Consider the following 72089-nt stretch of genomic DNA (forward strand, 5'->3'; position numbering starts at 1 on the left):
CCTATTAGGGCCCTTAAGCAATTAATTGACTTGTATATTTTGCTGCCCGTTCAATTGTTCAGTTGGCGGGCGGGCAAATAGGCCAGACGGCCTTTGCATTTTTTACAAAACCACGTCCACGGGTGGGATGAGGTTTCCAACGGTAAATTAAAAAAACGAAAAAAGTTTTCCAACTTAATTTTAAACATGTCCCTCTTCATGTGACTGAGTCACATGTGGGGACATGTTTATATCATCTTTTAAATCTTTATTTTTGTTTCTCCAATTCTTCAGTTCCCTGAGGCAGGTCTGTGCTCCCACCTTCATGGGCACACCCTCCTCCCAACCCCACCCAGGCAGCGCTGACAGTTTCAGCGCATCTTTTACGCTTGCTGGCTGTTAATTGGCTGGCCAGCTTGAATTCACGGTTGGGGGCCGATAGCGGGCGGTGGACCTTTACCCGGCCGCTCCCAGGCCCGCCCACTGTGCCCGCCCGATGACCTCAAAATTCAGCCCAATACATAATGCCTTCAGCTGTGGATCATTTGCTGTTTCTTCCTGAAGTTGATTGCGCTTGTTTTGACAAAAGCTCATCAGATTGACATGGAGTACATATTCTGCTTGGATGTCTATGCCGTCTACTTGCAGATCCAACAAAACATTCACAGTCTTTTTCTGATTTTGCAACTTGCCCAGTGTGTCTGAAGTAACTGTTTTCTACCCAGTTTGTAACAGACATGGAAGTCGTAGCCCTGTATTTTTATCAGAAGTTGCTGTGGTCTGGGTGGTGCATTCGTCAGTGGCCTGCACCAAATCATTTCCAATGGTTTGTGGTCAGTTTCCACAATGAATCTTTTATCAAAGTGGTGCATGTGATACCAAATCCCAGAGCGAGTGCCTCACACTCTGTGTTTAAATAATTGAATTGTGCTTGCCATAGACTTTTGGAGTCAAATGCAATCGGTTTGCCATCTTGCATAATGCACACTCCTAACCCTTTTTGAGATGCGTTGACCTCTAAGATCATCTCTTTTCTTGGGTCGTAGTACTGTAGAACATGTGACTCTTCTGACAATGCCTGTTTACATGACTCGAACACATGTTGATGGTCCTCCTGCTATACATATGGAACCTCCTTTCTTATGAGCTCTCTTAGTGATAATGTTTTATCAGCAAAGTTGGGTATGCATGTGGGGGGTGCATAAAGGGATACAGGGCAATATAAGTCTAAACAGACTAAACACCAGTGGTGTCCCTCGGGTTTGGCAGCTGTTTGCATTTACTTTGAAAACTGATCTGTCCAAATCTACTTTCTTTTGGACTGATGCTGAACATCTATTCTTGCACATCATCACCCACCTCGCCATTTAAAACTCCAGGAATTTTGCTTTTCGAAAATGCTTGGAAAGTAACCTCCTGTTGGACTGTTGCTTTTGTGTTTAGTTAGAGTTGAAGTACTTGCAATTTCTGGAATGCTTTTTTTAGAGGAATAAGAGCTGAATGTTCTTCCGGGCTGGATTTTACACTGGCGGGTTTGAAGGTGGTAGGAGGCATGTAAAACCCTGTGGGTGGACTTCCTGCCATCTACTCGCCCGACTGCCCCTGAAATTTTATGTGCCGGCATAGGAGGCATTGAACTGCCCGCCAACCCTTGGGCCTATTGAGGCCCTTAAGTGGACAATTAATGGCCACAAGGCCTCTTCCCAACCTGCTGGTATTTCACCTGTGGCGGGTGGAGGCCCAGGCCAGGCAGGAAGACTGGCAGCTTTTGAACCCTATCCAGAAATGTGGTTCCCCCCCTCTTTAACCCTCCTCCTGCCCTCTTGACTGCAGCTGCCCACCCTCTCCCACACCCTCACCCCTCTCACCACCACCACCACCCAACCCCCACCCCGGCAGAGACCTTCGACTTGGACTTACCATGGCTTCTTGGCATGGCGGGACTGCCTGTGGTCCCAGCACCAAGGTCACCGCTCCCAGCTGGTGCTGCTGGGCCTACAGAGCTGCTGGCCATCTGACTGGCCTGCAGCTGTCTAAGGCCGGACTGCCTCCCGCTAACAGGATGGAAGTCTCGCCTTAAAGCAACTAATGCTGTTCCCAGCATTAACTTGCTGCAGGTCAGCCATCAGGGTTATGGGCAGACTCCTCCTACTCTGGCCTTTTAGCCAGGGGAGCAGTGGTGGGGTGGATCTGCAACGCCCTGTAAAATCCAGCCACAGTGATGAACAAAAGACATGCTCGGTGTCTCAGGTGGGTGTTCTTGATCCAGTGACACTACTTGAAAAGCAAGGAGCTACCCTAGTAAAGGTATCTCATTGCTATTGGTGGGACCTTGCCATGTGAGAAACAGCTGCAGTGTTTGCCTCTGTCACAACAGCAATGGCAGATCAAAGTACTTCATAGTATAAGAAGTGGTGAGAGATATGATTTGTTGCTATGTAAGTGCAAACAATTTCTTTCTAACTTTCTCCACTGAAATGCACCAAACACCAAAACATAACCCTACCTCCTAAAATACTGCTGCTTATTTGGACATTCAAGTTGGAACCACCTTAAAGGTTTTAGATAAAAATAGTAACAGCTGCCATATTGTAAAAGTAGGTTAGTTACACATTTATTTTTCCACAACTACCCAGAAGTGATCTTGGTCAGGAAATATATCAGCAAATAGAATAATTTCTATTTTTAACTGATTCGTGACAGAGCTGACTATTGCAGTATGAGGAAATCATTAAAAATCTAAGATGTTCAGCCATTATTGGTGGTTGTATTGGGCCTCTGGCCCAATGAACTTTGCTATGCAATTGAAGGTATCAAGGAACAGACAAGGGAAAGGAAGATTTATGGACATTGAAACCAATTAACTCACCGAGAACTGAACTTTCTTCACTCTTTACGGTTTATGTAATTCTGCACATTGTCTGCAAAAGAATTCACATTTGTATGCACACGTTTGTCTAAAATTATACTAAATGATAGGGTATGTCCTGTAGAAGGCTGCTGGAAAGAATGACACTTCATAAAATCATAGATTAAATCGAGCTTGATTCTAAAGAACGTGAAGTGTTTTTTTCTAGCTGATCCTACCAGGCTGGGTATGATTATCCCTGGTATTGCATTTCAGTGGAGAAAGTTAGAGAGAAATTGTTTGCACTTACATAGCAACAAATCATATCTCTCACCACTTCTTATACTATGAAGTACTTTGATCTGCCATTGCTGTTGTGACAGAGGCAAACACTGCAGCTGTTTCTCACATGGCAAGGTCCCACCAATAGCAATGAGATACCTTTACTAGGGTAGCTCCTTGCTTTTCAAGTAGTGTCACTGGATCAAGAACACCTACCTGAGACACCAAGATAAGCAGGTGAGGTCTCAGTTTAATACCGCTTCCAAGGGATAACACGCTTGACAATGTGGCATTGAAGTATTAGCCTGCATTGTTCTCTCAAATCCTGGAGTGATGTTAGAACTAAAATCTCTCAATCAAAGGTGGAACTGCTGCCAAATGAGTTGAGCTGACACCACTAAATAGTTCTTCTATTGACAAAATGTTCAAACTCCGTTTTGTACAAATTTTCAAGCGTGTATTGGATATAATAATATCACTTAGAACCATAGAACCATAGAACACTACAGCACAGAAAACAGGCCATTCGGCCCTTCTAGTCTGTGCCGAAATATTATTCCGCTAGTCCCATTGACCTGCACCTAGTCCAAAACCCTCCAGACCTCTCCCATCCATGTATCTATCTAATTTATTCTTAAAACTTAAGAGTGAGCCCACATTTACCATGTCAGATGGTAGCTCGTTCCACACTCTCACCACTCTCTGAGTGAAGAAGTTCCCCCTAATGTTCCCCCTAAACCTTTCCCTTTTCACCCTAAAGCCATGACCTCTCATGTTTATTTCTCCTAATCTAAGTGGAAAGAGCCTACTTGCATTTACTCTGTCTATACCCCTCACAATTTTGTAAACTTCTATCAAATCTCCCCTCATTCTTCTACACTCCAAGGAATAAAGTCTTAACCTGTTTAATCTTTCCCTGTAACTCAACTCCTTAAGACCCGGCAACATCCTAGTAAATCTCCTCTGCACTCTCTCAATCTTACTGATATCCTTCCTGTAGTTAGGCGACCAGAACTGCACACAATACTCCAAAGTTGGCCTCACTAATGTCTTATACAACCTCACCATAACATCCCAACTCCTATACTCAATACTTTGATTTATGAAGGCCAGTATGCCAAAAGCTTTCTTTACAACCTTGTCTACCTGTGACGCCACTTTCAGGGAATTATGTATCTGAACTCCCAGATCCCTTTGTTCCTCCGCACTCCTCAGTGCCCTACCATTTACTGTGTATGTCCTACCTTGGTTTGACCTTCCAAAATGTAACACCTCACACTTTTCTGCATTAAATTCCATCTGCCATTTTCTGGCCCATTTTTCCAGTTGGTCCAGATCTCTCTGCAAGCTTTGAAAGCCTTCCTTGCTGTCCACAACGCCTCCAATCTTAGTGTCATCAGCAAACTTGCTGATCCAATTCACCACATTATCATCCAAATCATTGATATAGACAACAAACAACAATGGTCCCAGTACAGATCCCTGAGGCACACCACTAGTCACAGACCTCCAGTCTGAGAAGCAACTATCCACTACCACTCTCTGTCTTCTCCCACACAGCCAATTTCGAATCCAGTTTACAACCTCTCCATGGATACCAAGTGTCTGAACCTTCTGAACTAACCTCCCATGTGGGACCTTGTCAAAGGCCTTACTAAAGTCCATGTAGACAACATCCACAGCCTTTCCTTCATCTACTTTCTTGGTAACCTCCTCGAAAAACTCTACAAGGTTCGTTAAACACGACCTACCACGCACAAAGCCATGCTGACTATCCTTAATCAGCCCTTGGCTGTCCAAATAATTATATATCCGATCTCTCAGAACACCTTCCAATAATTCACCTACTACTGACGTAAGGCTCACTGGCCTGTAATTACCTGGTTTACTTTTGGAGCCTTTTTTAAACAACGGAACAACATGAGCTACCCTCCAATCCTCCGGCACCTCACCCGTGGCTAAGGACATTTTAAATATTTCTGCCGCTTCTAAACAATGTGCATTACTACTGTTTATTTGATGCATCTTGAGTCAACCAGCTTCAAATGTAGAAAAGATTTGTTGGTTGTATTATGTAAAATATTCTTAAGAGTATTTTAAAGATCACTCAATAGAGCAGAGAGGCTCCATTGTCATCAAAAAAATCTTTCCAGTTATCAACAGTCACAGATTGCAACTCTTTCGAGTATAATCACAGTTCTTGGTTTCCGGGAGTGGGACATGAACCCACAACCCTCTGATTCAAAGGCGAGGGTGCTATGAACTGAGCCACAGCTGACACCTCCCCATTGTCATCAACAAGACCTTGGGGACTGCCACTGCAAAGTGAAACATTACGGGCATGCTGTTTGCAATTTGTTTTGCCCATTGATATCAATAGTCAGAATATCCCAGCTATCCTGTACCACTGGTGCAGTCTCTCAAGCATGGACCCTTTTAATTAGTGTATCCAATAACATTCCTGCTTCCCAATTGGACAAGGGCTATGCTTTGAATTGTAATTGAAGATTGTTAAAGTATATCACTCAGTATAAACGAGAGCTCACTTATGCTGTGCAATGAGATTGGGGCTGTGGGAAGGTGGGGCCACATCTGCTTCCACCCTAGTCAAAGGGGGAGGGGAAAGTTGTGTATATAAGGCAAAATGATTCTGAGAAAAGGGTTGATGTAAGAAGTGAAAGGCAGAATTCTGCTGTTGACGTGTATCATGTTCTGGCCATTATTGGCTGTGTATCTGCTCCATTCTATGTGCATAATGATACTTGCAGTTTAATCTAAAATGAGCTGAAGCCTGTGTTACCTGCATTTATGTGGGTGTTCACAATATGGTATAGCTCAAAGGGCAGAGATTAAGCAATGGTGGGGAGAAGGAGGATTACTACTTGCTAAAATATGATTTTCTGATTTTGTCTTAGATTTGATTTTGGTTCACAAAATTGAACTTATTATCATAAAATATTGTGTCTGGTAGTGGAGGCTGCTTGGGGAGTAAATATGCCCCCATCCAAATGTACAAAGAAATGTATATTTTTATAACTGAGCTGATAGCACATTTATTCCATGACCGTAACAACTATCATCATCGAATGAAACAAATAAACAAGAGGAAAAGACATATGATAAGGAAGGGGTGGATATACTGACACATAGGAATGCATTGGAAGGGTATAACACAGCTTCTAAAAGATAAAGCCTCCTGGACCCCTCTTAAAAGATACCTTCACTTGCACTGGAGAAAGCTAAAAGAACATTGTAAACACATGGAACTGGCATTGAACCCTGAATCTGATTTGAGGCAGCAAACTCTCTGAGGACTCAGGGCACTAAAATGTATTTTTTATTAAGAAAGCACTTTCAAATATGTCTTTAAGCAAGTGCTGATTGCTTTCATTTGTCAAATGTATGAAAAAGTAGAATAGAATCACTGCCCATGGATTTAAGAGAATCGGTTCAATTAAATCTAACCTCCAGACTTCAAAAATTCACAATGGGTATTCTTGGATAGATTGTGTTTTCTTATCATTATAGAGAAAGGTCAATTGAATAAAAATGTCAGTAATCTCAAAGACAAATCATATTTTTACCTGATCCCTGTATCAATCTCAATTTTGTTTTTACAGTCGCATTGTGAAGATGTTCTTATGGAGGGGAGTGAGCAAACTCACAATAACCCTACCTTCAACAGGAATACAACTTAATGGGCAGGGACCTTTCATTCCAGCTCACAATTGTTTTATTTCATATCCGATCGCTGGTGGTCTCTCTCCAGAATGAGACCAAATTTTTGGATAATGAAAGATTTCAAAACATACATGATTAGTGTAAGTTATTCCCTAGTTTAATTCAGGCAACTGATTGCCTCAACTGGGTGTTCAGCAATATACTTCGAACCTCCTTCTCGAAACAACTTAACTGACAGAAATCATTATTAGAACGAGGTATGCATCTTTCTGTATTTCTAGGACAAGAAAAATGGTACTTTTCCAAGGCACACTTCAAAATAGAATATGACAAGTGTTGCAGCTTTTGATAAAAGTACTAATTGCCAATCTATTTCTGTCACATAATTGCACTTCATTTTTCAGCGATTAAACTGCATCGGTGCAAATTTATTATTTTCATTGTACAGATTGAAATGATTTAATTTGTAATAGTGCAACTTTATTATCTGCCCAATGATAACCTATCCAAGAACATTGAAAGTTTTAACCTATTATTTAAAAATTACTCCTTTGCTGCTGCATTTTGTCAGAGTAAAAGGTGAACTTATTGAAACATATAAGATCCTGAGGGGATTTCACAGGGTGGATACTGAAAGCATGTTTCCCTGTGTTGGAGAGAATAGAATGAGGGGACACAGTTTAAAAATAAGAGGTCTCCCATTTAAGACGTAGATGAGGAGAAACTGTTTCTTTCAGAGGGTCGTGAATCTTTGGAACACTCTTCCCCAGAGAGCAGTGCATGCAGCGTCATTTAATATTTTTAAGGCAGAGGTAGATAGATTCTTGACTAACAAAGGAGTCAAAGGTTACTGGGGGTATGCAGGAATATGGAGTTGAGGACGCAATCAGATCAGCCATGATCTTATTGAACGGCGAATCAGGCTCAAGGGGCCGACTCCCGTTCCTAATTCGTATGTCTGTAGAAGAGGTTGCCCCAAAGCCTCAGTAGTGCTAATAAAGTTATATGGTCTGCTGATGTAATCTAAAGTGTTTAGCATATTTTGGCTCATGTTAGCCATCAGAAGCTTTCAGAACAGCAGACTGCCAACTTGTATAAAATTATCTTTGAAATAATGTTTACTTGATCAGCGCCCGAAATTTCTGCATGAAGTTACATATTATTTGTCCCCATTTCGTTCACAAATTGTCATAAAAATCAGAACTTAAGCCAAAATTAGGAATTAGCAGCAGAAGCAGAAACAAGTTAGTGCCTTTTGCAGTCCATTCAAAACTATTACATTGATAAATGCTACTGAAAGGGTTAAATTTGAATGGAATTCAACAGCCCTCGCTGGCAAATAACCTCCTGTCCTGCTTGATTGAACTTCTTTTTGTGATTGAGTTTGAATAGTACCATTTAATATCATCTGGAATAGCATATTGGAAGATGGTCAATTATATGACATGTTTGATGGTTGCAGCAGTGGTTTATTTCTCTCATGAGCCAATGCTGGAAATACTCACTGATTCCACTATAAAGTGTGGCATGAAATGAATAAATGACTTGGGAGGAGTGGTTTATTGAAAACTAAACCACCTCATGAATATTTGAACTCCAGAACCCATTCACATTTCAAACTAATGTCTTATGTGGTCTGGTGTCACTCTGTGGTTCATTTCTCAGAAGCTCGCAGCTCACTTATCTGTCTGAATGTTATGAAAAATAATGTTCTGTCTTTAAGAACATCCTGTCTGAAAGACGCCGCTCTCAAGTTTTTCTGAATAAACGGAAGCAGCCATTCACCATTCATACAGGAGGAGAACGGCTATCTGAATATTTTTAATTAATGTTTCAATTGGTCATCAAACAAGGAGTGTTCCCTTTTACACAAATGTGTTGTTGCCTCTACACGACTAATTGTGATGGGGGTGGAGTTGATGTGTATGAGCAGGAGGGGTTATGAGAGTAAAAAAGATGCAAGCTTTGACTTTTCAGGCACTTTGAGTGTCCATGAAATGGTCAGTAAAGCAGAAAGAGCTCACCAATAATGATTTGATCAATCAGGACAGAGTCAATCTGCCCATAGGACATGGCTGAGATAACAAATCACCCTCGCTCTGAAAGGATAGTACCGCACAGTTCACTGTTCTACACATCTTTCATCTTTATAGCTACAGTGACCTGCATCAAAGCAATCCATCACGGAAAGCTTTTACAGTGAAAATGTCTATGTAGTGCTAAAATAGTTTCAATCAATTTGCATAAGATATAAAGAAATGTATTAAAAATGTGTCCCGTGCATATCTCAGGTGCAAAGGTATCTTTAACCATATGGAGGCCTGTTTTTGAAAATCCAAATGATAGATTACAGAAAGGTGGCTTAGGGTTTAGAACATTTTTAATCCACAAATCATTCTGTATAGATTGTTCTTAATGATGTGCAATGGAGCTGCGTCAAAGAGGAGATGCATTAGTATTTAACACTGTATTTTGTAGTAAGCATACGTGATGATGTAATGGGAAAGTTAGAGGTTCTTTACATGTGATTGGCTAAGTACTTACCATGGCAACCAAGTCATCATTGGTCAGTTAAGGTCTCAGTTCACTAATGCACCAATATGGAACAATTGCAGAACCTTCAGTTTAACAGTTTAGACCTTGTGATTTATATCTGGAATGACAATGTGTGGTGGCAAAATATATCATTTTTTAAAGGAATATTGGTCCAGTACAGTAAAGCACACTTAAGATCACCTCATATAAACTTCTATTCTTTGATGAACCAATAGTCCAGGAAGGCCCCATTAAAACTACCTGTAATTTGTTAATGATTTACAATTTACACAGCTAATTTTACATTGTTTTCATATTAGGTGATGTGGAGTAATCAAATGTTTTAGAACAATGCCTTTTAGTCTTTGGCACTGAGTTTGCATCCAGCCATCACAGATGGGGTGAACGTACTTCTTGACTAAGAGCTGTTAAAAACCCTAAGTAAAATGAATTTGGGCTACTCCAACTCAGTTCTCAGTAGACATGTGTGGAGAGTTCACAGAGAAAAACAACACTATACCAAGGACAGTGCAAAATATAATTCAGCAATTTCACAAAGTGAAGCAATATAGACAGGAAGTGCCATGATAGCACAAAAATGAGAACTAAAAGTTTGACCAGGGTACATTTTCATGGCTCAGGTTCATGACCAGAATATAGCTTTTAGAAACTGGCAAGGCCTCTGATCTGATTATAGCTTTTGCAGCCTGTTTCACCAACTTGCTCTGCTCAGATCAGGCTTCAGTCTGGTCTGACACACATTTGCCTTTTGGAATAATTAATTTACAATATTAAATATGACTTAATTGTTGCATGTAGTTGTGGTATGCTACCCAAACAGTTAAGTTATCCTTGTGTATCAGAAGTCCATGCAGATGTCTAATGGGAACTCTTTTAGAGAAGGTACATTGTTAGGAAAAAAGCTTTGAAATGCATCTTGATACAGGAATGATTGATGTCGTCACTGGGTGTAAAGTGGAACATGTCCTATATTCCCCAGCACTGTTCTTCCTTAATGAGCACAGTACCCCCTCCCCAATCAATATAAAATCACTTTTAGAATGTGAACAGATAAATGTAACAGTCTGGATGATTCACACAGCTGTCAACTGTTGTAGTAGGGTGTTGTGGTATATGTTCAATGCTTGTTCACCTTAAGGAGACAAAAAAGGATCATGATAGAAATATTTGTGGGGTGGTCAATGTTATCTGTGTATCTGTCCATAGGGAAATTTTGGCTGTTAATTAAGTTTTGCAAAGCGTGAGTTTTTTTTTATTTGTGGTAGATCTCTGAATATGTTGAGTTCCTGTCAAAACTTTTTGGTCACAAAATCCAACTAATGTGTAACTAGTATGTTACTGCAGGAGAAGATTTTGAATCTAATGCTATGCTGCGGCATTTCTTTTTAGCAGCCAATATTGGAATTCTGTTGAAGTGTGTTGCCAGCCTAGGCTTTCTGTTATGGGTTCAGCTCGAACCCAAGAGGTTAGAAATAAATTTTAGCCAGACTTAAAATACACTGTTTGAACCTAGTTTGTAGGAGATCGGCTCCTGAGCATTGCTCCAAGTTTGAGCGCATGGACAGTGCCCAGCATTGCCGGGAGTGACAAATAATTATGATATTAAGAAAAATTGTAAAGATATGTGAGAAATTAAAGGACACTGTAAGAATAGAGGACAAAAGTTTGAAAAACCTTTTGAAAGGCTCAGGAGGAATCTCAATTCCCATTAGCAGCTTCTGCCAAGGCTGACCATGGGGGTGACTGAGAAGCAAGGCAAAGATGAAACTCTTTCGAGTTACCAACAGTCACAGATTGCAACTCTTTTCGAGTACAATCACAGTTCTTGGTTTCCGGGAGTGGGACGTGAACCCACAACCCTCTGATTCAAAGGCGAGGGTGCTATGAACTGAGCCACAGCTGACACCTCAAGGCAAAGATGAAGGGACAAGAGACATTCACATCAGTCAATCAGACATTCACATAGCTTATTAGTACCATTGGGCCCGTTGTTTCAGCTTCTGTGAAACTAACAATCCTCACCTGCACTGATCCTTTACCAAACTGAGCTATCGTCACCCATGTTTGTAGACATGGCTGTGGGTGAACCAGCAAATGGGCAGCACAAATGCAGCCTGGCCTGACTGGCATCCCCCCATTGTTCCACTTCTTCTTTCAAACACCTCAGACAGTGGGCTTAACAAAACCATTGATGGCAATAATGATGCAGAGTCAAGAAAAAAATAAGAATTGCCACAAAAGCTTCTAAGAGCTGAAATCCCAGCAGGGAAAAAAAAAACTAAAGGGAAATGGTCAGGAAGTGGCTGGATTTGATTTAACTTAATATTACTGTATTTTAGCTGAACTTCCGCATATTTGTCACTTCCTGGTAATCCTGGACGCCCAGTTTATGCTGACAGTATTATAAATGGACACCATGCACAAGAGAATGTAAGGAAATGGTGTGAAGCACATCCCTGCTCTTACATTGATATAAAAATAAGCTGGGAGCTTGAGATGACAGCATTCCCATCCACAGTAATGTGCAAGGCAGAAAGTGGGTAGAGATCTGATATAATAGGTGTAAATCAGGTGAACCCAATCCAAAAAATAGTTGCTGCTGCATCTAATGGTATTCAGATCACAGAAATTGCCATTGGTAATTGCTTAATAAAAGTTATGTCAAATATTCCATGTGAAATCCCGTTACTCAGCATACTGTTAAATATGTGCTTGATTCTTCCATAATAGATTAGTGTTAAGGCAGGTTTCACAGATAATTGAGTAAATTATTAAGGTTTTGCTTAAAGCAGAAAGTGTGAAGCACTCGAACAAAAGCAAACCAACTGGACTCTTTGGCCTGTCCTGTACGATTTAGATGTGTGACACACCATAAGACCAAATACTATAGACTCCTTGTGCCTTATGTGCCAAGTAATCCCTGGGACAAACATGAAAATAGATCAAAAGCCTAAAACCAATTAGGGGGAAAAAAAACCCTGAAAAATTCACCTCTGATCCCTTTAGCCAAATAAAACTAGTCCAGGAGACAACGTTGTCCGTCCTTTATAATGTTAGGCTCCTACCACTTGTAAGTTGCAATCTCTACCTTTGCCAGGAACCTATCCAGCTCTCTCTCGAAGTATATACAGTGAATCAGCTCTCGCCGCACAAGCTGATAACTTGTTCTTTAGGCCCACTATTCTTGGAGAATGCATTCATCCTGTGTTGGATGGTAACTCTAATTTGAATAAGAGTGTGGAACTTTGGCTTTAGTAATAAAGGCATAGAGTGTAAAGACAAGAAAGTTATGCTAAACCTTTTATAAATTTATTGTTGGGGCTCAATTAGAGTATTGTGTCCAATTCTAGGTAACACATTTTAGGAAGCGTGTCAAAGCCCTGGAGGAGGTACACTTGAGATTTACTAGAATTACATCAGGGATGAAGAGCTTTAGTTATGTGGAGAGACCAGAGAAACTGAGATTGGTCTCCTTTAGCATAGATTGATAAAGTCACAATACCTGCTTGAAATAAAGAAAAAGACTAAGACTGGCTCCTTCCAACAGAGTTTTATTTTTGGTCCATAAAACTCTACAGAGAACTTGTCTCACCTTTTTTCTCTTATACTCTTTTGAGCAATCAATTAAACTAAATGAAGAAAATGTGTTTTCTCTTATATATCCAAATGGATACTTAACTCATTAACTGATAATTACCAACTGAACTCCTTGTGAGTTAACTGTTTCCTCTACCAATATAGAAAAGCATAGGGGAGATTTAATAGTGATGTTCAAAATTATGAGGGACTTTGATTTATTCTTACTCAGGCTACCGGCTTTGCCAGCAATGGCAGCATTTATTATCCATCACTAGTTGCGCTTTAGAAGGTGGTGGAGAGCCACCTTCTTGAACCACTGTGGCCCGTGGGATGTTTAATAAATAAGGAGAAATTGTAATCAAAGGTCAGAGATTTAAGATGATTGGTAAAAACACAAGAAGGGAGCAGAGGAGAGGTTTTTTTTGTGACCTGGAATGCCCTGTCTGAAAGGAAAATGGAAGCAGATGATATAATAACTTTCAAAAGGGAATTGAATACAGACTTAAAAAGAAACAAATACAGGGCTATGGGGAACGAGTGGAGTGGGACAAATTGGATAGCTATTTCAAAGAGCCATCACAGGGGGCCACATGGTCTCTTCCTGTACTGTAGCATTCTATGAAAGTTAGTTGCCTTGGGAAGATGTGTTAAAACTGGGAAATTTGCACATTGTGGAAGTGATGGTTTATAGACAGAATGAGCAATCATGCAGATAGGAAGCAATTTTATGTGGAAAATATCTTGGTTTCTTCAGCAGCTCTCCATAGTGGAGAAAGTGCACAAGCTCACAAATTCATTTTTCTTTGATTCACCTGAAGCCCACTTAATGGGAATTCAGTAAAAGCACTATTTGGTGATTAAAAAAAAATAATGGAAGACCCTTCAATTTATTATTTGGCACAACCACAACACTGTTTGATTACAGCTCATTTTACTACAGTCCACCTAGTTATTTGTAGAATTCATATACACCTTTACAGTTTAAGTTTTCATTTTTTATTGGATGACAAAGACTTTTATGAGCACGCATATAAAAACTGAAGTAAAATAAGGTAGGCAAAGTATATTAAGATTATTTTATTGTTTGGAATCAATATGAAGGAAACAAATGGCATTGATATTCATACGTTTTATTAGAAGTTTGCCTTTACTCTGGTCACATTTACCAGTAAAATTTGATGCAATTTTGAGCGTAACTGAGAACACAGGTTAATGTGTTTGACAGGCAGAAATGGAAATAGAATTCATTATAGATGCAAATTATAGTTCTCCTCAAACTCACTCTTTTCCAGTAAATTGTGAAGTGAAATGAGCTGTTTTAGAAAAGTGGTCTTCAACATTCTTCCCTCTGGAATTTGCTACCCTCTGCCTTGTCACCTTAACTCCCTGCTTTGAAGAAGCTCCTGAAAAAAAATCCTTTTCAATTGTGCCTTTGAGTCACATCCTAGCATCTTTACCACCATTCTCATTTGCTCCTTATTGTTATGTGTTTTGAGATAATTTCATCTGTGTGAGGAACCCCACACAAATGCAAAACAAAAACAGAATTACCTGGAAAAACTCAGCAGGTCTGGCAGCATCGGCGATGCTGCCAGACCTGCTGAGTTTTTCCAGGTAATTCTGTTTTTGTTTTGGATTTCCAGCATCCGCATTAGTTTTTTGTTTTTATCCCCGCACAAATGCAAGTTGTTCTTGAAAGGCAGGCTTCGCTGCAGCTGCAGCAGCTGTAGTTTTCTGCTCTTGCACATTGATGGTAAGTACGGGAACGCCATTACAAAATTTACAACACAGTAGCTCAGTAAAGAATTTAAGGTGTTTTCATTGTAATCCTTTGCTTGCATAAGAGCCGGAAATCAATGGCAATGTCATGAGCTAGCAGAACTGGCCATAAGACTAATAAGGCATGAAATCTACATTTTGTAGTATAAGGGATTGATTCTAACGGTGTGATATGCTAATGAGATACAGCATACATCATCACAGGAAGTGATGCAATGTCTCATGATCTTGCTCTCTCTTGTTGAACCTCATGGGAAGATGAAACCACAGTAAGTTGCTTCTTAATAAAGTGATGTCTCCTTCACCTCAGCAGACTCTGTAAATATTCTGTGTTAGCACAATGAGACCAAGAAGCACAATGAGACCAAGGATATTATATAGTGGCAACGCGTGAAAGAACAATGATGGAAAAGTCTCAGCCATTACCGGAAATCTTTGATCAGGTTGCAGATCTCAACCAAGCAGAAGCATGGCTGAATTGATGTCAAAGATTTGCCAGATATCGCATCATATTGGGCCTCATGGTGAAGGAGAGCAGTGAACAGGTCAGTATGCTATTATTTGTGATGGGTGGCTGTGCAGATACTATCCTAGCCAAGCAAGGGGTTGACAAAGAACAAGCTACATACAATGAAGTGATAAAAGCATTTAATGCCTACTTCAACCTGTGAAAGAATACCATTATCGAGCGGGCTGAATTTAACAAGCGTACCCAACGACAAAGAGAAACTATTGATACATTTATCAATGATCTGCATAGACTTTCAGAGAGCTGCGGATATGGCAGCTTAAGTGATGAACTAATCAGGGGCAGAATTGTTGTCAGAGTCCTGGGTGAAGCATTGTCTGACCACTTGCAGTCGAGGGATGATTTAACCTTAACAAAAGCAGTTTGACTGAGCAGACAAGCTGAGGTCAGAAAGCAAAATCGATTGGTGATTCGGGGTGACAGAGGGAACCATATCCCAAAAATGACAGACTCAGTGGTGTATGTTAAATTTAAAAGCTGAGAGGTGGCCTTAAAAAAGCAGGGGAAGCAGGAAGAGTGTCCATCAACTGCCCCAGCTAACTGTAATCCGTGTGGTGGGAAAACTGTCCCGCCAAAGAGCCCATATGCAAATTTGCAGAAAGGAAGGTCATTTCCAGACCGTGTGCTGCAGCAATAACCCTGTACAGAATAAGCAAAACACCTTTGAAAGGTAACAAGATCCATGAAGTAGAAGATATCAGTAATATTGAGATGCCTTTACAGAGACCAAACAGAAGCCACTAGAGGACTGATATCCTAGTAGGGGGAAATAAGACCTGCTTTAAGTCAGACACAGGAAGAACCATTTTGGTTCTTTCTGACGCTGATCTGTTGTTGGAGAAAAGTTCACTTCAGCCATCATGCAAATAATGACCCGGGGCCAGGAGGTGTAGAACCCAAGGTCACAGGACAGCTGAATGCAACCCTTCAAGATAGAGAGAGAAAAATCACTGAAACCTTATATGCGATCCTGAACCAGAGCTATTCACCCTTAAACAGGAAAGCCTGTACTGACTTACACCTGATTTGCAGAGTGGAAAAACTGGAAAGTCAAGAAGATCAGCCTAAAAACTTCAGAGCTGAATTTCCACAGCTGTTCACAGGACTAGGAAAGCTAAAAGACAGTGCATCACATCACTCCATGTCTTGAAACGAAGCCCATGTGTCTGCTGACACCCAGAAATGTTCCTCATCAACTCTTGCCAAAGGTAAAGAAGGAAACTGACCCCATGTTGATGCAGGGGTTCACTTCACCTGTGACAGAACCAACGAGCAGAGTGCTCGGGGATGGCCCCAGTGCTAAGATGCAACAGATTTTTCAGACTTTGCGTAGACCTTACACAGCTGAACAAAGCAGTTGAAGGCAAAGTTCATCCCATGTCCTCTGTAGACAAGAGCTTAGAAAAATTGGGAAAGAGTTCAATCTTCACAAGGCTCGATGCAAATAGTGGCTTTTTGGCAACTACCCCTCGATGAGGAGTCTAGGTTGCTCACAACCTTCATTACACCATTTGGGAGGTTTTTGTTTCAACAGATTACCCTTTGGCATCAGATCAGTGCCAGAATCTTCCAGATGACAACGTCAAGTATCCTAGAAGGACTGGATGGAATCACATGTCACATGGATGATGTCCCGATCCATGCACCCACTCAGATAGAACATAACACTAGAGTGCGAGCTGTGCTATGACGCTTACAGGAAGTAGAACTTACACTCAACAACAAATATGAATCCTACCAGCCAACTGTCAAGCTTCTTGGGCATATTCTGGATGCATCCAGGGTCAGAATTGATTCTCAGAAGATGAGTAATCAAGGAGATTCTGGTTCCTCACAACATGACTGAGCTCCAGAGATTCATAGGTGTAAACCAAGTCAGAAAGTAATTGCTCAACTTAACTTTTGTCAATGAGCCACTACCTCAGCTGTTGCAACAAGACAATACATGGTACTGGGAGTAAGCACAACAGAGGTCTTTTGAGAAAATCAAAGAGATACTGATATCACCTGACATTTTAACTCACTATGACCTAGAGCTACCCATTATCATTGCTACGGATGCATCTTCTACAGGATTGGGAGGTGTCCTCTTTCCATCAAGACCATGGGAACATCTTGGGATGGACTTCATGGAACAGAGAGGTCAGATGCTCTTGTTTGTATTAGACAACTACACAAGATGGATAGAGGTTAAGTATCTGCAGGGTCACACTTCTGAAGCAGTGATTACATCGTTGAAGGAGATATTTGCAACACATGGAATCCAGGACCTTGTAATCTCAGACATTGGCCACAGTGAATACTCTAAAGAGTTCATGGCAATGTAAGGGTTTGTCCACACTACAAGCTAACCAAGATACCCTCAAGCCAACGGTGAAGATTAAAGAGGAATGTGTACTGTGAAAGCACTGCTGAGAAGAACAATGACATCCAACTTGCACTATTGTTCAACTCCACTGCAAAATAGTTTAGCATCATGTAGACTCCTCAGGGAAGAAAACTGAGAACTCAACTCCCCACCCTCCCACACATGCTCGTGTTGCATGTACAACTGATGACTTGGTCAAGGTGCAGGAGAAAGGGAATGAGTGTCATTCCAGCCAGATGTGGAAGTATGACAAACATCACAAGGCATGCAACCTCCAATCAGGAGAGCCAGCTTGGATTCAAGGCCAAGCTCGTTATATACAAGTGGTTGAACAAAGGCCACATCCACAGTATTCCTCATTCAAACAAAAGTGGCATGGTGAGACAGAACAGGCATGCACTGGTTGCCACACAGAAGCAACCCCCTACACAGTCGAAGCGGTCATCTGCTCAACCAAACAGACCAGAGATGCTGCATTCATTGAGAGATCCAGATGACAACCAGGTTGGTGAACCTGAGTCAGCTACAAGTTCTCCTTCTTCCCAGCAAAGCCTGAGAGATCACACACACCGGACTCAAATCCACGATGTCCTCCGAAGGAGCAGAGGATCCAGTCGGGGTGGACTGTGAAACCACCTCAGCGGTTGACCCTACGAAAATAAATGGAAGTCAGAGATTTGGGGAGAGATGTAATATAAGGAGTTAATTCTAGCTGCATGATATGCTAATGAGGCAGTATAAATCATCATAGGAAGTGATGTGATGTCTCAGGATCTTGCTCTCTTTTGTTGAACCTTATGTAGCCACAGTAAGTTGTTCTTTAGTGTTTTATATACCTCATCAGATTCTGTATATATTCTGGGCAGAATCGTCCCAGATTTGCACTAAGTGCAGTAGCGGGCAGGAAAAGGATATTTTACACGCTGGCCGCAATGGCGGGTTTTCATGCCAAATTGTCCCAATCCCACCTCATTAATCATGCATTCCCGGGAAACATGCCATTTCACTGGCGGGCAGCCTCCAATTCGCTCGCCACACCATCAACTCACTGCTTCCTCACGTCGGGCACCACATTGAAAGTGCAGTCACGTACACACCTCTCAGTGCTCCCAGCCCAGGACTGCTGCACAGAAGACATGGCTCCGAAAGACAAAAAGACTGCAGCCCCCCGATTCAGTGACACATCCCTTGGATGCTTCTGGGCACTGTTGGAGCCCACTACAATGTCCTCTATCCCCACTCTGGCTGCAGGAGACTCATCAATGTCACCACTCCAGCTTGGGAGGCGGTGGTAGTGGTTGTCAGTGCCAACGCTGCACAGAAAAGGTTCGCCATCCGGTGCAGGAAGAGGATGAATGATCTCATCCGTGCTACCAGGGTAAGGAAACCATCTCATCACTCTAAACTCACATACTCACAAGGCTATCACACATTCACTGGCATCTCACTCACTGCCAGCTCAAGGGACATCACCACTCACTCTCTCACACACACCCTCACATCTCCATCTGGTCTCATCTCCTCTGGAGACTGCATCCTCAGCCCTTATCCTCTTGAGGCCATTTGCACAGATCAACATGTGTCCTCACACACACCCTGGGATACCCCCCTTCCCCAGTACAGTCCTCGCCTTGCAGCCTCTTCCCTTGCCTGAGGCTACTTCTCCCCCTTCCCCAAGTAAACCATAGCCCTGCTGCCATTGAAAAGCCACCCCCACCTTACGTCTCTTGTAAGTAGAGACTTTCCCGTGAACCCCTCTAAAAGTGACGTGGTCCTGCCTGGGAAGCCTGGCACTGATGACAGTGAGTGCTGCCCGAAGCAAGGTAGGCAAACAAACCTCAAAGTCCCAAGTGAAGTGCAGCTCGCCAAGTGCATGTCGCTTATGTTCAGTTGTAGAACTCTTTGGCGTGGTGCCTGGATGATGCAGCATGTTTGGGGGGGGGGGGGGGGTGGGGGGGGGGAATGATTCTGGCGAGCAGGATTTATAATGATATCCAGAAGTATTAAAATGAAGTCCCTGATCTCCGTCGGCAGGAAAAGCAGCCTGCCATTGACGGGCGGAGCGGGCGATTGCAAACTGGTTCCATGATGTCGTGAAACCGATTTTTGGCCTTCCTGCCATATTGTCCACTCATGCCCACCATGTCGCCGATACCAATGGGCACAGAAAATTCCGCCCTCTGTGTTAGCACAACGAGACCAAGAATGCCCACTGGAATTTTGCTAACATTTTACTGCTAAACCCAGTTAAACACCCAGTCCAATGGTAAACCAGGAAGGAGCAGAAATTCTAGTGGAACACCGTGAACTCCAGAAAGAAGATAGTGGCCTGACAGAGCAACAGTCATATTTAGCATCCTTAACATAACAAAAAACCCCACGGGAGGGGATCAGGAGACTGAGGATGAAATGGGAGGGTCTGAGAAGATAACCAAAGTTATTGTTGAGATTTCTGAAGGCAGTGAAAGAAGCAGTATGGTGGAGAGATTATTCAATGGCGTGAAAGATCAAATCTATGGTATCATTGGATGAACTAAGGAGGTGTACATACGGCAGACCAGTTCCAGAAGAATGAAAGGCACAAGGTAGGAAAGAGGCAGATGAAATACTGCCAAGGAAAGATTTGTAAATGGCAGTGAGGTTAGAGAATAATTCAATGTACTTTTGATCCTATGGAACAGGAATGGCAGATCTACTAATTACCAAAGACTGGAATAAAAACAGAAAATGCTGGAAAAACTCAGCGGGCTGAATTTTCCTGTCGGCAAGCGGGGGTGGGGCCCGTTCACCGACAGATAAAATGACGCGCGGTGACGTCAGGTGGAACTCCCAACATCACCGCGCCCCATTTAAATTTTCAGGAAGGCAGGGGCGCAGCAAAATCAGCTGCGCGCCCGCCGACCTGTCAAAGGCCAATTGAGGCTATTGACAGAGCAATTAAAGTAGATAGTGGACCGGCCCGTCCAATCTTAGGGTTGGAGGGCAGGCCAGGAGCCCCGGCACGAACTAGATAAAGCATCAAACCTCATCCACTGGCAGGATGAGGTTTCGTGTAGGGTTTTAAAAATTTTACTAAAGTATTTTTGGAAATTATGAACATGTTCCAACTCATTTGACATTGTCACATGAGGGGACATGTTGGGGAAATTTTATTTTCCTATTTTGAGCTTTTTCACATTTAGAGCCGATCTCCCTGAGGCTGCACTTAGCCTCAGGGAGATGAATGCGCTCTTACATGCGCATGTGCGAAAAAGCACACTCTCGATTTTAGGAATCTCCCCCCCCAACCCGCACAGGGAGCGCACACCTCAATTAGCCCGCCCACGTAAAATGGCGCCGCGCCTCCGATTGGGGGCCCCGATTGGAAGCGCGCCCATACGCGCCCACCCATCAACTTCCCCCCCGACGAGGGCAAAATTCAGCCCAGCAGGTCTGGCTGTGGACAGATAAATGTTGACAGATAAATGTTGACAGACCTGCTGAGTTTTTCCAGCGTTTTCTGTTTTTATATCCAATTTCCAACATCTGCAGTATTTTGCTTTTAAGACTGTTTTTTAAATGAAAATCTAATTTTGTTGGAGCCAATTTACTCTCTAGGAAAAAGATTTTATGAAAGCAAATAATCTTTAAATCATCAATTGCTAATCATTTGGAACACAGGTCTGTCTGCTAATATAATGGGTGTACTTTACAGTGATGGTAAGGATTGCATTATGAAATTTCACCAACATTTACCAGTAATAAACTCATTCTGATGGTTTAGCAATTGAGTTGGTAGTGCAGCACTTGGTGCGCTATTTCTAACCCAAAGGCATCACCCCTTTCTCAAAACCAAGCCATCTAAGAGTTGCCAATGTATCTAGTGGAGCCATCAACAAAATATACCAGTGAAAACCTTTAACGGGATTGCTTCTTAAAGCTATTTGAGTTTGAAGCCAAGTTTTAATGGGATTGACTGAGAGGGAAACATTTTAAGCCTTCATTTGGTGGGGAACAAACATGTTTACTGGTAGTAATTTCAGATTGCTTGTAGTTTGTCATTGTTTGTTCAAATTAACAACATTTGGATTAAATGGGCTATCTGGCTTGGGGTTTCCTATTCCAATGAAAAATTGGCTAGGGAAAATGGGAGCAGGAATTAAATATGCAATTTTTTGGCATTCCTCTGCTATTTTAATGGAGCATTCGCTTGTTTATTTTAAATGGGTTAACTCCTCCATATTATTGACAGGCAGAAGAATATCACAGGAAATAAGCATTTGTACACAATATCACACATCGTGATTTCTATGCTCTTAAGAGTAAGAATTCAACAAACAAGTCGTTTCTGGTCTGTGTGTGAAAACACCGGGACACAAAGGCTTATGTACACTCTGAAGCAGCACCACTTTGATTTAAGGAGTGAGTATCTGTAAACTGCTGGAGATCAATGAAATTATTTGTTTTAGACATTAATTTCGATAGCCTACTTCACGTTAAGTGTAGATACTCCTTAAATGCATGTATTTTTAAAAGCCTGCATTGCCCTCATTCATTTCTGTGCAGATCTGATCTGCTGCATGCATAATTAAGGGTAATTTTTAAGTGTATAATTCTGCAATCTACATGTACAAGCCAGAACATCTTTCTAAAGTGGCCCGGTTACACAGTCATTACCTTAACAGATATGGCTTTGTTTGTTGCTCAGGTAAATCCAATTAACCAGTGCAAATATCCTTAACTATCCTTAATGGAAATACAAAACAGAATATTAATTTTTATAAAATCATGCACTTTATATATCATTTTCATCAGTCTGTTACTCTAGTAAATGTAGAATAAAGCAGTTTAGTTCAAGAGGAATATACATCAATGAAACATGAACAAATCTTGGCTCCTGAAAATCTGCTGTGCAACATTAAATACAATTTTACGTTAGTGACTTTCTTATAAGTTTCTGGCATGGCAGATGAGGTATGATGGACAAAGCCTATAAACATTTCAAAACACATTCATCCTCATCTTGACTTATCATATTAGGCTCTTGAATAAGATAATATCTCACTATATTCAATAGTCTGCGTCTTTTCAATATTTGGCCTGTAAAACATTCACTGGTATATTCATCTTTTTGATCAAGTGGAATTATTGCATTTATTTATTTCCTTTCCTTCCATTTCTTTTCTCCCTTCCCAGAATTGCTGAGCCTCACGTGAGTGAGAGCTGTGACTTTATCTTTGCTTCTAAGGTGTTTAAGGGTCTACAGAGCATAATTTAAGGGATGCATGTTCACGGGCCGAGTGACAGTATGTCCTGGCAAATGAACTGATAAAACTCACAACACGTATTGACTGGCAGGTTCAAGTGTCAGTCCCCACTGGCACATAAGCCTATGACAGTACAGATGTGAAGCAGTGGTGAGTAAATGCTGCTCCAAACTAGGGAGGCATGAAATTGCATATGGATCCCTTCAGAAGGTGGGTGGTATTCACTTTGGAGCATAGCTCACTACTGAAAGCAGAATGATGTGCATATTTGCAAGGATCTAACCTCGTAGGTCCGGCTGATTTTACTTTCCATTCATTGCTGTGTTGAATACAATTTCTGATTTGTGCAACATTACAAATCACTACTGGTTTCAAAACAGCCATCTGCGTTGCTGGTTTCTTTTCCTCTAATTTTTTTTTTACAAAATCTTTGTATCCAACCTTGAAAGAGGTTTTATTGTGGAATTTGAAGGGAAGAAAGAAATCGTTGATTATGAAAAAAATCATGAAGCTCCTCTCCCCTCCCAAATCAGCAATGAAGAAAAATGTGTTGCATTCAACTGATGCTAATGTCATGAATGTCTGACCAGACTGTGGTAAATCAGCAGCAAACCCAGAGGCCACCAACAGCTCCAGCATAATCTGCTGTGCTATGCAGAGCCTATTTTGAGAACTTTAAGGCTGGCCTAAAAGCATTGATGGGTTGTATGGTGATCAATACAGTTATATTACTGAAAGATGGTTCTGTGCACCTGCAATGATTATAGGAGAGCAATGGCTGTACTGCGGTTTGATTAATAATCAATTACATTGAATAATATGCTGAAAATATGCATAGCTGATTACGGTAATTAATGGAATATTAGTTGGACTGACTTTTATCATTAAGAACTTTGTTGAATTTTGCTGATATCCTGTATTTAAAGCAGTAATAAAAAATCTCATTGATGTCACAATTTTTTCTGCGACTGATACTTTCTGGGAATTTTTAAGGGTGAGACCTCGGAGCAGTTAAGTGTACAGCAGTGTGTGTGTGTGTGCTACTTTCCCATGGCATTACCCACCAAAGGTCAGGGCAAAGTGAACTACCCTCAGAGGGCAGTAATGATGTTGTAGGTGTAGGTATGGGGATCTGCAGCTTCTGGAAGTAATGAGGCTCCATTTAACAGTAGGTGTATGGAGCTATAGGCATGACTGTGTGTTACAGGATGGGCTCAATCACTGACACAACCATCTCAGACCAATTCCTTGCATCCTTGCATTGTCTGCCACATGCAAGTCCCTTCCAGCCTGCTTCCTTCTGCTCCTGTAAAAAAAAACCTTTACAACTGCAATATTAAATTCACAACTGCTGAGCTTTTGGCCTTCCTTTTGCCACTAGCCACCTGCAGCAGCTGATTTACACAACCTTTACCCTTACCTCCATCTTTGATGCTCTTATCACCATTGCTTGCTCCCATTCAGGTTAGCTTCCTCTGTGCTTTAAGTCTATTCAGCCTCTTGTTATCACCACCATTCATTTTCAGAAATCCTGTCTTGCCCCTTCCAAATTCACTTCAACAGTGCATAGCAAGGAGCTTGTGAATTTCTTTTTCAGTAAGATTGAGCTGGTCAGCTGTTTGCTGTTTTTCTCCTTTCCCCTAACCATCAAGCTAACCTGCTCTCTCACCCTCTCAAGGTCTCCCCTAGCCTAACCATGAATTTCTCACTAGTTTTTCCCATTGTGGCCTCTCTGAGTTTACCTCTGCTCAGGTACTGTCCCATTCCTTTTTCAAAACTACTATCTTCAAAAACACACTGTTGCCCATTACCAACTTCACTTTACTCTCCAATGTCCTAAAGAATATATATTTACCTCCCAAATTTGTGCACATCTTTCCTGTTTGAATCTCTCCAACCTCTAACAACATCACTCAATGACCCTGAACAAATTGACAAATGACATCCTCTTGGGCTGTGGCCATAATGCACTATCTCTCTTTGTCCTTTTTAACCTATCTCTAGTCTTTGTCACTGTTAACCATACCACCTTCCTCCAATGCTTCTCCTCCATTGTTGGAATCCAGTGGGACTGTCTTGATTTGGTTCCATTCTTACTCATTTAATTGTAGCCAGAGGTCTCCAGTAATGGCTTCTCTTCCCAGCCCCACTTTGTTTCCCCTGGAGATTCCCAAGGATAACTCTTTGAATCTCCTCCCCGCTCCATTTCCTCATCTACCTGCTGCCCTTTGGTGATACCACCCGTGGACCTGGGACCAGGTTCCTCACGCAGGCTGAGAAAAGTTACCGCCTCTTTTGATGCCTCCACCACCAATGAAATATCAGACATCGAGGATAGGATTTTCCTCAGGGATTTCAGAAATCCACCATCATGATCAAATGGGCATCAGATAGCTGCACTGTTGGGGGGAACAGTCACCTGGCTGTGATTTTCTCTGAATTGGCCAATTAATGTCTAGGGGTGACCTCGGCATCCAATTAAGGACAGCGGGCAGGCTCTTGAAGCTGGGGGGCCATTTTGAGGTACCCTCTCTCCAACTTTCCTAACTTTAAAATAAAAAATCCCCTTAGCAGCCAGGCCACTATTGTTGAGGGAGAATCAATCCACAGGGTGGCTTGTGGCTGCAGTTAAAGTCAAGCAAGTGGGGAGGGCCTCTAAGCCTGCCTGGATTGTTGGCCCCGAATTGCTGCCCATGGGAGACCTCCCCCAGTCGGCTACACTGTTCCCTAGCATCTCCCGGGACCTGGAGTCAGTGTCCCATAATAAACCTTTAACAAGGTCGATTGGCAATCTGTCGCTTGCCTAAAAATTCAGCCTCAGGCTTTGGGTCAGCCAGTTTCCTCCTGTACAAGTGCAAAATGCTATGGATGCTGGAAATCCAAAATAAAAACAGAAAATGCTAGAAAAACTCAGCAGGTCTGAGGAGAAAAAGAGTTCATTTTTCATGTTGTGACACTTCAGAACTGGCTCTTCCAGCTCCAACACAAGCTTATCCTTCTGACTAGCTTCTTGTGCATTACCTCCCCTCTCACTCCAACAGTGACAACCATGCCTATAGCAGTCTAGACCAATGTTCTGGAATTTTGACCCAAAGTGGTTTTTCCACTTCCATCTATTTTAGGACCCTTGTGGGGGCTTGTTTATTTCCAAACAATGTTTTAATGGGTCTCATTTTATTTCAGAGCTTTGATAGCTTCATGTGAGTCTAATACTTAAAAGTAATGGTCAGATACAGCTAGCTGTGGTTCTCCTAGTCACCATTCACCAAATATAGGTCATCACTGTTGTCCAGGCTCCTCACTTTTTCCTGTTCTTTCATAGGACGTGGGCATCGCTGGTCCAGCATTTGTTGCTCATCCCTAGTTGCCCTTGAGAAGGTGGTGGTGAGCCGCCTTCTTGAACTGCTGTAGTCCATGTGGTGTAGGTACACACACAGTGCTGTTAGGGAGGGAGATCCAGGATTCTGACCCAGTGACAGTGAAGGAACGGAGATATATTTCCAAGTCAGGACGGTGTTTGGCTTGGAGGGGAAATTGCAGGTGGTGGCATTCCCTGCATCTGCTACCCTTGTCCTTCTAGCTGGTAGAGATTGTGGGTTTGGAAGGAGCTGTCAAAGGAGCCTTGGTGAGTTGCTGCAATGCATCTTACACAACACAGCCACTTTGTATCAATGGTGGAGGGAGTGAATGTTTAAGGTGGGGAACTTTTGCTTCAAGAGATTTCTCCTCCAGCCTAACCTGTCTTTAGTCCATTTATACTTTTCCCTCAAATAATGATAATATAGAATGACTGTTACCCGATCAGCAGTCCTGTGATCCTAACAAAATGATTTAAGCAATGCTTTAGTCATTAGTAGAGGTAGCTCATATTATTTGGCCCATTTTCCAGTCAACACTGCTATCCTCGAACAGATTGGGCTTTATTATATACAGTGCAACAACTTCAAATCATTCCTATTTCCTATTGAAGTGAATGATACCTGAAGCTTGTTAGTTCAGTGAACCAGTGCTACAATGTCACACTCAGGCATTTTCTTGAGGACAGAGTTGCATACAGTATCAGCTTGACAAGTTAATTCTATCTAAATCATATGCAAACAGCATATTTGGTACAGCACTGGGTCATCTTATTTAAAAGCTTGTGCTTTCTGTCTCTTGGACTCTGTCTCTTTCAGATATCTGGTAATCCATAACTAATACTGTGAGTGTGCACATGTTTAAAGATAATCATTTAAAAATAAATCTTATTTGGGCTTCCAGGAACAATCTATTCTTGTCTCAGAACACACACTGAATTCTCATGTGCAGGAGCACAGAGTTAGACCTCCTGCATTTTCAAGGCAAGAGTTGCTCAGTTGTCTTTACTCACCCGGCTTTAAGGAATTAAGTAATTTAACAACAATTGATTTTCCCAAATAGTGAGCAGTCATCCTTTCCAGAATGAGAGCTGTTATTTTCTGTTTCTGAAGCGCAGGGAGGCAAGCTGCTGAAAGGTTATTACAAAAGGGGAACCCATAATGGATGAAAGTCAGATATTGAGTGACAGACTCTGCACACTTTCTCTGATAAATGCACTCTCATACATGAGAACCCAAGGTCAGTTTGTGCCTGAAGCAGCGGCCCTTCCGCCACTATTGTCAGCTGCTTCATTCTTCTGACTTTTAAAATGCTTTAGAATGAGCCTTTAGGGTGCTTTGGCTACATTCATTATGCAGTTACACTTCATAGTATTTACAGTGAATGGATAATGCAACTAACTCATATATCTCTAGTAAATAACTAGATCATGAATATGTTTTTATCTGCATCAGTGTCTTAACTTCTATCAATTTGATGGATGTACCTCAAACTTTTAAGAATTTTTCTGTACCTAATTTCCTTCCACTGAAGAGTGTGTAACCTTCCTTGAATTGGACAGACTGAACGTTGTCGGCATCATTAGTTGATGCTACTTTATAACTAACCAATCATTGCTCAATCTCACATCCCATTAGAGAACTGAATAGAATCTTCTACTCAAGGCATGCGGGTTTGAATGACAGCTGGATCATAGACTCTAGTTCACCACTCCCCAATTTGATACCCAGTGCTCCACAGTTAAGCATCTGGTTCACCTGTAGCTGGGAACTTCAATTAATGCCATAGTTATACCAGTTTTCTGTAGTTTAAATGATACACAGTCACATCCTGTGCCATTGTAAAACATATGGGTAATTACAAAATTGTTTCTCAACCAATCATTTTTTAAACTTTTTAAAAAATCCTTTATTGCCCTGCAGGAGATATTGTTATGATATGGCGGGTGGTATTTGCTGGGCTGACCAAATCCCAAAGGGAAACTTGGCCAAGCTATCACAATCATTTGCAATCTGTATTTTTATTACGTGAATGTATGTACACTGAAGTCAGAAGTAGATTCCACTGCCATTTTTGGAGATTTTAAATATTAAATTAAAACACGTATTTAAAAAAAATAAAATAAAATTTAAACACACAAGGTTACAGTTGCACAGCTTAAATTTAGTCTTAGAACATTTCCCAAGAGATTTCTACTTAGCTAGACGCCCAAAATAAACCCCCTTTTCAGGCAACAGGCCTAATAGATTCTTAATCTATAAAACATCCAGTAATATTACCATAAGGCACCCATTGTTGCTATATGGGACGTATTTCACAGCTTCTCTCTTCCTCTCACTCAACAATGGAATTCCAAGGTTTTTAACAAAACCTTGCTTTCTGGAACCAAGCAAACACTTCCCTGGGGTGGCTAGAAGCTGTTATTCACAAGTCTGTCTTCACATAACCCACCATTCAAGAACTCTCATGGCCACTTACCATACAGCTTTCAATCTTTCCTTGAATATATTTTCTCCCTTTTGACCTTTAAAACCCATGTTTTAAACTTTCTTTGGAAGTTACCTGTCCCAGAATATAAAAATTTTTCATGTTGTCATTATGGCCAGCACTTTTGGGAAAAATAAACTTAATAACTTTGCCCTATTTATTTACAATTTTGCCAGTTGTAAAATTTCCGGTCATGTCTCTTTGAAATTCCAATGGCTTCTCACTTATCTACAAATGCAAATGTTAGCATGCCCATTTTCAATCAAAATGCCTGTTTTTACACCAAATGCCTTTGGTGATTTAAACCTTGCAGTCTGACTGTCTTCAGTTTAATTAAATTAGTCATACACACACAACACAGCCCCCACAAGCCTGCTTCACAGAACCCCACAGTAATATTAGGAAAATGCAATTCTCTTTACAATATTTTTACAACATGGTTACCTATAACCGTGTAGCTGTAAAGGAGGAACAGAGTGAACTGCAATCTTTTCCAATATCTACCATCAATAGTGCCTAAGGACTGGTTGACAGGAGGTGAACTTATGATGGTGTAACTTTCCCTTTTTTTTCTTCCTGTCCCAAACTGAGTTGGAGTGTATGGGCAGAATTTCACCCTTGGTGTCTGGGCTTGGCAGGGGCAGGTGGGAAGCCGACCGCCACCCATGATTGGGCCCGGAAGGCAATTTCACGCTGGTGGGCCAATTAAGGCCTGCTCAGTGTGAAACGTGAGTTGGGGGAAGGAGGCCGAGCGGGCCGAGTGTGACCTTCGTCCATGTGCACAAGTGCGCGTTACATAATCTCCCTGAGGCACAGAGTTACCTCAGGGAGATGAATTTTTTTTTTTAAATTAAAGATTTCATAAATGTTATGAACCGTGACTCTGTCACATGAGCAGGAGCATGTTATTAATGAAAAATTAAAGCTTTTATTTGATTTTTATTTGCTTTCGGAAACCTCATCCCACTCGTGGATGAGGTTTCCAAAAAGGTGCAAAGGCCGCTTGGCCTTTTTGCCTGCCCCCCCAACCGTAAGGTTGGACGTGCAGTGAAAAATTTATTCGAATTAACTTTTTAATGGCTTTAGTCGGCCTTTTAATCGTCAGTGGGCGTTCTGCCAACTCCGGTGCGCGGCTGCAGACCACAATATTGTGCAAGTGCGCGATGACTTCGGGACACATGCCCGACATCATCGCGCATCATTTTATGCTCGGTCGGGTTGGGTGTGTGCCTGCCCGCCAGGCTAAAGATTTTACCCTATACTTCTAATTATCGTGAGTGATATTCCATTTATTTGGCAGAGATGTGGAAGAGCAGGATATGATTGAGATCAGTGTTCCCACTAAGCTGCTTGGGCTGGACACACCTTATTCCATGATAAATACAGTGCATACATGGCCATGCAATTAAGTTTAAAGGGACCGTATACTGAAAAAATCGGCGGTGCATAACAACTCAGTTTTAAATGGAGCATTGATTGAGATCTAAAGCAAAACATTAACTAAAAAAAGCATTTGCAATATTACAATATGTACTCTTTACACAATTTGTATCATATTCCTTTGTCCATTTTCTTAATGCTGTTGTATTTAAATGGTATAATTATCTGGTTAAACCAACAGAAAACTATATGAATTATATGATTATATGAGTACATAAAACATTTTGATGCAGTTGTCAAAAACAATCATTACTAAACAATGATCTTGTAATTTCTATCTTCAAGTTAAAAACCTTTGTACCAGAGAATACTCTTTCGTTAGGTTTACAGCAAGGTAGTCAAGGTTTAAAAAATGTAATTCTACGTTGGAGAGAATTAAGAAAAGATTGGTCTATTCTGTATGCCCCCTAACAAATCTGTTATTCCTATCTGAAAAGCATTTTTACTAAAAAGTCTACAAGAAAGATTTCATTGGATATCCCCTGGTCGGTTTGCCTATTTAACACTGCAGGAACTATTTTTAGACTGATATCAGTATCTCATTTTGATTGCTCTTCTAAATAGCTCTGTTCTTGGACAAGTGTTTGACAACCTTGTCTTTTTGCAAAAAAAAACTGCAACATTTGCAAAATTTATGATATTATCACTCCTCCAAAGGAACGTAAAATGTAATGAAATTCTTAAACGATGTGACAACGAAAGGTCCACTGTTCACCCAAGGTATATCATTACAAAGAACTTTTCACAAAGGAGCACATTTTGTTTCATGCGGAGTAGGCTTTTTGCATCAAGTACAAGGAAAAAAATATGTGGAATAAATCTGCTTCGAAGCATGAAGCAAAACTGAGCAACAGACAAGGTGACGTTTTTGGTCAATACGAATTTTACATTACCCTTTACATGTTCAAGGAGTTATCAGGAGAGATTTCCAATTGGATATGCGATACTGTCTTAAGGTAAAAGCAAAATACTGCAGATGCTGGAAATCTGAAATAAGAACAGAAAATGCTAGAAAAACCCAGCAGACCTGGCAGCATCTGTGGGGAGAGAAACAAAGTTAATGTTTCGAGACCATATAACTCTGAAGACCTGCTGAGTTTTTCCAGCATTTTCTGCGATACTGTCTTGTTTGCCACGTGTTAACTGCTAATTGCTGATATTTCGAAGAATTCAGAACTGATGGTTATATTACTGCCTTGAATATTACTGCCTAATATACTTGCCGCTCATAATACAGATTCTTTCAGTTTTATTAGGATTCTGTTCTGTCACTGATAAGTTTTGGTATTGCTGGAGAAGTCTGGTAAACACATAGTTGTCAGAGTACTTCTCATCACCACATCTAATACTGACCACAATAAAGGATTAACAACTGGAACATCACCAGTGTAGATCTATTAAACAATAATTACCCAACAGCTATTATAAAATTCTAAGGCCACGTATATGGTTTAGAGTGTACACAATCTATACTACTATAAATTCTAAACAAAAGAAACCAAATTCCATTGCCACAGCTTTAAACATCGTCTTGTCTAAACCAGGGCTACACACCTGCTGATTAGGAAGGGAGGTCCTTCATCCTCTTCAATGAACAAACCTGATCACAGCCATTGCCCACTAACTACACACATTAACATGATCTGTTAATGAGCTCTGAAGAAGATCATATGGGCTTGAAACATTAACTCTGTTTCTCGCTCCACAGATGCTGTGGGACCTGCTGAGTTTTTCCAGCATTTTCTGTTTTTATTACATTAACATGTAGGTCATTAAACCAGAGTTGAAAAGGTGAATTAGATGTTTTAGTGGGCTGTTTGGGGCCTATAAATTAAGATAAAAACAGAATTAATTTTAATTCTACAAACAGCGGAATTTAGCAATATTACAAGACTGACAGCACAATTGTTTCTAATTTCCTTACACTGGGGCTGTTTTTGAATCATAATTAATGTGTATGGAGCCCATTTTGATTATTCATAAATTTACCCCCATCGTTGGTAAATTCGTGTGGTACTTCTCTAGATTCCAGTGGCAACAATCACCATAAGTGTTGATTTGCATCTTCAGCATAGCAGGACTGAGGTTTGCTGATGATTTAGGCTTATAAACAACCTTACATCGTGCCCTGCTCCTCCGCCTGGTGTTAATCGGCAGGGGTCCTTCAACCAGCCACAGTCTTGGCCAAATCACTGAAATCTGATGCTCTTGAGTTTGTGTGGAAAAAGAAGCCAATGAAAAGAAAATTGAGGGGTATAGAAAGGGCAGCTGATCCACTACCACTCCTATTAAGCATCAGCTGATGTTGAAGGATCCACCACATGCCACAGGCTGAGTTGCAGTTCACTTGAGTGTGTGTTTTGTGTATGTTTTAGCCATAACTCTAACCTGGGGGAGCACTTCCAAGTGCAGCCAAAGTGGGCTCAACTCTGATGTTCAAATTCCACAATGTTGAAAGACAATTGCAATAAAAAATGTTGAGGGAGGTTTCGTTGGAACAGGAAGTGAAAAATGTTCCACTCCTGTAAGTTCTTACAGCCTCGCTATAAATATTTGCTGCTCTAGTAAACAACTGAAGTTAAGCACAAATTATGTAATAACAGATTTCAGAGGTTCTTCCCCGATCACAGTGCAGAATGTTCGCACCCCGAGATCCAGTCGCATGTTTGAAAGTTTGAAATCACATTTGTGATAATCTTATTTTAGCTCAAAGATGCCTCAATGCTTTCACCTTTCACTCAGCTGCCTTACCTTTGTACAGTCACTTTACCTAGTGCATCATTAAACGCATCCAAACATATCCAAAAAAGAAAAAGATCAGCAGCTTCTGGGAAACTGAAATCAAATTGGAAGTTGCTGAAAACACGAAGCTGATCAGTCAACATCTGTGGAGGGAACAGACAGATTAACATTTCAGATATGAACATGTTGTCATTCCATTCCTGAAATGTTAATATGTCTGTTACTGACACTGATGAACTGCTGACTATTTCCATTAATCATACCCAGATATCCTTTTACAGTTATTTGCCAACCAACAAGGAAGTCAATGTTTTGTTTCTGAACACTACAAGTTTTAAAGATAACCTATTTGAATCGACTATTACCATCAATACATTGGAAACTAGAAGGAGAAAATCTTTGGGGTTATAAAGCTGAAATCATACATATTTTACAGGAAAATTAAAGGCGGGGAAGTCAAGTCAGATATCGAGGCCTCGACACCAATTGAGAAACCTGCTGAGAGTGGTCGGGAGAGAAGGCTGTCCAATATTGTGTGGGAAATCCAGAAGTGTGATCAAAGCCTTTGTCAGTGGCTTTTTATCGCTGCCACTTCATTAGCATTTCACTTCCAGGTTTTCCATCCAATCAGCAGCAGTAAGCATGGTGAGGACCTCCAAAGATGCAACTGGGGGGTTTGGAGTTTGCAAGAACAGAAGAGGAAGTTTCTGAATTTTTTTTGAGATGCTCAAAAGCTGTGCTCGTGTTGTTTGATGCCTCCCTTGATGCACTGCTAGGGGGTGTGAGGAGCCAAGGGATAAAGTGTTCCTTAGCAAGGAGAGAAAGAAACCTATGGCAGAAGCGAAGAAGGAGGTCTGCAGCAGAAGCCTAGTGTGTCATGCTCCTGGATGCAGTGCAGGAAGCAGTTTAATGACTTAACCAGGTCAAGAAAGGTGTTTATGGTTGCACACTCACCTACATCCTGCTGTACAGATCACCTATGTTGCCTTCTCAAGTATACTCCACCACCGCACTCCTCACACCCACTTACTTTGCACCCTTCTCTGTCTATGCACTTCCTCACATCCCCATCTATTCATCTACTACTGCCACATATCCTCATCCCAATGCAATCTTATGTCTCTTCCTGATACTCACCCTCCACTAATAAAATCCATCCATCGGCCACCACACTCAATCGTCAGTCTGTTCCTGCCTTTGTTGCAGGAGAAGAGAGCAGAGAACACAAGAGAAAGGGAGAGAACTGGAGGGTATGCTCCAGCCATTTAAACTGCAGAGGAGAAGACATTGGAAAGCAATGGAGATCCAGTGTGTCTGGCCATTGGAGATTGGAAGACAGGGAGCTTCTATACTTGATAGCACATTCACATGCCATATGACACTCAGTTATATTGACTATGTTTCAAAGGCAAGTAAAATATGATCATCTTTATAATGATAACTTGCGCTATTCTTATCTTGCCTTATCTAATTTATGTCTTTTATTTCCCAAAAGGCCTTCATACATGCAGCTGAAATTACTGCATGTCACAAATAACGATTCCTCAGAGGAACTTAATTCTGCTGAGACAGCACCAGGTGGAGAGCCTTTGGCAGGGTCCACATACCCTGCACCAGCTCAGACACTCCCACTCCAGTGGGACCTTATAGATAGATACTTGGGTTTTCACCTTGTGTCTCATATTCACAAATAAATGAGAGTCGATGGTGGTGCAGGGTCAGCATTGGAGAGTTGGCGTCAAAGCGTACCTGCTCATTTGGATACATGCGCTACCCTTGGCTCCATCAGTGAAAAAGACTGTCAGCAGAAAATGTTCACAGCACTGACAGGCCTTCCAAGCATCCTCTCCATGATTGCACAGAGAATGGAGAAATCCACCTCAAATATGAATGGGTTGATATCGCTAATCCTTTGAGATGATATCTTGATCCATGGATAGAGTAGTCACAGTGAGGGGCAGCAAACACTCTGATAGCGTTTGTCCATGCACGCTGTGATCATAGCTGTGCTGACTCTGGATGCTGCCATGTCTGCCACCATTTGGAAAGACAGTTACCTTAGCCTTCACCTTTCAGCACTCCACTGATATGCACTAAAGTGCTGTCCAGGACAGTGCCATCAGAATAATGCAACTGGGCCATGAGCAGGGTGATGGCAAAACAGGACATGCAATTGGGGACTCTATTCAAAACACTCCCACATTTTTCCCGTTGCCTCTCTCCACCTCCCACCAGACATTGCCCAGCACACTGCCTTGTGTTCCAAAGGTCAAGTCTGCTCCTGCACAGGTGCAGGTGGGGCAGTGTTTGGCCAGGGCCACACGGCTTCCAAAACCCAGAGGATGTCAGCTAAAAGCATCTCAGCTGTTAGGGCAAGGATCTGGTCAGCCTGCTTCTGCCTCTGCTGAAACCATGGCTTGCATCATGTAGGAATTATAGCAAAGGAAGGTGTGGCTTTGTAGTTCCTTGAGGGTATGCAAATAGGTGTGCGAGAGACTGTTGTATTAAGTTTCTGTTCTCTAGTTAGACCACATAAAGAGTATACTTTTCAGCACATCCCCATCTCATCCATTCCTGGCTGCTGGATGACAAGTTGCTTGATGATAAGTGGTAAGGCTTGAATTGATGAGGCTCAATGGGGGGAGCCAAGGGTGGTCAGTTGTTTTGCAGGCTTGCTTTGTGTCTGGCCTTGGTGGGTGCAGAGAGGCTGAAGAATGGTATGTGCTTGTCAGTTCAACCCACCAGTGCAGCCTAACTGAATCCTCCATTAATACGGGAAGCCCAGTGTTTTCACTGCGAGTTTTAGGGAGTCTGGGAAATCTGTGGACCCAACATGAAAGTCAGAAGCCTGTGTAACCATCACTCTAATTGACCATTTAACACATGTTAATTACCAACACACCTCTCTTGAGGGGTTGCATGTACGTAGCCTAACTCGCTGGAGTGTGAAATGCAGAGGTTGGCAGGTTGGAACCAGTTTCCTACCTGATAATTTCCCCCATTTTAACACCTCCCCACCCGTCCCCACACCCACTTCCAAACCCACCTCCTCCATGTTAAAATTCCCACTGGGGATCAAACAGAGAGCAAACTCAATCCTTAATGACTGTCCCTGAAGTGGAAAGAAACCTTTCACTATTTCCAAAATGTGGAAAAGAACCTTTTACCTTTTAAGTTAAGATCTCAATCGTGAAAGTGTAAACCTTGTCTTGATCTGAATGCTACACATAAAACCAAATACGTGTATGCTCTAACTGCAATGCTATGTGTAATGATGATGAGTCTTTCACTTATTGTCAAAGCAAGAAGCAGCTACTTAGCACAATGTCACTGCTTTGAATCGGTCAATAAATGAGAGCACTTGTCGGTAATTTGTCATGTGAAGTATGTAACAAACCAGAAAAAGCTGGAGACACACAGCAGGTCAGAAGGTATTTGTGTCGAGAACAGACTAGTCGATGTTTCAGGCTGGGCCCTTCTTCAGAACTCTGTGAGTATTCCTCTGCTTTATATTGATGATATTGGTATAACTGTTTTGTTGAGGTAAGGCTATGAAACTGGTAATCATACTGACAAAGTTACAAAAGTACTAAATGAGGGCTTTCCAGCATTAAATTTTCAACATGTTTTATTACTTAAATTGTGATCATCAAGTACTGTTTTGAAGTGCTTGGTTTTTTTGGATTAATCAGAAATAAAAATATTCATATTTTATGTCAGTTACCAATAATTATGCAAGATATTATCGATGGTCATGTCTGTTTAATCTGAGTTTTCACAGTGTCCTGTCTAACCTTCATCTTTCAACCCAACCTACTAAAACAAGTTAACTGGTCATTTATCTCATTGCTGTTCACTGGACCTTACTGTATACATAATTGGCTATCATGTTTGCCTCAGTAATAACAGTGATCACACCTCAAAAGTAATTTATTGACTGTGAAGAATTTTAGGATGTCTTGAAGACATAGGAACTAGTTATGTGGCTGTAAATTCTCTCTTTCATTCTCACATGACTTGCCTAAACCATTTGTGTAATGATATTAGCAAAGCTAAAGGAGACACAGGATTCCGTTGTTAAATCTAATGCTCTGTGACATAAACTGGATGCACAAGAAAGCTGAATAAAGCATATTGTAGACTAAACAGACAGCTACAACAGTGTCAAAACTTTTCTTTATATGGCACATTTCACATGACATTCCAAGGCATTTTACAAAAGGCTGGAGGCCACTAAGCAGGGTAGGAGAAGTTAAACCAAAGGAGCAGAAGATTTTCAAATTATCAATTCTCAAATCAGTAAACTTAAGGATTAGAGTGTAAAAGATTTAGATCACCATTGTCACTTTAACCTGTTCCCGTTCACCAATTACTATTACTGCTATATATTACTATATTATAATTTCCTTGGCAAAATAGTGCATGAGGAATTTTGGAGTAGATACTTGTCTTGTACAGTGGCACAAAACGGGTGATATCAGATTTTCGCTTGGCATATGCAGAGTCTGACATTTAATGATATTGACTGCAATGGAACCGAATGTCAGGCACAGTGTGTAATGAATGGCCGATCCCATATCGCCCATTTTGTATTACCACCTGAGACAAATAGCTATAGCTATATGTCTGGATGTTGGATCAGAGTTGGATGAAGCTGCAGGTGTTTATTTCAAAGGAAAATCGCTATAGCTATCTTTCTGCCCACTAGTGGGAGTTGGGAACAGGTTGTGCTCCTCTATTCTGCTCCCTCCACATTTAACAAAAATCAGCGATGGCCTTAGCATCTGTTCCAGTAGATATAGAGACCCGTGATGCTAGCTGAACATCCCTCACAGTGGAGGAGGACAAGACAAATGGGTGATAATGGAGACAGCATTTATATACTTTACCTGAGAGATTTCATACAAATTATATATTCCTCTTATATGAACAATATGTTCAAATAATGAAATGACAATCAACTCCCACATTGTGCTTGTGAAATGTGTAAAGTGTGTTTCCCACTGTGTGCGCTGTACATTGACCTACACCTCCATCCTGTTAGCCTTATCACTGTGAATGTATCTCATTAAACAACATGTCGTACAACTGACTGTCAAATACATATAGTACTTGTACAAAATAAATAAAGTCACCATCATTCTCTTTCTTCAACAGGAGTAAAGCATTGTGTTGCTCAAGCAAAATCAATATTCAAAGATTGAAGGAAGCCACATTTTGATTCCTTCCACAATGATTTTATGCATGTTTACCTCCACGAGCATGTTTCTTTGATTTTCTCTTAACTATGGTAGACTTCTCCTATCAGGATAAATTGATCTGTAGTTAGAATCCCACAGTGAGCCTGCTAATATTGAATCAAGGGATAAATTCTTATTTTTGTATCCAAACTATTCTTTGAATTTCATGATGCAACTTATGTTAATTGGAGTTGCTTAGTCGGCGCATAATGCACAAAATACTTTGGGTGTACATGCAAAATGTATTGGGAGTGCATTCTTCCTTTTCTCTTCCTAAAGGGTTCTTCCATGATTCACCTTCCAAGCAAAGCCAGGGTTGCGACCTGCAATTCTTGCCTTAACTTGCTTCACTCAATATTTGACAGAGCCGCATCAAGGAAGTTACTTTCAAAATTGTTTTTTTTTACTTTTTTAATGTGGCTGCTACCTGTCAAAATGATATAAGATGCCTGATTGTTGGTGGAATGTGTATCTAACTGGGAGTCCAGTGGGATGTGACTGCAACCTGTCACAACATGTGTATCTAATGGAAGAGAGAGGCACTCTTGTTAATGTAGGCCTAAGAACATAAGAAATAGGAGCAGGAGAAGCCTTGAATGGCCCCTCAAGCCTTTGCCACCATTCAACACAATCCTGACTGATATTCTGCCTCAGCTCCATTTTCCTGACCACTCCTCGTATCCCTGATTCCCTGAGACATCAAAAATCCCTTTCTTCCAGTTAATAACAGTCTAGTGGAAGGATAAGTGTATATGTGGAAGTTGTGTATTAATCCAAACCAATCTAGAATAGTTTAATGATGAAGGTGAGAGGTTATTTCATTTTAGTGATAAATTCACATCGTTCATAGAAAAGAGCATGGGGCAGGATTTTTAGGTCAGTGTGCGGACGTGATCGGCGGGCTCTGGAGTGGCCGGGGAACAGACCCCCGCCCACGATTGGACCCTGACCGCGATTTCATGCTGGCTGGCCAGTTAATGGCCATCCAGCATGGAGCATGCACTATGATCAGTGCTGCCTGGGCTGGGGGCAGGAGAAGGGCGAGTACTGAAGTCAGCGTGGGCGCGGAAGAGTGCTGACAGAGAGCTCACTGAAGGCAGAGAGCTGCCTCAGGGAACTGAAGACTTCAAAAGTATCAAATAAAGATTTTTAATCCGGAAAAAAATGTCCGCGCAACACAAGCAGTCACCTGAGCATAGACGTGATGAAAACCCTGTGCATAGAAACTTATTTTATTTAATAATGGAAACACAGTTAATTGCACCATCAATGGGCTTAATTACCCTCTTAATTGTCGGCGGGCGCCCTTCCAAGTTTAGCGTGCGCCCGCCAACCGAAATATCGCACGAGGGTGCGATGACGCTGGGACACTCGCCTGACGTCATCAGGCGTTATTTTACGCTCGAGCAGGTTGGGCGTGCGCCTGCCCACTAGGCAAAAAATTCTGGCCTTGAAATAACTGCAGACACTGGGTTCATCTTCGATAATCGTGAATATACAAAAGTTTTCGCATTTGAATCTCACTTAAGTTAAATATTCCACAGGAATAAAGCGTGTTAGTACAGATGAAGGAGCCATCATGGAATGGGAAAATCTATTGCAAAAGAACTGACATAACACACTCCGAATTTAAATTGAAGTTTGAAAATGTTGATCTGAAATATGATTTGACTTTGTAATGCTTAGTTTAAACCTTTTATAAGTGTATTGCAATGAATAGCAATTGTTAAAAATCAAATATAAAGTGAGGTTTGATTTTAATGGTGTCAATGGTAAGTGGATGCTACTATGATGAAAAATATGAGCAGTCTGAAAGATGTCAAGAAAATTCAAGACTCAAAATATTAAGGACTGCTGTGTAGGAGCCAGGGTTCTTGTTGGAGTCACAGAGAGCAAACCTTTTCTTGCTCTGACACCCCAACGATCAGACAATATTTGGTTGAGAGGCATTCAGTTGGAGCGAGGCAAGTAACTGTGAATGATATATGTGCCAAATGTCAAAGATGTGCTGACATTTCTTGACAAATAAACACATCCATTGATCTTCCTCTACATCAGCAGCAATACTGTCTACTCTGCTTCCAAGGATCACAGATTCCAACTAGGATGTGAATGATCACTGGTGTCTATGGGTAAAAAACCCACGCTTAGCACTAGCTAGGTTTGTGAACCAGTTGCTGAAGTGTGTTTAGCAGCGGCTTGATTGTTGAGTGACTTATGGACTGTAGGAGCCATTAACATTCCTCTACATCACATAGCAAAGGGTCTATTTGTAAAGTTTTAATGTGAGAATTCTTGTATTGGCCTCTGAACTAACTATTCACTACAGGGATGAAATGCAATGTTTTGTTTCCCAAGTCCAAAATAACTTAAATTTACCCAATCATGGAATTTTACAGTACAGGAGGAGGACATTTAGGCCCAGATTTTTGCCATGATGGAGAGATTCTCCATTGTATGAAAATGGCCAAAAATCATAAGTTCCATGCCTGAACATAGCAATTCCCATTTTCACAGATGTGGGAATGGGGGCAGAGTGCTTTTCGCACATGCACAGTTTACAGAGGCAGCTGCCATTTGGATCATCAGCTGCCTCCAGTCAAGTGGGGTTTTTGTTGCCTTGATGTGTGAAATCCGAAGTGTGCAGATTAGACCTGGTATGAGTAGGTCTGAATTTTGTGGATTTATTTGGATAGCCTGGGTACCCTTTTGGAGAGGTAAGGTGCCACTTTAGATCTGGTCCACAGGACACCTTTAGGGGAGACAAAGTTGCCCTTTGCGGGTGGTAAGGTTCTTTTTGGAATCGTTAAAATTAGGCATAAATGTGCGTAAAAAGTGCATAAATGAATTGCTGTCAAGCTCATTGGAACTGTTAGCAGACCTGTCAACATCAACAGTCAAAACTGTCAGAGGACCTGTCAAAGGGATGTGCCAAAAGTTTCAAGAGCACCTGTCAAAAGTCTCAAGAGGAACTGTGAAAAGCACCTGTCAATGGGAACTGTCAAGCTGTCAAGGCATTTAAAATTCCTGTCCTTTAAATCTTTGAAAAAATGTCTGGCGTGCTAAAAAAGAATCATTGCTTGCTATTTCACTCTGTTTGTTGACATGAGTCTAAGGGCTTTCATTACTGGATTACTGCTGCATGACTGATTTCATGGCCATCGATTATCATGATGGAGTGCCTGCCCTTTCACAGAGCGGTTGACAGCTACAAGCAACTATAGACTTTCTGAATTGGGTCTGTGAATTCCAGTGCATGTTGTTATAAGGGATTGTACACTTGGATGAAATGTTTGTTGTTAAAAGGTTTTATGTAGTTGAAGGAATTTAAATATTGTAAATGTGTTTTTATGAATGAGAGTGTATTTTGAATATAGTGAAGTCTGCAATAGACACTTAGAGCTTTATTTTATGGAACTTTATTTTTTCTCATCTCTGCATGGGTCCTGAGGTCTGCCCATTGTGGGTACTGGGTGATTTGGACATTTGATCAAAGGGTGGGGGGCATGGGTTGGCATCAGTTGGCACAAAGTTGGCATAGGGGTTCTAAAGGGTCATGGGGTGGGTGTAGGGGCATATGTTGGCAGAGATGGTGTGAGGGGCCATGAGTGGGGAGTGGGGCATAGGTTGGAATGGAGGATTTGAGGGGCCATGGTGGGGGTGCTTACAGGGACAGAGGATGGCGTGGAGGGTATGAGTAGTTATGGAGGTAGGTACAGGTCATGAGGTGGCATGGGTTGGCATGGCTGGAGCATGGGGAGCGTATGGAGGAATAAACGTGATGAGGAGTGAGGGCAGGAGGGATGCTTCATGTTTTATTCTTTATTTTCAAACTTTGGACACAGTGCTGATCCCTGAGGCAGGCCTTCCACCCAGCACACCTCTACACCTGATGGCTTTTTAAAATTCTTTCCAAGAGTGTGGACTTCACTGGCTGGGCCAGCATTTATTGTCCATCCCTAATTGCCCTTGAGAAGGTGGTGGTGAGCTGCCTTCTTGAACCACTGCAGTCCATGTGGTGTAGGTACACCCACAGTGCTGTTAGAGAGGGAGTTCCAGGATTTTGACCCAGTGACAGTGAAGGAACGGCGATATATTTTCAAGTCAGGATGGTGAGTGGCTTGGAGGGGAGCTTCCAGTTGGCAGTGTTCCCAGGTATCTGCTGCCCTTGTCCTCCCAGATGGTAATGGAGGGAGCTGTCCTTAGTTCTTCAGGGGTTGCACAGGTTCCTAATCCAGCGCATCCCGCCGGACTGAAAATCCAATGTCCAAGCAGCCAATTTAAAGGACGGGCTTATGGAGCTGGGAATTCTCCCATCTCTGCATACCTGACACGGGAGCAAAGGTCCAGGCCTTAGTTGACCACACTTCTACATATTCATTAAAAGAGTTGGTACCATTCCACTGCCCTTATGGATATGGCCTGTGGCACATTTTTATCTCTTTCAAATATTTATGCACATCCCTTTCAAAAGGTATTATTCACACTGCTTCCTCCAATTTTCTGATGGGGTATTCCATTCCCTAATGACTTTCTGTATAACAAAAGCTTTCTCAACATCCCCCTTCATTTTTGGTGATGATTTTAAATTTATACCTTATAGTTCCTGACACGATGAGAAAAAAGGTTACATTTATATAGCACCTTCCAAAATGTCATATACCTCAAAGGGCTTTGCTACCAATGAAGTTCTTATTTACTTTATTTACCCTATCAAAATCTTTTATGGCTTTGGACACCTCCATTGGCTCTCATGTTCACCTTCTAGTTTGACTGAAAAGAACCCAGTTTCTCTCTTCCCTTCTCATTATTAAGCCTCTCATTTCTATCTTAATAGATTTCTCCTACACCCTCTTGACCTTGACATCCTTCCAAAAGTAGGGAGCCCAAATGACACACTGGCCCAAATCTTTCAGTCTCCAGATGGTCAGAGACTGGACGTATGACCTTAGTTGTGTGTTGGGACCTCATGGAAGTCCTGACCTGCTGACCTTCGTGGGAATTCCCCCACTGCTCGGGACCATTCAAGAAAGCCTCCGACTCTGAGTTAGAGTTGGAGACTTGGAACCGTTCTGCGGGACTTACCTGAATAGTTTCCCAAGAAATGTTAGACAGGAAACACCGAGGGCAGAATCATCCCAGGTTTTCACTAAGTGCAGTAGCGGGGTGGAAAAAGGGCGTTTTACCCGCTGACTGCAATGGCAGGTTCTCACACTGTATCGTCCCAATCCCGTCATATTAGTTATGCATTCCCAATGGCGGGTGGGCCCTTATTGCCCGCCACGCCATCACCTCGCCAGTTCATCATGCCAGGCGCCATATTTAAAGTGCAGCCACTCACACACCTCTCAGTGCTTCCAGCCCACGACTGCTGTAAAGAACACATGGCCCCAAAAGGTAAGAAGATTGCAGACCCTCGGTTTAATGACGCGTCCCTTGAGTGCATTTTGGACGCAGTGGAGGCTTGCTGTGACGTCCTCTACCCCTGGCCGCAGGACCGCACGATAGGCAGCAAACTCACTAATCCAGCATGGGAGGTGGTGGCAACTGTGGTCAGCGTCAATGTCCTTCAAAAGAGGACAACCACCCAGTGCCCCAACAGGATGAATCGTCTCAGGGTAAATCACTCTGCTCATCACTCTCAACTCACACACTCACAAACCCATCACGCATCCACAGGGATCTCACACCTCAAGGGACAACACCACTAACTCTCACACACACCCTCACATCTCCATCAGGCTCATATCCTCTGGAGCTCACGTCCTCATCCCGTCCATGGCTCCGCTCACCACACAAACACTTTATGCAGTGCCATGTGTCCTGCTCACCCTCTCTCCATCTGTTTTCATGCAGGAGAAGCTGGCTCACAATAGCAGGGAGAGGTCCCAGACTGGGGTGGAGTGGCCCACATTAGGCCCCTCACTCACTTTGAGGAGTGTGCCATCGTGCTGACTGGTGAGGATGTGGACTGTGCCTACAGCGACGGTGAGGTCAGCAGCAAACACCCTCACGAAGATCCTGCATCACATCATCCCTCTCTCAAAGCAAACAAGTGCTCCCTCTCCTGCTTTTGACTCTGCTGCCATGCACTAATTATCTCTACTTTGGTTCACAGGGAGCTCTGCCAAGCGACTGACACCCTCAGCCAGCCAGTCCCTCAGCTCCATCCAAGTCCTCACCTCCAGCCAAGAGGACCCCTCCTCTATTAAAGAGCTGGAAATAAGCAGCCTGGAAGACCCATCACAGCGCTTATCCACACCCTCCACCAGCGCAGAGACACACACCTCAGTGGGGCCTAAATCTAGGGCAGGCTTGGGTTCACATCTGGTGGTCACCGCACAGACACGTGTCCACAGCAGGAGGAGGCAGATTCAGCCGAGCTCCCTGGCACTTGGAGGGCTGCTGGGGAAGAGGCATCTGTCAGATCCAAGCCAGATGATGAGCCTCTGGATTCGGCCTTCCAACTCATCATGGAGAGTCAGCTCTCATGCAGAGCAGTTGGAAGCCCTCAACAGAGTGGTACATCAGTCAGAGGAGTGCGTCTGCCTGCTCTCTGGTGAAGTGGTGCCCACATGTGCATGTATGGAGGTCTCCATGGGAAGGATGGCGAACGCCATAGAGCCCCTCGTCCAGCAGAATGCGGAGATGTGCACAGATCTTCACTCCATCGTGATAGGTGAATTCCTGCAGTGGCAACGTGAGAGGGAAACAGGGCACCTCGACATCCTCCCAGGTGCTCCTTCCCCTCGAGGAGTCAGGCAGGACCCTCGGGCACCCGAAGGGAGGAGCAGCAACAGCTGGACACCCCTGGGTCATCCACTCAGGAATCTCAGAGTCTGCCCGCTCCCTCCGAGTGCCCTTTGCCCGTGACCCTTTCAACTTCATCCTCCATCACTGCTGAGGGAGCAGCCGGCCTACAGGAGGACAGCCAAAGCAAGCCAAGGCCTCAACTCTGCAAAGGACCCATGCAGAAGACATCAGAGGCAACAGGGCCAACCATTGCACATCCTGTGGATGTTAGAGCAGCAACTAGGAGTCTAAGGTGCTCAAAAGTTAAGAAATTCTGATCACAGTTGGTTGCAGGAGTGAACACATTTTGCCACTTTAAAATCTGGAAACATATTCACTTTCATTGAACAATGTGTAATGGTGTCTATCAGCTTCATTGACAGGCTCCATGAGCCCTCCCCCTGCACTAGCTGTTCAGCTGCACACAGCCGGCCCATGAGTGATTCTGGAGGGAACAGGGTGTGTGTGTGGCTGGGCCTTTCGGAGCCTCGTGCAATCTATCCTACGCACGTGGATCCTTCCCGTATCGCACTGATTTCACTGTCCCGAGTATTTTCAGTGCTGTCTGCTGGGGTTCACTTTCAGTTGTCCATCTGAGCCGACCTGCATCTCCGCACACCCACTGACCACACTCCCATACAGCACCTGATCTCACCCACCACGACTCTCATTTCACTTTCGATTTAGCCAGCATTGTGGTAATACATGTTTTTCTTTCATTCCCCTGTCCTTTCTCCTCCCCCAGTCACCCATTTCCTTTCCCCCATCACTGTTGACCATCCCCTGGCATCACCTTCCCCTCTGTGACCAACCAGTCACAATCCTTTTCCTTCGGGGAATACCAGGTGAATGTGCACGTTCCCTTCCTTCCCGAAAATCTCACCCCCCCATCCACATTAACATCCTTGACCTGCTTCCCATCCCCAGGGCCCGTGTCTGCCTCCAAATCCCCACCAACCACCCTCGCTGTCCCTGCTACTGATACCATCGAACCCTCACCCTCCCATCCTACAGCCTCACTCAGCCCTCGGTCAATCTCACCATCCCCTCATACCACGCCCACCCTCAGTTTGTTCCCCAGGAGGCAGTCATGGACTCATCAGACCCCTCCCTTGCACGTTGACCTGGACATTCCCCCCACCTTGGAACTCCTTCCCCCCAGAACTCCTTCCCCACCCCCTGGACTCCCCTCCTTAGTCCCTCCCAACTCATGGACTCGCCCCGATTAGTCCTTCCCCCTTTCTGACTCCTTCAGATACCCTTAATTCCCCCTCTACCCTTACTCCCTCCCGTCTCTGCACTCCTTCCTCCACCGTTATTTCTTCCTCCCCCCCCCGGACTCCTTCCTCCCCCTGAACTCATTCCCCCCTATGAACACCTTCCCTTACACCTTCCACCCCCCACTTACACCTACCTCCCCAGTTGCTGTCTTCTCCTCCGTTACCCCCTCCTCCCCACCTAGTCCCTCCCAACCTCCCCCCTGACACCTTGTTCCCTCCCTCCCAACCTCACCGCACCGCCCCCCCCCCCCCCCCCACCAATACTTCTTTCTCTCACAATCGATCCTAGGCCTTCCTCTCTCAACCCTCGGTACATTTCCTCTCCCAAACACAGCTCGACCTTCCTCTCCACCCCCTCGACCATCATCCGTTGTGAGCAGACCCTCAACGGTGACTTTCCACCTTCTATGGGCTGCTTCACAGCAGAGCCATGTCCATGAGAATTCACCCCGCAAGCCATGGACGTTCCTCCAGATCCCGATGTTGTCGGCCTCCAGCATCTTTTGTTCCTCGGATGTCTGCGACGTGAGCCAGGGCCTGGCAGTAAGTCCCGACATCTACGCGTCGCACTTGTAAAGATGTGTTCTACACTGGCATGTTTTCCCACCGATGTGGGCAGATGATCCAGATGTGAGGAGATGGTTCCAGCGGGTTGGCCTTATAATGATATGCAGATGTATTACAGTGAGGCTCCCGACATCCAACGGCGGGAAATGCAGCCCACCCATCGACGGGCTGAGCGGACGATCGCAAACTGGTTTCACAAAGCCGTGAAACCAATTTTTGACCTTCTCGCCGTATTATCCGCTCACACCGCTGAACACGCCTGACGCCAGCGGGCACCGACATTCCCGCCCCTAGTCGAACTCCAGGTGACTACAGAACAGACTACACCCCCACCCCACATCACTCACACTGACTCCCCCCCTCGACCCCCAGATTAATACCCCCCAACCCCCGACTACCCCTTTGAAAGGATGCCACGCTCCACATTCCTGGGAAAGCCAGGTTCAGAAAAGCTGGCAAGAAATGCGGAGCAGCACCAAGTCGGGCGGAAGTGTGAGCCGAGCGGCAATCCGAGGACGATTGACGCTTCCTTGGAAGATCTGGGCCAGTCTTCCAATAGAATTCCATTTATCCACGGCCAATTCAAATACAATAAATTTGGCAGCTTTTGCTGAATTTGCTCATTTCTGATAAATTCAGACATCACGGGCTGGATTTTAACACCCAGAAGTGGGTGGATGGGCCAGAAGTAAAAATTTTTATAAATCTCATACCTGACACCCGGTCGTTTCCAACTCACTCACTTGAGGGTTTAACAGAAGTGGGAAAAGGGGCGAGCAGCTAATCCTGCCCCAGAGGCCAGATTCTTAATGTAAATGTTTGAATGAGGCTGGCAGTCCCTCTGATTGAACCTTTCTTACAGGTTTAACTGTGGCCTGTGATGTTTCTTAGGCCTTGCAAACCCGATTGCGGAAGGGAGAGGAGGAATGCACCTGAACAGCGTTCCTTTTGGGCCAAGAGGGGCAGGAGTCCTTGTCATTGGCTGGTGTTGTCCCATTAAGGGTGGCAGTTGAGTTCTTGATGCTGCATTGTCCAATCACAGGGCCGGCAGCTCTAAAGCCTCAGCAGCGCTCCCCTCAAGAGGTAGGCGCTGCCGAGGCAGGTCTGAGAATGTGAGGGTGCTTCAAAATGGAGCCACCCTTGACGGCGGCAAAAATACTGAAATATTTTGGAAATAGACAGGCCCTCGGGACGATCGTTTGGAAACAGAGACGTCCTTTCCTTTCTGCAGCCCTGTTATTGGGGTCTGGAGCCTGCATCTCTGATCTCTCTCCGAGCCTGTGATAGGAAAGCTGCCTCCATGGAAATCTGGCACACGTGACAGAGGGTCAATCCATTGCTGACAAAATGGCAGTGAGCCCAAAAGGCCACCCCAAGTTGGGGCCATCATTATTTAAATTGGCTGCCCCCTGGGCAAACTTCCCTGGCAGTGGGAATTAGGAAGCTGCCCCAACGCTGTTCCCGTCTATTTTCCCGGCTTCCCTGCCTTCGACTCCCACTCCCTGAGTCCATGGAAAATTCTGCCCAATTTGATTGGGAGCTTAAACTAAATATCATAAGCATTAAAAATAAGGGAAGAGTGTTTAGGGTGGCGCTGCACTGTGTATTATACTCCCCACCTGGACTGGGCACAAAGGAAAGGTCCATGTGTGTTGGGTTTGTTAAAGAGATAGATGTTTTTGTCAATTGTCAGTTTTTCCAATTTTTTTTGCTCTTTTTCTCATTTATTTTGTTGTCTGGTTTCATTTTTGCATCGTATATTTGTGAAAAGAACTTGTGTTACACCGGCTAGGAAATGTGGACATCAAAACTGAACAGAGCTGCCTAATTATTGAGAAGCAAACTGTATCTGAAATGTTTACAAGACATCAGCACGATGGGAAAAGGTTAACACAAGATGGACATGAAATAAACTTCTGGCACACAGAGGCCGGGATTTCCCATGAAATCAGCAAAGTCCAAAGGCGGGCAGGGAAATCGGTGTTTAACCTGCGAACGGCAGCTATTTCCACCATATCGTGTGCTACTTAGATGAGTAAAATTGAGAGGCATGAGATTCACGTCGGATCACTGGGGGAGCAGCCTCTGATTTGCCCACCCTGTGGCCTCCTCGGGCCTCCTGTAAACTAGGCGCCATGTTTAGAGGGCGCCCCTGCACAGAGCTAGCGCCCTCTAAGGAATCAGAAGCTGATGGAAAGTCATGGCTTCCCAAGGGAGGAAACATGCTGCCCACAAATTCAGTGGTGCCTCTCTCAAGCGCCCACTGGATGCAGTGGAGGCCCACCACAAAGTCCTTTACCCCTGCTCCAGGCGAAGAAACTCATCCAAGGTGGCAAATCCAGCATGGGAGGCGGTGGCAGTGGTGGTCAGCGCCAACGCCCTGCAAAAGAGGACACCCACCCAGTGCTCAAAGAGGATAAATGATGTCTGTTCCACCAGGGTAAATCACTCCTCTCATCACCCTCAACTCACACACTCACAAACCCATCACACATCCACAGGGATCTCACTCACTGCCAGTTCAAGGGACATCACAACTCACTCTCTCACACACACCCTCATCTCCTCTGTGGATCGTATCCTCATCCCATCCATCGTACCGTTCACCACTCACACATGCCAGGCATCCTTCTTATCTGGCCTGGCAGGCATCCTGCTTACACTCTCCATCTGTCTTCATGCAGGACAAGTTGCCTCATTACAAAAGGGAGAAGTTCCAGACTGGGGATGTAATACTTCAAGTGAAGTCCTGGCCGACTTTGAGAATACAGCCATCCAGCTGGCTGGCGAGGATGTGGACCGTTCCTGCGCTGATGGTGAGATCGGCGGTGCTCAACCAAGTGAGGGTCCTGCACTAGAATATCCATCCGACAATCATACTGTGAGTGATGTCTTCTGTTCCGCAGTTCCCTGCCATGCACCAATTATCTCTCCTTGCTTTCGCAGGCACAGCTGGGAAGCAACCGAGGATATCGCCCAGCCAGGCCCTCGACTCAAGCCCTGAAGACACCTCGGAAGAGGAATCTGATGACATCCTAACTGAAGACACATCACAGCGCTCACCCACACTCTCTACCAATGCACCTCGGTGGGACTTAGTTCCAGAGTAGCCTCGGGGTCACAGTCTGGTGAGCATAGCACACTGTCTAATCCACAGCAGGCAGAGGCAGGGGCATCCCAGGGCACCAGCACTTGGAGGACAGCTGGAGAACAGAAATCTGCTGAGTCTAAGTCAGATGACGAGCCTCTGGACCTGGGCATACCTCAGCTGCTGGAACTGCAAAGATATGCTCGGGAGTATCATGAAGGGATGTCTGCTGCACTCCTCAGATTGCAAGGCATGATGCAGGAATCCGTATGACTTCAGAACGAGGTGATAGTGCTGGCATGCCAACGCACAGAGGTCAACACTGGTAGGACATCAGTCCTGCGCTGCTGCAGGAGTTGCACTCCATTGTTGAGGCACTTGCTGGCATCCACCAGTGTCAATGTGAAAAGGCGTGGGGCATTTCAAGCTCACTCCAGCTGCCCCTTCCTCTCAGAGAGTCAGCCAGGGGCCCTCGGGCACCCATAGGGGGGAGGATCAGCAAGTGCACACCCCGGCCCATCCACCCAGGTGACTCTGGAAGTGACCAGCCAATCTGAACCCCCTCTTCTGTGACCCCAGCAGCTCCAGCTCCAGAGGCCGTGGAGGGTGCCACTGCCTCACAGCAGGACCCTGAAAGCTAGCCAGGGCTCTCCAGAGGACACCCGCCAAGGTCATCACAGACAACAGGATGCAGCAGTCAGCAGGCAGCCTCCACCTCCACTGTGGATGTCGGGGCTGCGCTAAGAAAGGGTTAGGAAAATCAAGAAAATGTAGTTGCACAACGTGGGTATGGGTGTTAATCACTTGTATGTAACGTTCACCAATGTAAATACACTCATAATCATGTCTCCTTGTCTATGGCTCCATGTTATAATGAGGTGTGTTTGTGTCATTTAGAAGTGAATCTTTGGTCTCTGCACAAAATGAAGTCTCAAGTCACAGTCCAGGGCTTCTCCTCTGTGCAGTGCGTGACCCTCTGACCCCAGTGATTATCCCATCCCAAAGTCCCAATCCACCTCAGTGATGCCTGCACCTTGATGTTGATTGTGTTTTACTGTAAGAATATCGTGCCCGAGCATTATAGGGTCACGTGATATTATCTGTGCTCTGAGTACCTTGGAGACGGGGCTGGTTCCCTTCCCCTCTGCATTCTGGACAGATGAAGGTGTAATACTGAAGGGGACAGGTGATTATACATGCAAAAGGATCAAGTGTTTTTGCAGCCCATGTTCCCGCTGTATTCCAGCAAGGACAGCCTGAGGTGAGACTCTACACAGAGCGTGAGCTCGATGCCCTCTGCCAGATTGGTGCCAAACACTCTCAGTTGCTGACTTGTACTCTCAGGAGAGTCCTCACTGCATCTTGTAATCCTCCTCGTGGAATCTTGTGACGCCTACCTCGTCTGGCCAGGGCAATGGCCTCATCGCCTGTATTCTGGGCTTCCAGGATCTCCTCATCGGAGGAGACGTGCAGCTCCTCCATCTCCTCATCGTCCAGGATCTCCACCCTTTGCATCGCCAGGCTCTGCATCGCACGACAAGCCATGATGATGTGTGACACGCTCTGGGGATGTACTGGGGTGCTCCACCAGATCTATCGAGGCACCGGAACCTCATTTCGAGGATCCCAATGGTCTGCTCCACCAAAGTCCCGGGTTGTGGCCTGAGCCTCTTTGTATCTTCTCTCAGCTGGTCTCAGGTCGCCACATGGGCATCGTCAGCCACGTCCTCTGTGAGTAGCCCTTGTCCTCGAGGAGCCAGCCCTGCAGCCTCTGTGAACCCTGTAAGATATCAGGTTTCTGAGACCTGCTGAGGATGTATGAATCATGGACACTCCCTGGTATCGTGCGCAGACCTGCTTGATCTATTTGTAATGGTCGCAGACCAACTGAACATTGAGCGAGCGGAAGCCCTATAGGTTCACATACTGGACTGCTTGTTGCCAGGGAGATCTTAGAGCCAGCTGAGTGCAGTCAATGGCACCCTGCACCTGTGGGAAACTGCAAATCTCAGCGAATCCCAGCGCTCTTGCTTCCTGGCTCACCTGATCTCAGTCCAAATTGATAAAGTTGTGTGCCTTGGCGAAGATAGCGTCCATAACCACCTGGATACATTTGTGGTGGAGACTTGGGGGATCCCACACAGGTCACCAGTGGAGTCCTGGAAGGAGCCACTGCCGCTGAAACTGCCGGCAGTCACTTTCAGTGCCGTTGGTGGTGGATGCCCTCTGAGTCCCCGAGGTGCCAAATCCTGCAGAAGGTGGCATATGTGAGTAACCAGTTCCCTTGACAATTGCAGTCTTTGGCCACACTGGTTCTCATTCATATGCAGGTAGGACTATGGTCATCTACATACCCTGGGTTTAGCGAGGCACCTACGAGCAATGACTCTCTGTGGATATTCCTCTAGGTGCAGAGGATTCTCTACTGCCCCTTGATCTTAAGGGTTGTGCTTCTCCCTTTGATGAGCCAGACACCTCCACCGCTTTCTTCTCCTTCTCCTCTCCTGCCTATAAGCCATGAGGCAGACAGCGAGATCACCAAACTCCATGTTCCTGATGGTGTCCTTACTGCAGCATCAAAGAGAGGGACACAAGGGTCAGCATGTGTCTCCTAAGGACCTCTCTTGGTTAAGTCTCCAGCTCCAATTGTGTCTCAAGGCCCCTTCACGCATTCCGGAGAGTCTTAGCCACCCCTTGGATGGCCAGTGCTTAGTTCACTTGATGCCTGACCAAAACCCCACCCACCCCCACCCCACACCACATGACAGAGTGACCACAGCTTCGGCCACTTGGCTGCATCCTGCGCTCTCAGCTCAGGCACAGGTATTATCCTAACCTGCACTCCAAGACTGCGCAGTTAGCTCGGGCCATGAGGGTTACTGCTCAAAGCCTGAATAACTACAATGCAAGGGGTCCTGAGCACCTCCCTCAGTGACTGCTCCATGCCCACCTCTCGCAAGGGGATCCCCTAACTTACCCAGTCGTCCAATTGTTCCGCAGCCCCATAAAACCCAGATTATTTTGCGGTCTGTGCCTGAGGGGTTAAAAGTTCAGGAGCAGTCAGTGACACTATCAGGAATTTGTCTTGCTTGAGTGGGTATAATTGTCTCAGAGGCCAGACTCCAAATATGTCAATGGAGCTGATGCTGAACAGTCTGAGCTGTGGAGGAATGCTCCATCTTGAAATGGTTTACCAAGTGCCTGGTCGATTTCTTCCCCCCCCAACCCGCCTTGATCCCTCCCCCCACCCAGCATGTCTGTCAGTCTGTGCTGTCTTGTCCCCACCCCCGCCCGGCCCACCCCTCCAGACTGGAGCCCTCGCCCTGGCCCCTTTCTCAAAGCCAGCCAGGAGGAAGTCGTTTGGAGGCTTACCTGTGACTAACTCCCACCCCCCACACCCCCCAAATCTGCAGCACTGCTTCCTTGAATCCCGATGGGGGATCCTCGTGAATGCTGCGCTAAGCTGTGTGCACTCACCTCCGGGTTCCCCTCGAAGTTCAGGTCACCAGGTGCAGGCCTTTTAAAGGCAGTTGTAAATCACATCGTTCTGAAGTCATGCCGACGTGGGATTTAAATTTGACATGGGGGCATGATTCCATTGTGTGGCGACAATAATGAGATGCAAATTTATTAAAATTAAGCTCCCAACATTCGACAGCACGGCCCTGTCATTGACAGGGACAATCGCGTCCTGGATTCACCTCGCCAGGAAATGTGCCTTCTCACAAGATTTTCCGATCGCGCCACCGAACATACCCACCCCGATCGGGCGTGGAAAGTCCTGGCCACACTATCACGGGAGATTTAGCGGTGCCAAGTGCACATTGCAAAGTCCTTGGAAATTCACCAAATCAAGAAGAAATAAAATTTTACTTAAAATCGTGATGTGACAGGATGTTATGTGGAAGACTGTTCCTAAGTTTCACACTGGCCAATGCAGCCCATGAGGTGGAAAGCATGTTGATTTTAGGTAGGATTTGTTTGTATGTCTGTGTGGGAGGGAGTGAGAATGTTTTAGAGTCGGATGGAACTAGTTGTGAGTTTGGGGAAGACTCAGATGGGGGTCGGAAGCTCTCACTGTGGAGGAGCTGTCGCCCACCTGTGGTTTTCTCCAGTTAATGGCTGGAGGGCAGGCTCACCTTCCAATGAAGGATGGCGGACTCTCAAAGCAGGAGATCCAATGGGAGGCCTGCTAGCGCTGAAGGGGCAGTAGCTGGGTCTTCCAGCTACTCAGGATGGGGGTGTCCTCTCTCTCCAAAATTTTTAAATTTAAAATAGAAATTAGGCTCAGGAGCCAGGGCACCATTGTGGAATGCCTCCACAGGGTGGCCTGTCGATACAGTTGGATCCAGGCAGATGGGGAGGGCCTCTAAGCCTGCCCTGGAGTGCTGTACCTCCACCGGGGGAGGGGGGCTGCCTCCAGGCTGCTGCACTGTTCCCTGTGGTTCTGGGGACCTGGAGGACAACCAGAAGATTCCAGTTGGCCTCTTGACAATAGGCCTTTAATGAGACCAACTGGCCATCCACCGTTTCTGGGGGTGGGGTGGGTTGGGAGGGAGGTGGGGCGGGTTGAGGTGGTGGGGGTGGCATCCCATCCCTGGGAAAATGGCTGAGGGCAGAATGGAGCTGGGGAACTGGCACGCAGACTGGCAGCATGAAATTCCACTTTGCCCCTCTCTGTACCATCCCTATCAGGGCCCAAAACTTCACTGCCCAGTTTCCGTAATATGATAAGGATACCGGGGCAATGGAGAAGGCACAGAAAAGATTTACCAGAATGACACCAGGGCCAGGATTTTACCACCCTGTCGCAGTGTGTCTCCCCCACCCTCCACAGTGGGTGCAGTGAGCCATTTAAATCCCCATTCAGTTTGGCGGGACTGTAATGTCCCACCAGGCGGGGGGGCCAATAAAATCCTGGCCCAGAACCGAGAGGTTATACCCATTAGAAAAGATTGAACAGGATGGTTTTGTTTCTCTAGCGGTAAGAAGACTGAGGGATGATCTACCTTAAAAAATTATGAAAGCTTTTGATAGGGTAGATGCAGGAAGATGTTTCCATTAGGCGATATCAGAACTAGGGGTCATAAATCCAAGATAGTCATTCATAAATCCAAGGAGAAATGTCTTTCCTCAGAAGGTGGTTAGAATGTGGAATCACTATCACAAGGTGTAACTGGGTCAAATGACATGGTGAATGGCATAGGTGCATTTAAGGGGAAGCTTAATAAACATGACGGAGAAAGGAATAGAAGGATGTGTTGATGGGGATAGAAAAAGAAGGGTGGGTGGAGGCGCATATGAAGCAGAAACATTGGCATGGACCTAGTGTGCCAAACTACCTATTTCTGTGCTGCAAATGCTTTGGATTCTTTGTAAAAGTTATACATGGCAGACTTCTACCCAATTTGCAGGTTATCCTGTGAGTCTCAGGTGGCTATCCATCAGCAAGTTAGGTTGTGTTACACAATGATTTTATCTGTGAAGCTATATGAAGATCTCAGTGTGCAAATTGTACCTCGCAGCTTGAGATTATGTCACCCTGGATAATGGGTAAGCATGGCAATGGGGCTAAATGTTTTGCCTATTAGCTACGAATGGAAAGAAAACTTGTTCATGATGAGCCATAAAAGAGCTTTAGGGCAGTATAAGAGTTCGATATGTTCCACTGGTAATGTACAGCAGGTTCGGAGACAACGCTTTGAGACACACGTCTGGATCTCCTGCTTGGTACTGTTTTACTGTAATGATCGTAAGTTAAACCATTTCTTACTGTTATGGGGTTCATGTGACCGTATAGACCAATCAGCCCTAAGCATGGGGAATCCTAGGGGGCAGAGCTTTTTAGCCTTGGTCTGGGAACAAGCATATAGCCTCCTCTGAAGTCTGTTAATAAAGTTCACTGTTTCTTACAAGAAACCCATCCTGGCAGCTTCTTCTGCAGCTGTTCCCAGGTTCTAAGGTACTGTACATTGCATTGACCTTGGCAGCCACCTCCTGTGGGCATTGCTGCCAGCTGGAATGCAACTGTCCTGGCACCCACCTCATGCAGTAACATATTCACCATACCAGACCTTGATTTGGGGAGTTATCATAAGCCTCCATTAAAATAGCCGATATCACCAGGAGGAAAGTTTTCTGTCTAACCGCAGGGTTTCACTGACAGTTCCACTGTAATTTTGGTACCGTCAAACCTCTAGACCTTTTATTGTGAGCGCCCTCAATGTGAATCAGCAGAACTTTGGCAGCTGACTGCTTGCTTTCAGCCTTCTCCTTCCAAGTTTGGTGCCTCTTGAGAGGTGGGAGGTAGAGTGCCAAAATATCAAAGAGCATTTACCCTTCAATGTAACCTGAGCGGGGAATCTATTGAATTGGATCTCTGCCCAGTTTCCCATCTCTCAGTTTCCCTTTTCCCCCCTGGGAGGACCAACTCCACTGACTACATGTTAGCATCTTCCTACATTTGCATTGAGCTTGTATTTCTCTTTTTAATTTTGCAGTACATTCCAATTGTAATTTGCAGTGATGGGGAAGTGATCGCTCTGCATAAGTAACCTTCTTCTTCAGGTACCTTGTTTTACAGCATTGATGATCATGGCACTCCAACTCCTTGATAACAGCCAACATCTCAAATCTCATATCTGTTCTGCTTTAAAATATGGTAGGAATGCATTAGTACCTGATCACCATTTTAACTCTCCCACGCTTTGCTTGCAAATAGGGGCTTAAGAGTATGTAAAATAATCATGTGGAACAGAAACATATCATACTCTGAATACATGGTAATATTTTGTAACTTGTAAAGTTGCTTCGGGAGGTCTTGGGGCGCAGTGAGTAGCGCCCCTACCTCTCTGGGTTCAAGCACCACTTCAGGATTTGATGGCCTCGGAAGGTGTGCTCATAACATGGTCCAAACAGATTGATTATCAACCTGTAAATCTTTCCAATATGCCTGATGGCAGGCAGTAAGAGCAAGAGAGTTTCCTGGTCAGCCAGACTGCAGAAGGCAATGAAAAATGTTGTCAGGCATATTCATGGACGAATCTAATGGAAGTTCATGGTTGCCAATGGCCTCTTAGGGCCTGGTACCTGAAGGAGGAAGGTTAAATAATGCAGGAGAGCCTCCAAAATGTATAAATGTTTTATTCAACTGCACTGGGTTGGGAAACAGAGAGCATGCAACATGTCTGAGCAAGGCAGTGTTCTAGGATTGTCTCACAGAAATACTGTCCTTCTTGATAAGGGTCCCCAGCTACAGCTTTATAATCATTTACTCACACCCATCAGCAGCCTGTGTCACATTCTGTTTTAAAATCCTTCTTGCATGTTTGAGATTCTCCAGAGAGTAAGTAGTCACAGCACCAGTTGTAATAAATGATGTAACATGAAATAAATTTAAAATGAAAATGACACAATTATTCAAAAAAAAACGTGGACCTGAAGCATTAACTCTGTTTCTCGGAGTTTTTCCAGCACATTATTTTTATTTCAGATTTCCAGTGTTTTGCTTTTATTACACTTGTTCCTGAAAAGTTTCAGGGGTTGATTTATATTCACCATACATTTTTTTTAATGCATTCATGTGGGCATTACTGGCTAAGCCAGCATTTATTGCCCATCCCTAATTGCCCTTGCATTTAAGAGTCAACTCTGGAGTCTCATGTCAGCAGACCAGATTTCCTTTCTACATTTAGTGAACCAGATGGGTTTCATGGTTGTCATCAGACTTTTAATTCCAGATTTTTATTAAATTCAAATTTCACCATCTGCTTGTTGGGATTTGAGCCCAGGTCCCCAGAGCATTACCCTGGATCTCTGGAATACTGGTCAATGACAATATCACTATGCTGCCAACACCTCCCCCCCGACCTATGTTTGTACTATAGTGTGAATCTTAAGTTATATTATGAAATCTTCATGTTACAGACTAAGAAGCCAGTTATTTATATTAGAAATGTAAATTATGAGTAATATACTTTAATGCAATAAGAAAAATATATTAAAATGACTTCAGCTTTGGGAAAGAGTGATCCTTCATTTTTTTAGTGCAATGTGATCACATGACAACTCAAGGGTGGACAATTAAGCTCCTGTTTTTAATTGCTGAGGCTCAGAAGAGAGGTTAATGCAGGCAGAGGTTTCATACGAATTTGCAAACTGTCGGTGTCAGCACAAGAGGGAAGAAATATTGGAAAAAAAACCGAATGCCCTAAAGAGGTGGCCGAGAAAATAATTGCTGGTATTTAAAGATCATCAGGAGGAACTTTTACAGTGGAACTCAGCCAGCAAGTTCAAGAGACAAAGAGATAACCTGTGCATTGAAAATTTCCAGAACTTGCTGGTCAAATTACACTGCTGCACCATTTGCTTCACACAAACATTATCTCACCCTTAGCCTACCCAGGATTTTTAAGAACATGCTGGACTTGCATATTATTTGCCAACTGAACTTGTCACAGAAATGTAGGGCTCATAATTGTGTAAGTAATCTTCTAAGAACCTAATAATCATTAACAATGCCAATCAATCTCTCCAGCCCAGAAAGTGGACAATGTAAACTGTTGAGCGGCATTCCTACATAAAATATTGCTGCTAGAGATTTTAAAGATGCAAATTTTCATTGAAAAATTCTTACTTTTCCTTTCTATATTTTCTCTTTCCTAATCCAGCCTTTCTTTCCCTATCTTTATTTCTTTATCTCTATCTGGTTTGACTCTAATCTACCTTTCTTTCTCAGTCCTTCTGCTGCTTTGTTCTCAATCCTTAAGTATGATTGGTTAAGGAGACACATTAGTTGTCCCACCGTTAACTAAAATCCCAGATACTCCATTGTTCCCACTGCACCATTATCAATTCACATTTCCAGCTATGTAGAGAACAAAATTATTTTGACCTGAAGTGTGTAGAATAAAAGATTGACTTTAGTTTACATGGCTCGAGGTATGTTACTTTAGCAAGATTTGGCCTGTTATCCAAACATGATTGATTATAGCCACAAAACTTATACTCATGGCTGGTAATGACTATATTGTACAAACGTTAGCTATTAACACAATGACAATCCAGGTTACTTCCTCATCAAGGTTAAGGAGAGGTAATGAATCTTCTAGTCAATCTTTTGAAACCGAGGAGAGGCCCCAGTTGTTGCTTTCCAGGTGTTCTGATGAAATCCATGCAGCATTTAATGAAAAAAAAATTCTCAAACAACAGTTCTTTTTCCTACATAAGGGAAAGATTGAAAAGGCATGCGAAAGAGTCCAAGAATCCAAGACAGAAGTTCTGACATAGAATATTAGTTTTCTAACACATAAAATGCGCCAATAAATAACACTGACGCTTCCAGCAAAACTCAAATCCCAAAAACAAATATAAGCAAAAGATCCATGACTCAGTTGAGCCTGCTGAAAGTCTGTTTTGGGAAGGTGCAAACTATTCTTCAGGAGGTCTCTATAAGTTAACTAAAGCTCAGGATCATGATTGTTTCCTGGATGCTCATGGTATCAATTTATTTTTATTCTATTCTGTAGACAAATGGCTCCTGATTTTTATAATAACATTTGGTAACTGCCTTTTCTTAATGGTTCTATTTTCCTTTGTAGCTGTGACTCAGTACTTTGACCGGTGCTTTGTTGATCTAAATGGACAGGCTGATCCATCCTTAATGCCTTACAAATGCTGAGGTAGAGTTTCTAAATGGTTCTTTTAGATAAATCATTGTAATCCAGGCAGAATGGACCAAAACAGCCCAGGAATTTGAGATGCGAGTTACATCCAAACCCACTTAAGGTTGGGTCTCCCCCTATCTTTAACACTAGTTCAGGATTCACTGCACCTGAATCATGCCCTGCCCACAAAACTAGGAACGCATGATTCTGCCAATTGTACAGGTTTGGTAAGGATCTTCAAATTGTCTTCATTTTCCAAGGTGTATGTTTAATAAGCTTTCTCAGATCAAAATATATTAATTTACTAAGAAACTGAATAGTGCACACCAGTGAAACTATTAAATGTTTCAGCATTGCTTTAAAAATATTTTTCAATCATTTTAAATCAGCATACTCACAAATGGAGGACTGGATGCCATTCTTAAAAAGGCCTAATTTTAGCAATAAACCGATTTTCAGCTGAATTAATAAAACTGCACTAGGTTGCCTCTTTTAAATGCACCAAGTTTTTTTTTAATGGAACCATTTTTAAAATGGAAATGATTATTTTCTATTATGCTGCTCAATTTCATGGTTGATGGAAGATTTTACATTTGTGATTATGCAAATTAATTTTAGAGGAGACTTGAAATGTAACCCAACCAGCACAATTTCAAACGCATTTTGAACACAATTTCCCAGTTGTGCCCAAGGTGGAAGCTCTATCTCTTCGTCATCTTGTATGAACTACAAGCTTTTCAGTCTTGCAGAATTAGGTTTATTCATTCATGTTAAGTACTACTTTGGATACCAACAGCAAACAGTGCTTTCAGTAACCCCACTGTCACCTTTACTTCTGTGTATAAAATATCTAAGGAAAGTGATGCGTTATGAAATATATGAAAGACCAAGGATTCATATTTGCCTCTAAAAGCAATTGTCATTCAGTGCTTTCCATCAGTTTGAGTGTGGCAAGAAGCAACATCATGTATTGCATTTTCAAATAATTGTTACCTTCTTCACAAGGAGGTCACCAATGAATGCAGTAAAAATAGCACCATACCTGTACAAAAGGAAATCAATGGAAGTCGTTCAAACACTTGAAGGGTAATGCAGTGCAAATTGTATTTCATGTTATGTTTTAAATGCAATTTTTACAGGAAATTTTAAATGATTTTTTAAAAATACAAGAATGCTTGTTTCAAAATGGGTGGTGGATGGCAGATATTAGAATGGGATTAACTACAATTGAGGTGTTCAGTGGAATCTTTTCTCTTCATCGTTGAAGAATAAAGATCTGATCTTATTTTCCTAGAATCCCTGTTTTGGAGTTCACCGAAGGAATGGAAAGGCAATAGTGGAGGATGTTCAGCGTCTACAGTCAAGTTCATACATGACACAGGGCTTCTTCCGTGTCTCCTTGCATATATGTATTTGCATATAGTTCTAAATGCTGCAGAGTGCTCAGGGGACATGGTCACTTCCACTCTCCATTCTCTCTTAAGGCACCTCATATGGAAAATGCCGAATCTCCTCTGATTGCCTAAAGTGCCAATTGCTTTCCAATCCTAAAAGCCGTTTTGTGAAGTGGCCATGTATCCACAGGAATTGTGGTGACGGCAAAGGTCTCCTGCAACTTACATAGAAAGGAATCTTCTTGTTTGCTTGAAATAAGTTTAAACTGAACATTGGATTGAGTGCTTCAGAGTAACATTCTGAAACATTACCACGTCTGTCCACTGCATTAGCACTCCTATTATTTTCAAAAAAGACGATTCTCCAACAGTAGAGATTCCAACATGGTCCAAGTGGATAATATTAATGGGTGGTTAGACAATATTTTTTTTTTAACCTGTTAGGTATTTACTTCATCACAGTTGTTGGGATTTGCAGTACATTGTAGAAGAGCACAGCTGTCACAAACACTGCAGGAAAAGTTTAGACAGTCGTAGTTCTGTGCTTAACAGCCTTCCTTTAGAAGCTTACTATGCATTGAAATGTTCCTAAAACAAGCCTGTATGAAGATGTTCTGTTATTTGTATAACTTTTCTCACCAATGCGATAGAACTGCATCTGTGAATTAGAAATCAAGCACTATTCAAATGTAAAGAATGAAACAGATTTGTGCCACTAAGATGAATTTATTAAAAAAAGGTTTTGGTTTGCCTTCATTTACTACAAATATACGAACAAGTGTGAGGAAAATAAGATACTCTTTTCCACTTTATAGACACAGCAGCAACTACTTCCTGGTCAGTCATGGTGAGGGCCAAGTGGAAAGCAGAAGACATTGGCTGTCTATAAACCCCAACTGTAACATCAGAACCCAGGTCTGACATTTCACACACGTTACATAATCTAGTAGACCAGTGCTACCAAAATGGATTCACATAGTGCTGAACATGAGGCTTGTTTTTCACAAACAGAGGTCTTACACAAGCTGAGCTGGCTTCATTTTAACCATCAAAAAGACTAATAGTGAACATTTTTGGGCCAGTTCTGGAACAGCTTTGAGCTTTGATAATGTGGCTGCAAAATTGAGATTCTGCTGGCAGAAAGAGCAAGTCTTTCATTTGAGAAACACCTTTTCTCACAATCCAGTGTAAATGGGTTTTTAGCAATCACATCTTGTTGCTTGTTTGAACAATAATTCTGTGTGACAGAAAGCTTTACACCCAATACTAAGGGGAGCGCAGAATGATGAAGAAGCTATACTAATATAAAAGCAATGGTGAACCAATTTCTACCTGAGGTCTGTGGACATGTCATCACTAAGTGTGCTCATACTCTAAAGCATTATGGAAATACATCAAAAATTCTGGAAGCTGAAAAAGGGGATCAATATCAGCTTGAGGATAACGAGAAACCAAAATTGAGGCACAGGTTTTAGTCCTAATGTTACTGCGCTGTATCTTAACAGCAACTCGGTGAGAGTCAGGAAAACGCTGGAACAAAAATGTGGGATATTACTGTCATCTCAAGGGCTGCAAAATTGCTATGGCAGTGAGCCAATCAATAGGGCTGTTTCACCATGTGCAATTGCATCAGTTGGATAGCTATTGACTGGAATCAAGATCTATATCTGTATTGAAATGACTTGCTTGGATTAACACCCAGCTAAAAGCCTGATCAAGGCAGTTTGCGACCAATCCTTTAGCATAATTACTGGCACGATACACTTCCTGCACTGAGTGCTAGGCCCAAGCAGAACCATCACACTAATAGCAAATATTTTAGGTTTTATTGTTGGTTTTCAATGTGTAATTAGTTCAAATGTAAATAAAAAATGCTTAATTAAGAATTTTAAAAAGGACACACACAACATTCAGGAACTATACCGGTTTACAGTAGCATCATAAAATCGATTCGTGCAATCTAAATTATCTTTTATAATGGACGTCTGTGCAAAAGCATATTTAAATATATGTTTTTTTGCTTAAAAGCCATTGGTATCTGAGCTGTACAACAATCTTTATCCATTAATGGAAATGATAGATGGACATGATACATTATTCAGAGAGATAGCATCCTTTTATTGTTGACTACTCTTCTACTTCATATAGTCATCAGCCCCTTCAACAAACTTTAGCCATATGCCTATCATTCCATTGAAACATCAGTCTTTATGCACAATTTACACAGTACAATATCACATCAAGCATGCTTATTACCTTCCCTGCCTTCCGCTGACTTTACTTCGAAATAGATTGACGACTGGATGTCTTATCTTTGGTTATTGGTTTTCTGGAACTCTATAACAAAACAATTAACAATGTTTCCAAGCATCCATTTTAGCAAACAGCAAGTATTTCTCTTGTAGTCTCAGTCCCTGTGTCAAAAGTTTGACATATATGAAATTAATAAAATCAAATGATGTGTTGCAGAATTACAGTCCTTTAAAATTCATGATCTGGGCAATTCTTCAGTCAAATTTAAAAGAAAAAATAGGATCAATCTAATTCTGCCTCACACTCAAAAATATTTGACAGAAGAAAGTATTTAAAATTTACCATGAAATATTGGAAGTCACATCTTAATTTAAAGAAATTATGAACCAGGATTACAGAGTTTCCTTTTGCCCAAACTCATGATCTAAGTTTCTCTTTTAACCAAATGCAGGGTTCATCTGCAATGTGCCACACATTGACAGTTCAATGAGGAGAAATTCCTTTCAATTACGCACGTTCTTGTTGAGTTGAACAAATATGTTGTAGTTTGTATTCCTGGAAGGTTAGAAATGTATCTATGTTGTAGTTACTTATTAAAAATGTATCCTCAAAATATAGGCATCTCTGGCAAGTACAGCATTTATTGCCAGTTTATAGTGCCCTCGTGAAGGTTCTTTTTGAACCATTATAGTCCATGTGGCGAAGCTGTTCTCACGATGCTGTTATGTAAGGTTTTCCAGGCTTTTCACTCAGTAACCAGGAATGATGATACACATCCAAGTTAAGGTGCTTCGCAACTTAGTGGGGAATGTGGAGTTGATGGTTATCCCATATACCTGCTGCCTTTATCTATCTAGATGATGGAGATTGCAATTTTGGAAGGTGCTTTTGAAGAAGCCTTGGTGAGTTGCTGCAACTAAGGTAATCTGATTTAAAGTATCAACGCACTGTCTTCCAGATGCATTGTCAATGACCACTGTCAAGGTATAGACCAGATAAAATTGATACTAAAGAAGTATTGTATTAGGAATACATTGTGTATGGTATGTTTTAATTTATATATCTTAGTCTTAATTTCTGGAGATTGCTGATGTTTAATGTGTTTAATTTGTGTGATCAAATGTATTTTCTAATTCAGTTTGCCATTTCTATTCATGCAATTTTATCATTATTCTGTTTTCTTATGTTTGTCTAAAAGATAAAATACAATGTAGATATTGCATAATTCAGAGAGTACAGTCAGAAAGAAAGAACAAACTTTCACATTTACACAATGCCTTTTATGTCCTTGGGATCTTCAAAACTCTTTACAGCCAATGGGTGGCTTGTCAGTTCTGCTTCATTTTTTTGATGAATTCTCTGCCCCAGAGAGCAGGGGATGCTCAGTTGTTGAGTATATTTAAGGCTGAGATCAATAGATCTTTGGACTCTAAGGGAATCATGGGATATGAGAATTGGACAAGAAATTGCAGTTGAGGTTGAAGGTCAACCATGATTTTATTGAATAACAGACCAGGCTGGAGGGCCTGTATGGTCCATGCCTGCTTCTATTTCTTATGTTCTTAAGACTCTCTAGCACAGGCCCAATGCCATCCTACGGTCAGACCATGAAAAGGTAAAGACAGATGACTTAATTCATAACTTCTTTATTGCAATACACCTATCCTTTAAAAGAAGTGATATCTCACATGCAAAGACCAGAGAATTTGTTAATTTGTTTAGTTTTGAGCATGTACCTAGCTATTAACAAATATTGATCAACCAAGTCTCCATCCATATTGGAATTATGCCATTCAAAGTTGGCTGGCAACTAACCTTGGCTAATTAATGCCAATGAGTTTTCTCAATGTGGAGTACTGACTAGCTCATGGTGAGAGGATGCATCTGTGCATCTAAAATCTAATGGAGAATACACCAATGTAAAGGGACTCCAGTGATAGGTTTGCATTTGATTTTCTGGTATAGTATAATGATAGATATGTCAGATATTTAAAATCCTAATTCAAATCCCTTAAATTCATAGTTAGAGCTTCATTAGAGAACCATGGACTATAATAGCCTTAAATGTAACTATTACCACTGAAATATCAGTAGGTGACCCAATCTGGGTTAGTGACTATCGAGTTGCTTTGAAATTAAGTACTGAAGATATGTTGACGGATTTGCTTAAATAACTAGTTATAAGTCAACTATAGATGAAGTCAACATTGAACTAATACTATGTCAGGACCTCCTAACTGTGGGGGGATAACAGGGTTGAATTTGTGTGAGGGCACTCTCAATCCTCCACTGTAACTTAAGTGGAAGATCCACTAAACCCTAAAGGAGAAACATGATATGCTGTATTTCCACAGAAATTCAAAACCAACATTTTTATTCAGACATCTCTTGTTCCAAAAGAAACACTTGTTGCCTCCATAAATGTTACTTACATTTCTAAGTTGGCAACTACATCCATCTGTAGGTAGGCACTGCGTGGTCTTTGTGAGAAACCCTGAACTTGTATATTCCCAACTTTGATCTCGGCCACTGAACTGAAGCAATACGAATTATGACATTACTTGCCACTCATGTCTCCCCGTGGGATGTCACGATTTCTGTTCTATTTAATGAAAGCTTTCAAATTGTTTATTGTTTTGGAGATTTATAACCATCTTACAGGGTGGGATGTGCAACTCTTTCTGTCTTTGTCGTTTTCCTCATGTCGCAATCTCATCCTATCCCTAATGTGTCTTCGTTCAATCAAGTATATCTGATGAAGATTTAAATGCAATATCTTAAATCTGAAAAGTTTACTTCATGAAATGTTGCAAGTTGCAAAATCAAGTATATAATCTATTGATATATAATAATATGTATATTGGATGCATCTAATACTGCTAAAAGAAACACAAAAAAAGAAATATGAAGGTCCCAAGATAATAACATCCAGATGTGGCTCAGACAATTCTATTCAATATTTATCTGTGCTTCAATTATTGCAACAACGTCACCCAGCAATATACTTTCAAAAAACAGAGAAAAGATAGGGATTAAGGAGATAACACTGCTAAAACGTTATCTGTTTCTCTCCACAGATGCTGCCTGATGTGCTGAGCTTTTCCAGCAATTTTTGGTTTTACTATAGGAGATAGGGATCTTGGAGAAATATTAAATTCTTCTGACATTATCCATTGAATTTTTATTACCCATTTGGTTATAAAAATTCAGTCAATAATTGATATTTCATGCAGACTATAAAAGATAAACTCCCTTTTAAATCACTAATTGGCCAGGAAGCTCTATAGGTTTTCTATCATTTACGAATACTTATGGCCAATTGAGTTTGCCTGTTAGATGAAGAAAAATCAACCATGATAGCATCATTCCAAAACATGCCAATTGTTTTAGAACTTTTTGAAGTTCTAACTGCAATATTCCTTTTTGAAAGAGTGGTTTTTGAAGCACAATTTTAGTTGCAATGCAAACAGAACTTGTACTTATGCATCAGTAAAATGACAGAAAATGCACCAGGGATTATGCAATTTACACAAGTGATGGTGTATCCTAAAACAACAGATAGGGTTTACACTTAACAATAAACCCCACAATATGATATTTATTTGTATCTGTCTTATAACAAAGATTGGTGAAATGGCTACTTTTTTCAAGCATTTAAATTTTCTCTGGCTCAAACACTCAAACACTTTTCTATTCACATGTATAATGAGCTGCCGAGAAACATGAATTGATGTTTCCATAGCCAGTGTACAAGAATGCTGCTAATCTCTGGAGGGTCCCTGGATAGAACTGGAGAATTCACCAGGAAAAGTGGGCATCGGCTTCTTGTGACATTGTTATAGAAAGCTTCAAAGATGAAAAAATGTCCTTTGAAGCAAAAGTCACTGTATGAAGCTTTGATGGGAGAGAGCGGTGTCCCTGCCCTACTTCTTGCTTCTTTGGTTTTCTTGTCTTATTTAAATGCTGACAAATTGCTGGTTCTTTCTATCAATTTTACGAGCTGCAAAGTGGATTACATCTCTGCAATCGGTTCATGTGTAGCACTCTATACAAAACGCAAATCAAACAAATGAGAATATATGTTTCAGAAAGTAATGTGTATAAAACAAATACTTTTAGTTTTGTTTTGTCACTAATGTAATGAAAGAAAAGTTTATCATATAAACTCACAGGCGTTAGTTTTTGTAAATGTTATGCATAACTTCAGTTAAAAGTGCTGGCATTACATTTTAATGGCCAAGGAAATAAAAACGCATTTCACTGCCTAAAGCTGATATTGTGTAATCAAAATCACTTCTTGAATTCACAATAGCTGATTATTCATAATACCAAAAATGCTGTTGGTACTTACTTTGTTATAACTTTGAACTAAATGTTTCTTAAAGATGAAAGACATTTTCACCCATTTTCACAAGCTAAGGTGGAGAGCAATTATCTCCAGTCTACTGTCCGTGGATATTAATTAACAAATAGTTAAAACTTTTTCCTTGCATTCGATGACAAGGCTCATTTATATTTAGTTTTCACTCAAAATAGTGATACAAGAGCAGGCTGTTTCACAGGATCATTAAGATATGTATTTGGACCTTTTGTGAAAACCTGTCTCATGCAGCTGATCAATGAGGGCGACTGAGTAGAGTCCAGGGCCCAAGAAGAAAAAAACGTTAAGAGACCAAATAATCGCTGGGACCGCTCTTAAAATCTACCAAGCAGCTACAAAACTCCCATTGATAAAGCCAAGAAGTAAGCCCGTCTGTTTATTGAGAGGAGTAATGTACGATCATAAGGAATCCTAAAGACAGAAGTATATATATATTTTAAATGGACTGAATATAAGTCCGTGGTGTAACTTGAAAACCACAGCGACCGTACCACAAAGGACATTTAGAAAGGGGAAATTATTTTTGCTTTGGTTTTCTTGTGATACACTAGAAGTGAAAACATTTCAAATCCATATACTAGTTACACAAACACAAAAAAGCTCTGTGTACCAGAGATTAGTTGAAATATTCAGCACAGTCGCTAAAGTGAGGATAGCTGTGACTGGCTCATCAATCCCTCATCAATTTTCATGGCTTTTTCATCATATTTTATGTTGATCCTTAAAGAACTGGGTGAACATTTTAGATACTGATATACGTTTTGAAAAAAAATCTTCATTTAATTTCACTTGAAGCCACCGTGGGCCAATGAACGTATTGTTGGCACCCACCATATCATGACTGGTATATGTATGCAGTGTAGGCGTGGCATCGTATGCATATAGTGGACTGGCATTCAGGCTGGCGCTCCTAGCTTTGAGTTTTCACAGCAGTTTACACTGGCTTAATGTGAATCGATGCAGCGCAAAGTCAGGTTCACCAGCAATGTGGGGGTAGGTGATTTGCTACTCCACGCAGGATACAAAAGTCAATAATTGACACCATCTTGGCAGCGCATTTTAATTTGCAACTCTTATGAATTCAAATGAAATATGAATTTCCAGCTACAGCAGAAGGGAAGATGTGCTGAGGCAAAACAATATGGTACATTTTCATTTCAGCAGTTTGGACAGGCATCTTGTGAAGACAGCAGAAGACTCTCAATCCAACGACTGTAAAATCTGAGCATCATTTTCAGATAACATTGGTTAAAGCCTAGATGCGTGGGCTTAGCCGATGTGCATTCTTGAAAGAATCCACTGCATTATTTGTTTTGACACGGGAAATGAGTTTGAATTTAGTAGTTAAAAAGAAATAATCGCAAACCTGGATTCTTCACTGATTAGCTCACTCCTGGCTAGAATTAAAACAATCTGACCTACAGCCAATCTGCATTTGCATTGCTTGCCGGGGTCGATTGGGTATTGATTCCGATTCCCTATCAGTGGTCAGTTGGGCTAATCAGACTTGCAGGGCTTCCACTCAGTGCTCTATGAAAAGAAAAGCCTAGCTGATCTTTGGGTACTTTCACCTTTCCCCCACAGTGTTCATAGACACCGCTACAGGCAAAATCAATACTGCATAGAGACAGGAGGGGAATATTTTTAGCTCCTAATTGGGAATGCGCTTTGACAAGGCCCAGGGAGTGTGAGAGAAAGGGCTTTGTTCGAGTACAATAATTTGCTGTTGTTATAGACCCATAAAATATATGAAGAAATATCCTTTAAAAAACTGCTAGGTTTGCCTCAGTTGCCTGTTAAGACTGCCGTTAACATGTACCAGTTATTAACCATAAAATGTGAATTATGTTTAAAGAAATTGTGAGATTGACTTAAATTATTGGAGAGAAAAAATCAATTTTTTTCATTAGTGCAGTATTTAGTATGTCATATGTAGGTTTTATTTTAATATTTCACTAGGCCAAATTAGAATCGTACAAAATATCCAACCTAACAAGCAATCTTATTAACACTTGTACATGTGATGCTCATACTCTATGTAGGATATGAGTATTCTAAGCGCAGTGGATTTTCCTTTACCTTCCCTTGCCAGTCCTGTCAAAGTTGTATGTCAAACACGTAATTTTTGATGTTTATAGATAGAAAAAAAATCAATGAAGATGCATTAAAAACCCAACCGTTACTTAAATTGAATGCGATATCCAGATTTGCAAAACAAAATATGACAGGAGAAGCAAGGTGCATTCAGCTAAAGATTAACAAGCTGTTAAAAAAAGATTAATATGTTAGGTTCTTCTATGGGACATATGCATGAAACCACACTGTACCTATAGTAGCAGCAGAACTGCTAAAATTTAGGGTGACTATTTGTATTATTGATTATTCATTGATTACTCATGTAGCGCTAATATCATACATATGTAAAAAAAATAAAAAATAAATGGTTTTCAGTTTGACTTACACAGCAAACACTTCATTTCATGTTAATTACACTTCCTGAACATTGTATCCTGTCAGATGGTGACCTTCAACTACAGGAGGAACAGGGTGTGAAAAGGTCAGCAGGGACTTTATGATTGTTGCGAGCATCCCTGCTGAACCTGAATAGCCACTTGATGCTGTGTTCAGACTCTGTGCATGATGGCCATGGATTTAACATGAGACAAAGAACTCAAGCAACTAAACTGTGGTTCTTAGGAGGCTGGTGACTACTGTTATGGAGATCCATAATGCTTTGCAACCAAGGGAGACCTCCTTCAAGGTATTTTTAATGGAGTGGAATTTGGAGACTATAGTAATTATGGTTTTATTTAGTATGTAATATACCTTTAAGAATAATACATGTTAGGGGAGATCATATGATCCGTAGTAACCAATAGGAGGGTAGGGCAGGCTACCTCTGCAGTCAGTGTAGAGATAGAGTTGAAAGCACATGTGTAGTTGCTGCTAGAAATATCAACTACAGCTGGAGGATCATCAACTTGGTGAAAGACGCTCTTTGGTCTGCCCGAAACCTGTTGGTCTTCCAGTGCAAAGAGCTGTCCCTGACCAAGTGTTGCAGACTGGCACATTCCAAGGTCCAGGACTCCGTGCTGAGGGACGCACTAAAGCTTGGGGCAGGCGCTGCAGAGGCGCAATGGGGAAAGGTCGCTGTCTAAGACCTTTCTGGCATAGTGTACCAAGGGACTGGGAACTGTATAGACCCCTCGGGCTGAATGACTCACATTGAATGTATGCATTGAATACTAATTGTATTATGATTGTATTGAAGCACCTCAGAGTGCAACATGATGTATGTTGATAACTCCAATACCATTGCACTGTCTGACTGTCTGTAATGACCATATTGAAATGATTGTAATATTCATTGATTGTATTGAAGCCATAATCCATGTGTAAAAGTTGAATCTGATTGCACTTTTTGTGATGGCAATTTTGAAATGTTTTGTAATGTTCTTCCAGATATTTTATGAATAAAGTATATTTTTCAAAAAATAAAATATGTGCTGAGGTTCCACTTGTCCCCAGTGTTGCGAAGGATGGGTCTGGCCACGCTGCTGCGGAACGCTCCAAGTAGTTGGACGGTGCTGTACCACCTGTCCCTTGTGGAAAAGTTTAAGCAGAGAAACACCTTTGACCACAAGGCCATCAGGCAGTGGTCGATATGTAACGTCCTACAGGCCCTGCGGGAAAAGGAGATGGTGGATCCTGTCGGATGGTTCCCCGAGCAGACTGTCAAAGTCATTTGGCAGAATGCCTCATCGCCAGAACTTTCCAACAAGCACCAAGATGAGCTTGGTTGGTGGTGAGAAAGGCCCTCCCCGTCAGATCCTTCCTACATGCCAGGAGTCTCACCCCCTCTGCACGTTGCCCTCGAGGTGGCTGTGGTGGGGACGAGACCGTTGTTCACCTCCTTGTGGATTGTGCCTTTGCAAAGAAGGTCTGGAGAGAGATGCAGTGGTTTCTGTCGAGGTTCATCCTGAGCAGTTCTGTGACACAGGACCCTGTGCTCTATGGGCTGTTCCCAGGGGCACAGACCGAGACAAACATCAACTGCAGCTGGAGGATCATCAACTCGGTGAAAGACGCTCTTTGGTCTGCCCGAAACTTGTTGGTCTTCCAGTGCAAAGAGCTGTCCCCGACCGAGTGTTGCAGACTGGCACATTCCAAAGTCCAGGACTACGTGCTGAGGGACCCACTAAAGCTTGGGGCAGCTGCCGCAAAGGCGCAATGGGGAAAGGTCGCTTTCTGCCATAGTGCACCGAGGGGCTGGGAATTGTATAGACCCCTCGGGCTGTACGACTCATTATGAATGTATGTATTCAATACTAAATGTATCACAATTGTATTGAAGTGGCTTAGAGTGCAATATGATGTATGTAGATAACTCCAATACCATTGCACTGTCTGTCTGTCTGTAATGACCACATTGAAATGACTGATATTCATTGATTGTATTGAAGCACCTCATGATCCATGTATAAAAGTTGAATCTGATTGCACCTTTTGTGACGGCCATTTAGAAATGTTTTGTAACGTTCTTTCAGATATTTTAC

This window comes from Cetorhinus maximus, chromosome 13, assembly GCF_964194155.1.
Source record: "Cetorhinus maximus chromosome 13, sCetMax3.hap1.1, whole genome shotgun sequence".
Lineage (NCBI taxonomy): Eukaryota > Metazoa > Chordata > Chondrichthyes > Lamniformes > Cetorhinidae > Cetorhinus > Cetorhinus maximus.